Source organism: Oryza glaberrima, chromosome 6, assembly GCF_000147395.1.
Source record: "Oryza glaberrima chromosome 6, OglaRS2, whole genome shotgun sequence".
Classification (NCBI taxonomy): Eukaryota; Viridiplantae; Streptophyta; class Magnoliopsida; order Poales; family Poaceae; genus Oryza; species Oryza glaberrima.
In genome coordinates this window covers 13,648,911-13,720,109 of record NC_068331.1, presented here as the reverse complement: position 1 = coordinate 13,720,109, position 71,199 = coordinate 13,648,911, and the positions used below count along the sequence as shown (strand labels likewise).

Genomic DNA, 71,199 nt, shown 5'->3' with positions numbered 1-71,199 from the left:
GCACACTGTTTAACCGCTCGAGAGGCGTGTGCGCGGGAAGGAGCGCAGCACCCTCACTCTAACAATCGTAGCGCATCCCTACTGTCCTTTTTATTTAAAAAAATCATGTCAAATTTGGCATTTGCTGTGTACTGGGAGCCCCCATTTTGCCCTCCCGTTGAAAAGTATTAAAGCCGCAGCCGCTGATAGATGATGGCTTCTGATCCAGGCGTCCACCTGGATCCTCCCCTCCCCCGCCCCGACCGATCGAGCAGAGGAAGCAGCCAAGCGCGCAAGCCAAACCAAAGCCCCCCCGCCCTGATCCCCTCACTCCCCAACCCTCCGTCGCCGTCGCCGGAGCCGGAGCCGCAGGTCCGCCCTATCTCCAGCCGCTCGTGCCCCTCCCCCTCTTCCTCGGATCCGGCCGTGCTGCTCTCCCTTCCTTTTGGGGGCTGCCTCTGCCCGGTGTGTGAGGCCGAGCCCGACCCGTTGGCGGGGGTCCGTCTGCGGCTGTGGTGCCGCGCCTCCCGATGGCGGGGCTCGAGGAGCTGAAGAAGAAGCTGCAGCCCCTGCTGTTCGACGACCCGGACAAGGGCGGCGTCAGTAGCAGGGTGCCTCTCCCGGAGGACACCTGCGACTCCTACGTGGTAAGCACGGGCGCGCCCTGCCATTCCTTGTGTAGCTCACGAAGGTAGCTGGAATTGGGGATGGTATTGGCAATGGCATGAGTTCCATTACGTTTTTGAGCTTATATGGTAGGAAGTGTTTGGGCGTGCACTTGCATAGTCACCAACCGATCCTAGTACTATGGATTTTAGTTTCTTTTTCCCTTTTTTGGCGTGGTACTGTGGGATTTGTCTATCATAAAGTGATAAAAATGGACTAGGAGTATGAACATAATCTCATAATTAATGTGGGGGATCAATTACCTTTCAGAGTTTTGGAAGTGACTGCCACATGAACTATTGCATAGAGATCCTTGACCTTTGTTTGCTGAGCCTTTTCTATAGGGAAGTGTCTCAACCAGATGTTTCTGTCTCATTATTCAAAGCCAGTTAGCCTATTGAATTCTGTGTTCTGTGAGTTTTCACATACCCTTGTACACTGAGTGTGAGTGACTAAATGTAGTTTTTTTTCTGTAAGTAATATTTTCAATTACTTTTGTGTTATTTTGTGTTCAAGTACCTGAATTATAGTCAGCTAACTGAACTAGTGAGGAACTACACTCAGAATATTAATATTGCTTCAGATGCTATTACCCAGTTATGCGCATAGCTGCATACTAACTTCTTTTCTCAACATTTCCTATCAACTTTGTCATTGGAGGTGGAATGAGTTATGCATTATGATTGATCATGGATTCAGGGTATCGAACTTAAATATTTTGCCAAGCATATAATTAACTTGGAAACCTGTCACTGTTATTGGAAGTACTAGTTTGTGTGCTAGTGAGACCTTGAATTTGATAAATACGAATGGCATTGAAATCGTTTCTTAAAGGCATGAAAAACACTTGCAAAGACGCTGTTGAGTGTTCACAAAGTCAAGGTAAGGGAATCATGGCTTGGGCAGTTAGGCACCATCATTATTTACTCAACTACATGCACATATGAAAGATAATTAGACTGTTAGGACAATGTTAAACACATTTTTCTTTTCTAGATTTGATATTTATGTTCTCCATATCATCCTGGATGTTTGATTGTGCAATTTACACGCATACTAAAAACGTAGCTGCTGCTAATTGCCTAATTGTTACATGCATACTTGCATATCCAGTAACATATATTACTGAATAGCATCTAACTTTGGTTATGCCTTTTCTAATCTATCTGTTACTGGTGGGTAACCGTGGTTGTGGAGGAACAAAAATATCGATGTTACATACGTACCCTTAAAGGTTGCCATATTTCTGGAAGGAACAGATTGGATAGCTATAGGCAACTGGTGCCTGGTGGTTTAGCATTGCTGGCCAGGACTGGTACTGAAGGTAGGGTAAGGGAAGTGAAGGTAAAAGTGCAGACTGCAAGAAGAACAGGGATAGAGATAGATATTAGATCGTCAATTTCTTTGCTTGCCTGCATTGATATCAACTGGTCCATATATACAAGACCCCTAGCACATGTGGCTGAGGACTCTTACCTCTACTTTCACTCAATCTTTAAAACTAAGTGGATCAACAAGCAACTAATTAACTAAGGTCTTATCTGGACTTATGCCTTCTGGACTGCTGGTGGCACCAATACTTGTCGAGGCAGGTGGGAGTACTGATGTTGGCTCTCTCCACATGACACATGCTGACAAAATTCCTCAAATCAATATCCTGTTTGGACTTTGGAACACATGGCACCACATGAATTGGCCTTCTTTTCTGTGTGCTTTCTGTAAATTTGAGTAATATTTGGTTTCTGTTAACGTAGTCTGTTGCTTCATGTTTCTTTTCTATGACTCACTATCTTTTTCCTAAGCTAGCTCTGTCCTTTCACAGCATGCCAAACCTACAATTTTTTTTCTTGCTTGTATGCATAAACTATACTAAGTTAAGTTAAAATTTATACTTTTTATGCAGAAGTACCATTGCTGCATGATCAAATTAGAATATTAAAATAGGAAAGAACATCAAAGATTCTTTGGGTTGGGTAATGCCCAACAAGCATTTTGTTCTAACCTACATGATATTTTTCCTTATTTTCTTATTTATATTCATAATAATTTTATTTTTATACTCTTTCTGAAGGTTTCTGATGGTGGAACTGTGAATTTGTTGAGTAGATCATTGGGTGAGTATAACATCAATGAGCATGGCTTTCATAAACGAAGCACTGGGCCAGAGGAGTCAGATTCTGGTGAAAAGGCATACCGATGTGCCTCTCATGATATGCACATATTTGGCCCCATTGGTAATGGTGCAAGCAGTGTTGTGCAGAGAGCTGTTTTTATACCAGTTCATCGAATTTTGGCCTTGAAGAAGATAAATATATTTGAGAAGGTTCATATCTTTGTTCCTTAATTGTACAAAAGGCAGATTATGATCAGCTATTTCCACTTTTCAAAAAATAATTCCATGTGAATCAAATGGTTTTTTTCTCAGTATGTAATTTACAGTACTTTATCTGAGCAAATCTGCACATAGAAGACTTAGAAACTAGACTTATAAATGTTCATGCCAATAATTTAGTGGAACTTGTCTAGCTGAGTTATTAATGTTTTAGCTACTGCTTGTTTTCTTAGCCGTTAGCACCATTATATCCATTTCTAGATTCATCTTGGGGTGCTACTCTGTAAGTCAAGATTAATATTTTTTTAGCATCACTATGTCTATTTTTAGATTCATCTTGGGCCCTACTTTAAAAATGCAAGACAAGTAAAGTCTAATCTGATTCCTTCTAACCACATACTTTATTTATACTTTGGCATAAGCTGTTTCCAATGAAGCAAACTAAACCATATATTCATCCATATTTTCTATTTGCATGATGGAGTATTCTGTCCTTCTCATAGTACTTATTTTTTTCCCTTATCGACTTTCATTATGATTAAATGTCCTTGCCACACCTAATATTTGGGGCCAGCTGGAGTGAGAGATGTTGAAGCTGAGTACTTCCAAGTTCCAATATGAACTGATATTTGTAGATGGATTTCTATTTAGTTTGAGTGACACTGGAGTGGAAGGTTCATTTCTATTTGTAGCATAAATTGGAAATACTAAAGAATACATAATCTTTCTTTTTTCTTCTATCCTTTATCCCTTCTGGTAAATGCCTAGATGACACAATTTCTAAATTCCTTTTTTTATAACATTTATCTTTTGTAGCAAATAAGATCCAATTCAAATTTAAATCACTTGAAATTTGACTCTCCCAAGTACGCGTACTGGCAAAAATTTAAAACCGAGGGATTAGTTCATAATTTATCTTCTCATGATACAAAACTCATTTGGTATTGCATGCAGTAATCTTTGTACCTTATATTGATCGACTCATTTGATTCATGCAATTCGTCTATTTTATTGCAATGAGTAATCTAAGTCACCATACTTCCTATGTTTCTTGATGCCTTTCGCAGGAGAAGAGACAACAAATTCTGAATGAGATGAGAACATTATGTGAAGCATGTTGTTATATTGGTTTAGTTGAATTCCAGGGTGCATTCTACATGCCTGATTCTGGACAAATAAGCATCGCCCTTGAATACATGGATGGTGGGTCCTTAGCTGATGTTATAAAGATTAAGAAATCAATACCAGAACCAGTTCTTGCACATATGCTGCAGAAAGTATTGCTCGTATGGATCTTTCACATCTGCCCTTCATTTCTATGTTATTGTTAGTATAACTCAGGCTGGTTGATCAACCTTTTAAACTATATAATTTGTTCTGTTGTACAATTCTACAGGGTTTGCGCTACTTGCATGAAGTAAGACATCTAGTGCATAGAGATATAAAGCCAGCAAATTTGCTGGTAAATCTCAAGGGTGAGGCAAAGATAACAGATTTTGGAGTGAGTGCTGGTTTGGATAATACGATGGCCATGGTATGCTACTTCTCTTGGTTACAATCTTCACAGTTTTATTTTTGTGTTCCTTATATGCCAATTTGATTGTTTAAAGGGAAAAAGTAGGGAGGACCCTGCTGATAAATATATATTACAATATTCTCTATAGTCTGTACTACCTCCGTCCCAAAACGTAAGCATTTCTGGCATTGAGCATTGGTATTAACAAAGTAGGTGGAAATGATTTGGGGAAGGTTGCGATTGGTTGAGAAGAGAAAGTAGGTGAAGAAATCAAATGGAGAATGGTTGTGATTGGTTGAGATAAGGGGTAGGTGGAGAAATAGCATCATTTTGGGACAGATGGAGTCGTTAATTAAGTGCAAAGACCTTCAAAGCCTGAGGGGGAAACAAAGGTCTATAAGACCAACAGAGCTAAAAAACTAGAAACTGAAAACTAATACAGTTAAAGACTAAAAAAAATTCCTCTGTTATCTTATACTTGTTATTTAGGACATTGACACAGTCTCCAATGCAGATGTTTTATCATTTCTTATTCTAATAATATATTTATAAAAATTATTGGAAATATAGTTACATGTAAGCGTTTTTCGTGATGCGTCTACTGGTATCATTTTTAATATCCAATCCTAATTCTTTTGCATATATTGTTGATTTAATATTTTCAAGGTTTGACTGCGTGAATCTTAAAATGATACTCCCTCCGTCCCAAAATATGAGAACCTAAACGGATGGGACATTTTCTAATACTATGAATCTAGACAGACTGCCTGTCCAGATTCGTAGTAGTAGGAAATGTCCCATCCGATCATAGGTTCTTCTATTTTGGGACGGAGGGAGTACCTATTTGTGAACGGAAGGAGTATATACATAAGCAAGTGAATCATGAAACTTGGCATTCTGCAGACAGGATATGATGTGTCGTGTGCATGATCTTTGATGTTTCTTGTATGCTAGTTGTTCTTGAATAGTATTTCAATGACGTCAAATCATTTAGATTGAATCAACGATATATTTTCTGCTAAATAAATATGTTCCAGTGTGCTACCTTTGTAGGCACAGTCACATATATGTCACCTGAGAGAATTCGTAACGAGAACTACTCTTATGCTGCTGATATTTGGAGTCTTGGACTAGCAGTATTGGAGTGTGCTACTGGTAAATTTCCATATAATGTGAATGAAGGCCCAGCCAACCTCATGCTGCAGGTAATGTGGTTCCGTGGCCAGTTTTTATTTATTTATTTGTTTATAATTATTGTTTATTTTGGTAGTATGCAATATGACCTCTTCTATTGTTGATCAACTGTGACTACTCACCACTGTTTGCACCTTTTGGTTGGATGGTTTTGTGATTCGATACATGGTTAAGAATATTCCATTCCTGCAAGTTTTGGAAGAAAGTGGTCACAACTTGCGAGTTGCGACACTCATACGATCCTTGATGGTCTTTCCCCACCCGTTCGATTACTTCTTAAAAGGATTGGATATAGAAGAAAAGTAGTCTACTCAGGAGAATGAGATAAATGCTCATAATATCGTAGTAACCAACCACAAAAGTAAACAGATGGAGGTCTTTCATAAAGAGAGCAATTTATAGCCCCAATCCTATTTTCCGTGTTCACATTAATGTAATAATATTATATTTACAGTCAGATAATTTATAGACTTAGTTTAGAACCTGAATGCATTCCTGTTTGAACCCAGCAAGGTAAAAATAGAGACAAAGCATCACATGGCACTGGAGGCCAAGTTATTTAACATTTTGTAATGTTTTTTGTGCAATTCATTGGTTTCCTTACAAACTTAGTATTTCAGATTCTGGATGATCCATCACCAACACCACCAAAAGATTCTTATTCATCTGAGTTTTGTTCGTTCATCAATGACTGCTTGCAAAAAGACGCTGATGCAAGGCCTTCGTGTGAGCAGGTAAAGAAATTTTGTGTAATGTATGTGCTGATTTTCAAGAAGTTTGAGTTCTGTATATATGAATTAAAGGCATATCGTTTGTGATAAGGTATCATGGTTCTTTCGAGTACCATTAGTTGTTATAATAAGCATAGTATAAATTGTGATTGGTAATGGCTTGATCTAATCACAATGTTATGTCAATATATCTTCCATATCAACACAATTTTGTGGATTGTGATACACTTTTCTTTTCCTTTTGCTGACAAGAATATTTAACATCTTGCAGCTTTTGTCACACCCATTCATCAAGAGATATGAAAACACTACCGTGGACTTGGTAGCTTATGTCAAAAGTATTGTTGATCCAACAGAAAGATTAAAGCAAATAGCAGAGGTCAGTACCTTGTAGCACATGTCAGTTTTAATTCTTTCCTACTGTAGTTCAACAGCACAATAAAGTTTATGTTGGCATGCCCCCAAATGACAAATTGAAGAAACCACACTTCTATTTAGTTTGATATATCCATTGTTACTTGTAACTGCCTCAATCAACATTGCGTAACCATAGGATGCATAAGTTAACCTAAACACACAATAACTTTTGAATTTAGTGGAGTCAATGATTCTAGTGCAAAAGCTGTAGCAAGCCACAAGGGCTCAGATCATCATAAGTGGTTGACTATTGAAATTGCAAGATTTTCTAGTACAGATATTTTACGAAGTTGCAATAAGTCATAGTATTAGTAGGAAGTGTGGTTCGTCCTGGTTCTGTGAAAGTGAGATAAAGGTAGCCAAATCAAAGTAGTTCTCACTTTCTAGCTAAAGAGATCTAAAGTGTCTTACCTGATCTGACCTTAAGGAACTTAGCTTGACTTGCAAGCATAGTAATTAATTGAGGAACTTGCCTCTAAGCCTTTGCTGCTGCTGCTTCTCCCTGCTAGGCTGTTGGTTGGACCTCGCATCTGGAGTAGATGTTTTACCTTAGAAGGGGGAAAAAAGAATACTCGCTTTGCTGGAGATTGTTAGGTGTATGTTCTCAAGTCCCTCGCTGAAATTTATTGGGTGCATATGTTCCCTAAGCACATTTTGTGGCTTATTTGGCTTCAATACTCTGCTTTAGCCTTTCAGCCGCATGCACGATTAGTACCCTGCATACACTTCAAGAGATTCCTAGTTACCTGTACAATTAGTTCATGCATATGCAGTTGGATTTGTGGAGGTGATGCGGTAGTGCATGCATTACTGTATAGTAGAGCAACCTTAAACATTATTTTGGTAAGACAACTGGCTTCATATATACAAGAACCCAGAAAATATAAACCTCACGATCTCCAACTGAGGGAGTACTATTTTAGGTCCATAGTTTAAAGATGTCACAATCAATTATATGTTTGTTCTATGGAATGATTGGTAAGGTTACAAGGACTGAGGGGAGAACACTTGCCCTTGTGATGCCACCAGAATGAGGCTCCGAGGATGGCAGTGAGAAGCCGAGAGGCTAGAGAACTTCTGTTTATTATGGCGTGAAAACTCCATAGGGAGATTAGTACAGAGTCGATGGTTCACAAATGTTCAGTGGGAGTATTAGGACAGAGTCCAGATGGGAATTAGACAAGGAGCAGGCCATTGTGCAGGTATGGAGGAGAGCAGAGCTTTGAAAGAGTTGGATCCATGTACTAAGTTGCTTCCGAGTTTGAGTATAATTTTGGGTTTATGTTGACCTGCATTAGTGTTGTGCTGTCAGTGATGCTAAATTCAAGCAAGCATGAAATAGATCCCTTTTTCATGCTTGCTTGAATTACGCTTCCCCGAACCCTTCTGATTTCTCTATTTGCCCCCAACTATCCTACCTTTTGCCATCATGAACTCACTTGTGGTCTAGTTGTGTCGTGAGCCATCAGAGACAATATTATTTATTTATTGCTTAATGGGTACAAAGATGACAGCCATATAAACAGGCTTAACACTCCTAATGGGATGATAACTAACCATCTAATATGAATGTAATCAATTAATATGCATGCAATTATTGCTAAATATGGCAATAGGCCTGCTGCAGTGTCCTAACAAGCTGTTTGATTGGGGATAATTTTCTAGAGGGAATGGGACTTTAATGTGTGAAAGTCAGATTGCCGTATTGGGATGGGGAGTTTGAGTGGCTAACTCCATGGTTCAGTTTCTCAGTGAAATCTTGCAATATCCATTCATCTTAGAGGGGCCTGATAGAAATGTGTACTAGCTGAAAGATTTCGAGTTGTACTGCCGGTACAAATTTATTTGTACTGCAGGTACAAATATTTGTACAGCCCACGATTAATGTTATGGGCTCCAGGAAGAGATCGAATTGGATAGGTATGGGAGGTAGGAGGACGTGGGTTTGGTCGTGCGATGCCCCGTGATGGCGATGCCGGAAGAACAAGATGAGAAACAGAGAAAGTAGATGAGATGAATGAATTGAATTTGACTTGCTTTATTCCATCTAACATTGCCTTTAAATAGACTTACAAATCTTAACCGAATTGCTAACAAATTGCTAATGAAAATAGGTAACAAACTCTAACAAACTCAAGCTAATCTTATCGACTGCAAGCTTCGTACTGTAGTCGTCCGATGTGCGCTATTCCTCATCTTGCGTCGCGGCTGTCACTGCAATCTGGGAGCCATCCAAGTCACAGCATGTTCCATGCCTTCTGCGACGATATGTGATGCCGACCATGACACTGAAGTTACCACGTGTTGTCTAATGGTAGCTCTCTGAAGTCTGCAGTGCATGGTCTCCAGTTCAACTCCTGGTGACTGCTGTTGTCTCCCTTTTTCATCAACTCTATTACTACTAATGGAATTTCAGCTGGCAAAAACTAGATTTTCTGTGATATCTTCATCTCCAGCCCCTTACCAAGTTTTTTCATATCTGAGTGACTGAATCTTAGATACTTACTCCTGTCATTTTATTACCAGAGAAGCATGTGGGAATTTTGGTGGTTGGGAATAAAGGCAAAACTCCCGATCCCCCTCCCTCCTTATTGTTGCCGAATAGCCAGCCAATAACAAGCGCACACACACACACACAACCAAAAGTAAGGATGCAATAGCAGAAAGATTTAACTTGTTTTTTCTCAATCCCAGATGCTTGCCGTACATTACTACCTCCTCTTTAACGGCACTGATGGGATTTGGCATTATATGAAGACATTCTACATGGAAGAATCAACTTTCAGGTACCTTTGGTGATATTAAACCTATTCAGGATTGTAAAAAAATATCTGTAGTACGCTATGTAGCATCATTTTGCTGTTTAAGGGTTCACTAACATAGAGTTTCTCAAGAAAAAGCAAACCTGTATATAGAGTGTAGCCCATAGATCAGTTGGTGTTTCCGTAATTAATTTCTAATCCAGATACTAGCAGGCCATCAGTATGTGGCCACTGATTAGGGCCATGTATCTGAATCAACTGTGTCCGAATCTTATTTGAATCCTATTTTGGACCCAGTTCATTCAAAACCAAAGAAAGTTGGCTTGCTAAGATTTTTCTTCCATTTTTTTCAATCAATATTGCGGTTCTGTTTTTCTGACAGCATAATGCGGGAACTGGCTTTAATGTTGGCTTGTTTCTGAAATTTAGACAGAACTAGGTGAATTATCAGTCATAATTTGCGTAAGCCATGCTTTCCTCTTTACTTTTAGATTGCAAGGAGTCATGACTGGCTATTACTGCCAGAGTGCGAGTTTCTCAACCATTATCCAACAAACATATGTATTCTACTTTTATGATTTAGACTATCACTTTCCTGCAAGGGAGCATCCAGTATTTTCAGCCACCATAAATCACATGATATTTTGTATCATCTATTCTGTTATTTCAGTTTCTCAGGGAATGTGTATGTTGGCCAAAGTGACATATTTGATACTTTATCAAATATACGAAAGAAGTTAAAAGGTGATCGTCCTCGAGAGAAAATTGTTCATGTTGTTGAGAAGCTACACTGTCGTGCTCACGGAGAAACAGGAATAGCTATACGTGTGTCTGGATCGTTCATTGTGGGAAACCAATTTCTAATATGTGGTGAAGGGTTGCAAGCTGAAGGGATGCCAAGCTTGGAGGAACTCTCCATCGATATTCCAAGCAAGCGGGTAGGTCAGTTCCGTGAGCAATTTATCATGGAACCAGGAAGTTCCATGGGATGCTACTACATATTAAGGCAAGATCTATACATCATCCAAGCCTGAAAACATGTATAATTTGTAAGGTCAGTTTCATAAACTCATGTCAGCGATTTTTTGCACGAAAACAATCATGTCTTCAATGCTCTTCTATTATTTTTGCAATTGCAACAAATTTTATTTTCTACATTCTGATATTGCCTCTGTTATCAACTGTGCTTTGGTAGATTGATGATGTTGATAATTTATTCTCTCTAGGGATTGCTTTGTTTGCAGTTAAATCCTATTTATGCTGTCATGGTGCCACGGTGGGATTCAGATGGTTCAGGATTGTTGAAAGTTGCTGATGAAGACTATACAATCCACGTCTCAAGACACATAACTTTCTCTGACTAAGTAATATCGTGAAGTCTTCTGGCTTCATCATTTTATGACTTAATGCTACGAGAAAATTTGTAATGCAAAACATTTCCTATTGTTGTCTGTAGGGAAATTAAGACATCAAATATATATATATTTTGCATAGGTCTGTCCTGTGGGGAAATTGTCTTGTTTCTATTGACCCACTATCGGGAAGTTGGGGTAGTCTCTCTGTTGTAGATTAGAATATTCTTATATGTTATGCTAAGTGTAAAATAATTCAATGTAGGGCTGACATGCTGGTGTGTGGGGTCTCAACCCAGATTACAATGAGCATATTATGGTCATGTTGAGAAAAATAAGGAATTGCTGTAGCGTATGCTTTTTTTCATTACAACTTTCTTTTTTTCCTACTCATATATGTTTGAATATGCTTTTTTACTATTAGGAATTGCTGTAGCTTATGTTTGAATATGTTTCAACAAGAGAAGCGTATGTAAAATGTGAGGAAAAGAATTGGTACTATTTCTTAGCTTATCAAAAGCCAGTGGATCTTTGTTAACCCTCACAATTTATTCTGAATCCCTGCCTACTCCATCAAACCTTTTATTTCTTTCCCGAGGATGTATATGCAATTAATGTTGGAAAGTGTGTATGAAAGTACTTTGTTTTCTGCTCTATATGAATTCTCGCTGATGGCAGCGATCTACTTCTTTCGTCTCAAATTAGTTATCTTACCATTTAAATTTTATCCCATAATATTTTGTCACTTGAAAATATTACTTGTTCCATCAATCACATCTTATTTAAATTTAACCACTCTTCTATTCTCAACTATATTGTCGGAGGAGTGGGAGAGGGTCCCCACTTCATCGGATGCTTGGGATACCATGGAACCCACCATGAAAAAATAGAAAATGATGTAGGACTCCAAGTGTTACTTGAGCTGACGAAGACGGTCCGTGGGCAGCAGTAGCTCGGGAGCATGTCTTTCCTACTTCGGTGCCCCAATGACTACTGCAGGTGGGACCAAGGCCCAGAGGACAGTGCTAGGACCCGAGGTCTCCTAGGGAAATCTCTTTTATGAAGGGGATTTGACTCGGTTCTATGCGCATCTGTATTAATTATAGGGTGTTACACATCTTATGAGTAGATCATGGATGACATGGGGAACATGGTTATGCATGCTATGTCGCCCCGAAGAAAAAGGTGGGCTACGCGACGCACTCTCAGCAAGCATTCCATAGGCCCTCTCTTAAAAGCATCGATGGCTAATGAGTGGGCCCATCGACAATTGGGATGAAGACTTTGGTAGATCTACTTCACATGTTAGCTGGTAGGGAGCCAATCACATCCGACTAGTCTATTTGGAGAGACAGTGATAAGTTCAAGTATATCAATCCCTGTGGGGTTGAACTCTGCTCTGGTATACATGCATGAATGCTGTGGACTCCCTTTCACGTATAAAAGACGGATTCATGCCACAGAGAAAATGGTTAGATTGCCTGGATTAGGCTAAGTTAGATTCAACCCTCAGACTCAATGAAGAAGGGTTCATTATCTCCTTGTTGAAGCAAAGGTTTATCCTCTCCCACTTAGCACATCACACCAACATCCATTGTAAACTTGATCATCATCACATAGTGAAAGAACATAGGAGTAGGTTGTTACATTTCTTAGGGGCCCTAACCTGTATAAAACCACCTGTTTTCGCTTACTCATTCACGTGCCCCAACCACGAGCTTGGAACTTATACCCTGACGAACTCTCAAGGATGGTATCTTACTTTCCCGCTAGAGGAGCTTCTTGCTTCGACACACATTATTTGATAAGGGCATTACAGTCTTTTATTTCAAGCCTTAGTATATTATGCCAAATAATACAGAAAGAAATAATTTGGAACGAAAGTAGTACGTAAATTCGCTGATCTAGCTATGCAACTACAAGTACAATAACTTAATCATTGCATCAAACCTAATATTGTCATCAATTGTGTCAAGCCGTCATTTTGAATTTTTTTTTACTAGGCGAATAAAGCACGTGGCAAGACAGAGATAAAAACAATTCGATTATTGGATAGGTAATTTCTGCAAAGGGATTATAATTGGGTTGTGTTCTTTTGGAGGTGTTGGGAACCTCTCTCCTCCACACATGAAACAGAGTGATGGATTAACACATAATTAATTAAATATTAGCTATGAGAAACTTGACAAATAGATTAATATGTTTTTAAAGCAACTGTTTATGTACTTTTTTAAATTAAAAAACACATTGTTTAGCAGTTTTGGAAACGTGTGCACGAAAAACAAGAGTGGTGAGTTGAGAACTTAGGATAAAGAACACATGTCTTGTACATTAAAAAAAGATGAGGATGCTGGTTGTGGCTATGACTCACGATACTGGTATATATGATTAAAAATATGGTACACATGACAAATGACATAACAAATCAATTAAAGCAAGTTGAGCATCCACCCAAATAGCATCTGCAGACTGACATGTGGGCCCGAGGTCCTGGACCCACATGTCAGTGAGCAGTAGGACCGGCGTCCCTTGCTAATACATCAAACTTGGTTGTGATTTCCTTGCCCCATCTACCACCGTAAAAGGACAGCTATTTTGCCTTGCTATTATCAGCGGCATCAAGGATGTAAAGCATGTGCCCTATGGGGATGACATCAATGATGCGCTACTACAAAGATGCCACCGCCTGAATTCATCATCGTTCTAGAAGGCTTTGAAAGCAAACTGACATGGTTAAGATTGAAACGACATAGCTTAGCTATGTCTTAAAACCTATGACATGAAGGGTTTCGCATATGGTTTGCATAGGTTTAATCTGGCTAGCCGTCAATGCTTTTTATGTTGATCTTATTTTTCTATTCATGCTGTCTTAATTTTATTACATTAATCATCCCTTTATCTTTTCATAAAATCTGTTTGGCATTTGTTGCTGATTCGTTCTGGCTAGGAGAAAGAATATGAGATGATACATTTCGCTTAGACTTTAGATGTCCGAATCTACGCATTATGGTATTATCATCATTTTAGTTGGTACTCTGAAAGTTTTACAATACATCTCTAAAATCGGTAAAATGTTTGTGCTGCGGAAGGAATTCTTTCGAAAATTACTGCCATCGGATCTGGATGTCGCGCTGAGGTGTGGGTAGGCCAAGCCGGGCGCTGGATCCATCAGCAGCCCCCTGAGCAGATTTACGTCGCGGTCGCGGTGATTGCCGTGACGATTGTGTTGCTGCTAGCAGGTGATCTATCGATTCAAGCCCTAGTTACTCTAGTTTTTCTTGCTTTCAAATTCAATCCCTTCGTCCGATCCTAGATGGTTAGGTGGTTGTTGGCAACTTTTTGTGACAAGTTGACAACTACGATCGTAGTACCTTATGCCTTGCGGTGATCCTAGAGTCGCCAACCACCTCGATCTAGCAAAGAGCTAGACCTAGATGGGTTTTGACAAATAAACCGGCTAGCGGAGCCGATTCTAGATAACTACCCGTCTCGTGGGCAAAACGGAAGGTTTTCAGGACAAACCTACAAAGAGATGTCGCACTCTTGCAGCGGCGGCAGACAGTTTACGGCGCAAACCGACAAAGATGGACAAATTAAGAGAAAACTAAAAGCAATATGAAAAACAATTCGATTGATTGATTGTAGATTGGTTGTTACAATAGAACCGGCCATGTCCCTTATATAGGGGTTGGTCTTGTCCTCTACAAGCCCTTCTCCACGTCCAACTCGGGATAGAAGCCAAAGTAAACCCGAAACATGCCTTCCCGAGCAAGGAAACCTCGAGACCCGACGAAAGACAGTCGGACTCGGACCTGCCGGTCCGACCGGTCACACACCGCTGGTCTGACCAGCCCTCAACTGGCGGTCTGACCGCCCAATACACGATGGTCAGACTAGCCCACTCAAAGGAAACCCGTAGACTTTTAAATTTTAGCAATCTTTCCTATTTTAATCCTAGGTGCCAAATTTGGGTGTAAACACATGCCCCCTGCCTTTTTGATGAACAACGTGAATCTAAAAGCATAGAACATGTTTTTGGTCTTAGGGCGATAATCCAATTACCGGCCATAGTACCTCCTAAGCGTCTTGCCAAACGCTCGGGAAGTATTTCTTCAAGTGTTTCCCGTTGATTGCTTGCTGAAAATGCTCCCCTTGAAGTGTCTTCAAAGAATATGCGTTTCCTCGAACAATGCCGCATACTCGATAAGGACCCTCCAACTAGGAGACCACTTACCGAACTCCCTAGATCGAGTACCCAAAGGCAAAATTGTCTTCCAAACCAAGTCTCCAACTTGAAACAACTTTGCTTTCACCCTTTTGTTGTACGCCTTGGCCACCCTCTTCTTCTCTTTCTCTATCTCTTCCAAAGCCTTCAAGCGCTTGTTGATGACTTCATCAAGGTTATCTCCCATCAACGTCTTGTAATCTTCACTTGACAAATCATCTTGCTTGATATAACGAAGAGAACCAAGATTTATCTCAACCGGTAAAACGGCTTCTTGACCATAAACCAATTCAAAAGGAGTGACTTTAGTGGCACCATGTTTAGATATCCTATGCGCCCACAATGCTCCGGAAAGCACTTCATGCCACCTTTTTGGGTGTTCCTCAATCTTCTTTTTCACTAGTTTCAACAATGTCTTATTACTCGACTCGGCTTGTCCATTAGCCTGAGCGTAGTAAGGAGAAGAACTCAATAATTTAATACCATAAGATTCGGCAAAATTCTTCACTTCCTTAGACATAAAAGAAGTACCTTGATCCGTAGTTAATGTTTGCGGAATACCGAATCTATGGATAATATGCTTCAAAATAAAGTCAATTACCTCCGTATGAGTCATATTCTTCAGCGGCACGGCTTCGGCCCACTTGGTGAAGTAATCCGTAGAACCTAGCACGAATCTATGCCCCTTTGATGACGAAGGATAAATTTGACCAATGAAATCCAAAGCCCAACCTCGGAACGGCTATGGTTTGATTATGGGATTCAACATGGCGGCGGGCGCCAATTGAACATTGCCGAACCGTTGACAAGCTTCGCATCCCCTATAATATTTGAAGCAATCCTCAATCATCCTCGGCCAATAGAACCCCGCTCTCCTAAGGAACCAATTCATCTTGTGGGCCGATTAATGAGTTCCACAAATTCCTTCATGTACCTCTCCCATAGCTACTTTAGATTGATCTTCATCTAGACACTTCAACAAGACTCCATCTATATTTTGGTGATATAAATCTTCATCAAGCAATGTGTATTTGAACGCTTGCTGCTGAATTTTCCGATCAACCTTAAGTGTGGGATCTTTCAGATATCTAATCAAAGGAATTCTCCAATCCTCCTCTGTTTCCTGGGCACAAATGTCCGAATTCACAATTAATTCGGCCTCTAAATTGATTGAAGCGTGCCCCCCAATGCTCTGCCCAGAATTGGTCAGACTGGCCATACAAGGCCGATCAGACCGCTCGGGGTCGCCGGTCAGACCGGCGGCATGTGGTCGGTCAGACCGCCCCTAGTCACCAGTGAACGTGCAGAGATGTAGCCTAGAGGGGGGGGGGGTTGAATAGGCTTTCCTGAAATTTTCTCAACAATCGCAGTGGTTAAATTAACAGGGCCTAGAACCTCCTGGTGAAGAACACCGGAACTTCCTGGCAGTGATGAGCAGCCCGGAACTTCCGGAGTTCTTGCGTCAGGAACTTCTGGGCAACAGAGAAAAATGAAATCAGGGAAGTAAAACAGGTCCTAGCTAGAGATGATCAGGCACAGAGTTGCACAAGATGTAAATCACAAGATACCAGCAGATTCAAACACAGATCATGCACAAGAGAGACAAAGGCGATTTTTTCCTGAAGTTCGGATCACACGGATCCTACTCTCCTTTGAGGTGCTCAAAGAGCCGGGTCTCGATTAACCCCTTGCCTCACTTATGCAAAGATCCCAGAAGAAGTCCACAGCCTTCAACTCAACACTTCTAGATCATTTTCTAGAATTGAGTGACCACCAAGATCCAACTCACAATTCCTTCTAGAAAAGACCACAAGTGTAAGTTGCTTTACCTAGGACAACCTCTGAAAACTTAGCACAAGAATCTTTACTCACCTCGTTTCCTTGCGGAGGTGAGGAAAACTTTCACAAACTTTCCCGGGACATCCACAAGATCCTTGGAAGCTCACGGGCGACACTTAACCGTCTAGGAGAAGATCTCCAAGAGTAATAAGCCCAGGTGATAGCCCACAAGGTATCCAAAGTGCTCAAACAAACCTAATCTTCAAGCCATCTCCAAAACACTCCTACACTCTAATCTAATCTCTCAATCTCACAAGAGGCTCTAGATTTGAGTGGAGGAAGCAAAGGAAGCTTGGGAGTGGCTAGAAAACCCTAGAACATGAAAGAGCTGAAGTGGAATGGCCAAAGGGTGACCTGGGGACGAAATCCATATATATAACGGCTAGGTGACGTCATCTAGCCGTTACTCACAAGTTTGAACTGGAAACCTGCCAGGAGGTTCCGGGCAAAAGTGCCAGGAACTTCCGGGCAACACTTAGGAAATTTTTTGCAATGAAACGGTGCCCGGAAGTTCCGGCTAGAACCTCCGGGTAGCCCTCTCTGTCCCGGGGAGAAAAAACATTTTTCAAAAAATGATTCCAAAAATATTTTGACTCATGGATATGACTAAGAGCACTTTGTATACCCTAGAACCACACTTGAAACCCCTCTTAATAGTACGGTTTTTCCTAAACTCAATTTCGAAAGTGAAAAACCTAGTCTAATCACCTTCGGTGTTTTTCGCACTTAGGAACATTCAAATTGGGGGGTCTCCTTGCACTCTTAGCAATCACAACTTGCTTTGGGACTAAACTCCTGTGAATAAACTTGATAAACACGTTAGTCCCCTTTAACCACCTTGTCATTAATCACCAAAACCCACTAGGGGGTTTAAGTGCATCTTCAACCAGTCAGACCGGCCGCGCAATGCCGGTCAGACCGCCCCTGATCCCCAATTTTGCCAATTTCGCACAAAGATTTGAAATTAAGCACCGGCTCTTCTAATACCAGAAATAATCCCTTCTTCACATTATAGCCAGATGCCTATTGTGCCAAGTCATTTGCTCTAGAATTATCATGCCTAGCAATATGTCTAATAGCAAAATTATCAAAATTGGCAATAATATCCAAGCATGAATCGATATACCTATTTAGTGATCCGTCCAAGCATTTATAAACTCCGGCGACTTGTTGCACCACCAATTCCGAATCACCAAAAGCTTCCACGTACTTAGCTCCAACCATCTCCATGACTTGTGTAAGCCGAATAATAAAGCATTGTATTCGGCTTGATTATTTGTACAATAATATTCCAAACGAACCGATGCTTCATAACACATGCCATTAGGTGAAAACAAAACTACCCTATGCCTTGACCTTCTTTGCAAGAAGAACCATCAAAATAAATCTTCCAAGGTATAACTTCAACTAGGCAAACATCTTCCTCATAAGCAATATCTACATGATGGTCTACTATAAAATCACATACAATTTGGCCTCTCATAGATTTCAATGGTTCATAAGCCAAATCATATTCTATCAAAGCATATGCTCACTTGCCAATTCTCCCACTTAGAATTGGCCTTTGCAACATGTGTTTAATAACATCGGCTTGACAAGCAACTATGCATGTACTAGATAACAAATAATGCCTCAATTTGGTACAAGCATAGTATAAGCATAGACAAAGTCTCTCTATAAAGACATACCTCGTTTCGGCATCCAAAAGACGGCGGCTCAAATATGTAATAATATATTCCTTGCCATCCTCCTCTTGCGTCAAAACGGCACCAATGACTTTGTCTTCGGAGGCAATATATAACCGAAAAGGCTTTCCGGCTTTAGGCGCCCGCACAACGGGTGGAGTAGATAAATACCTCTTCAACTCCTCAAACGCTTCTTGTTGTTTTGCCCCCCAAGTAAAATCGGCTTCCCTTTTCAGACGAAGTATAGGAACATAAGCATCGATTTTACTTGCTAGGTTAGAAATAAATCTTCTCAAATAATTCACCTTACCTAGCAACTTTTGAACTCCCTTCTTGCATGTTGGTGCTTTGAAATCACGAACTTTTTCTATCTTCTTAGGATCAATCTCAACTCTTCTCTCATGCACCATGAATCCTAAGAACTTACCCGCCGACACACCAAAAGCACATTTAAGTGGGTTCATCTTCAAACCATACCGGCGCATCCTCTCAAAGGCTAACATCAAATTGGCTATATGTCCCTCCATACCATCCGATTTGACAACAATATCATCAATGTAGATTTCTAAGATAATACCTAGTAAATCATGGAAGATCAAATTCATTGCCCTTTGATATGTTGCACTGGCATTCTTCAATCCAAAAGTCATGACAACCCACTCAAACAAACCAACAAATCCTAGGCACCTAAAAGCCGTTTTGTGCATATCTTCCTCCGCCATAAAGATTTGATTGTAGCCGTCATTACCATCTAAAAAACTAATCACCTTATGACCCGAGGCATCATTTATCATCATGTCGGCTATAGGCATAGGATATTCATCTTTGGGAGTAGCTTTATTTAAATATCTAAAGTCTATGCAAACTCTAATCTTACCACTCCCCTTCTTCTCCACCGGGACTATGCTAAAAACCCACTCCGCATAACGACATGGCCTAATAAACCCCGCCTTCAACAACCGATCAATTTCCTCTTTGACTCGGTCATATAGCAAAGGATTAAAACGACGAGGTGGTTGCTTATAAGGCCTAACATCCGGTTTAATTGGAAGCCGATGCTCAACAAGCTCACGGCTAAGACCCGGTATCTCATGGTACACCCATGCAAAGCAATCAACATACTCTTTAAGTAGCTCGATTATCTTAACCTTATAATCGGCTCTCATATTTTTGTTTATAAAAGTCGGCCTTGGTTTAGTTCCATCACCTATGTCTACTTCCTCCAATGGATCGGCCAATGTAAACCCTTGTCCAAGCTTCTCCACTTCATCAAAATCTTCAATAGTTTCACCAATATCGTTCTTTGTAGACCGATATTCTTGTACCCTCTTTTGTAAACACTCTAAATTAGCTTCTCTACTCATTGCACAAATTGACATGGCCTAGCTGTGCTAAACTAGCCGGCTTTACAGAGATAGGTACAAATTTGCCATCGGAAATACTAATGGAATCATAGCTAGAAAGATCCATCCCCGATAAGCATTGAATATTCCCATGATGCCACTCAAAAGTAGCATCGGCCATTGCAACCTCGGCCGATGTATTTGCCTTAACAATTTCAACATCATCGACGTCCCATTCAATTAAACATTGATGGAAGGTAGAAGGCACACAATAATTGGCATGGATCCAACAACGCCCTAAAATTACATTGTAGTTACCTTGCACATCGACGATGAAAAAGCTGTTGGTAGCGTCTTGTTTCCCACGGTAAGCTCCACTGAAAAGATACCCTTCGCCTCCGTTGGTTCACCAATGAAGCCATTGAGAATCATGTTGGTCTTCTTCAACTCATCATCTCTACGCCCCAACTTTTTGAACAACGAGTACGGCATCAAATTCACGGCGGCACCTCCATCCACAAGCATCCTAGAGACCGGCTTCCCATCAATATGACCTTTGAGATAGAGAGGCTTCATATGACGGTTTGATTCATCGGGCTTCTCAAAAACCGCATCTTTAGGACCTAGAGAAAACTAAGCAACCTCGGCTTCATCCATAGCACAAAACTCCATAGACAACATACATACCATGTTGATATCCATGTCTTCTTTTGGAGATGACTCATCTTTATCAACCGATTGTTCTTCCTTCTTCTCTACAACAACCGGTTCTTCCTTCTCTACGGATTTACGTCTCCAAACTGGTGGCGGTCGCAACTCATTGAACTTTCTATCTCTTTCCTCTTCGGCCTTCTTTTCTCTCAATTCTTGGGCCCGAAGAAGTTGCAACCTTCTTCTTTGAGTAACCGTTAAATCCTTAGGCATCCACCTAGGTTTCGGCTCTGTTCCAGGAGGTAAATAGTGCCCCCTATTGAGTTTACTTGATGACGATGAAGCCCCCGCATTGTCCTTTGCAAACCTCCTGTCAAACTGGCGCTGGAGCTCGGTCAGACCGGACGTAGACCACCGGTCAGACCGGCCAGATGCGCCGGTCAGACCGACATTTGGTGGGCGGTCAGACCGGCCTGAGGCGTCGGTCGGACCATTGTCGGGTCGGCGGTCAGACCGGCCAGATGGCCCGGTCAGACCGGCCGTATGGCTGCGGTCAGACCGGCCAGAAGGCCCGGTCATACCGGCCGACTGCGATAAGCTGGTACCGGCTTCGGGTTTGTTGCTTGAAGACTCTCCAACTTCATCTACAGAAGGTATTGGTACATCATGAGACCCCACTTTGATGGTAATCACTTCCGAAGTCCTTGCCTCCACCTTAATACGCTTTCCTTTCCTCTTCTCTTCATTGGCCCGGTTCCTACCATAAAACCGGCCATTGTTTGGCGAAGACAAACGCTCATAGATTGGCCTCCTTAGTCATCCCCACCCTTGGTTGAATTGCATTGGAGGCACATGGTTGAACATTGGCGGTGTTGCCCCCCATGGCATGTAATAAGGATAAGGATAACCCGGCGGCGGCATTGGATAAGGACCCCATGACATGTCTTGTGAATGATGGTATGGAGGTGAATGCGACCGTCTTGGTGAGTGACCAAATTGCTCCCTAGGAGGTGATCTTGGTCTTTTCCCTTTGTTGCGAGCTCTCTCACCACCTTGCTTTTCATACTTCTCCAAAAGCATATCAAGGGTCACTTTGGTCTTCCTAGGAGCTTTAAAAGTTGAAGCTTCACTCTTATTTTCCTTCTAAACACCAACCTCCGGCTTCTTTGGCACTATCATCTTTGGCCTCGGTTCACCAATGATTACTCCTTTTCCCTTAGTAGATTCGGCTTGCTCCAGCCAAATCAACACCTTCTTATCATTGAAATTAATTGTATTCACTGGAAAAGAATCATGATCAAGCTTCATCTTGGAACCATCGGTGAACTTCAATCGTCCTTCATCTATGGCCGATTGAACCTGCCGTCGAAACACATTGCAATCATTAGTAGAATGAGAGTGGGAATCATGCCATTTACAATAAGCTCGACGTTTCAATTCTTCTTGAGATGGTATGATATGGCCTTTAGGTAATCTAATTTTTTTTCTTGTAAAAGATAATAAAAAATCTTATCACTTGGCCACATCCAAACTATATTTAATCTCACTTTGCCGATCTTTACGAGGAGTCGGCATTAGATTAGAACAAAGAAAGGGCTTATTTTTGTTAGTCCATGACCACTCAGCAACATACATATCATGATCACCCTCATCTTCACTATCACTAGCCTCAGGGTAATCAATCAAATTAACATTAGGCTTTTTCTCATATGGTCTAACAAATTTTTTATTATCCTTAACCCAGCTTTCCTGAGCCAGAGCCTTTTGCATAAGTTGACTAACATCAAGAAATTGTTGGCCATCTAATCTTTCTCTAAGAGGAGCAATTAAACCATTAAAAGCAAGACCAGCCAAATCTCTATCAGTTATATTCAAGCTATAACATCGGTTTCTAACATCCCTAAATCTCTTAATATAATCAATGACAGGCTCATTATAGTTTTGCTTAACCGATGTCAAATCACATAACCTAAGCTCAGTTTCTCCAGTATAGAAATAATCATGAAATCTTTGTTCTAATTGAGCCCAAGTATGAATAGAATTTGCCGGTAAAGAAGTAAACCATGTAAAAGCAGTACCGGACAAAGATAAAGAAAACAAGCGCAATTTAAAACTATCACTATTAGCCTCACCACATTGCGCTAAAAATTGACCTACATGCTCCCATGTGGTCCTACTATCTTCACCACTAAACTTGGTAAATTCGGGAACTCTATAACCACGAGGAAACGGCACATTATCATAATAATCAGGATATGGCTTTTGGTAAACCTTAGCATGATTCCTAGCTTCAATCCCGAATTTATCCCTAATAATCCCACTAATTATTTCCTCCATATTATCAGGCCTATGTTGATTTGGTGGTGGATTTGGTGGCCTAATAGGTTGTGTTTGTGGCGCAATATGATTATATTGGCCTTGCCTAGTATTGGGAGGATATCCCCTAGCAACATCATTATAAGCATTAGGAACATGTGGGGGAACTTGGGGATTAATTGCAGCAGTAGATACAGGAGGATCAAATGTTCTAAGATGATACAAATAACTAGCATTAGTCATTGGATCTATCAACTGAATCGGAATAATTGCGCCGATCTGACCGGTCCAGGGCCCGGTCTGACCGACGTCTAGAGGTGCGGTCAGACCGGCATGAGTCCTGGTCTGACCGCCGGGATAATACCCGGTCTGACCGGCCGTTTGGCCGGTCGGACCGACGGCGAAGTTGCGGTCTAACCGGCCATCAGGCCCGGTTGGACCGGCTGTCTGCGCCGCTCCATCGGTTCCATTACTTGTTTGATCTATAGGAGCTTGGCTAGCACTGGTAGAGGCTTTATCTTTTAACATAAAATTGGCCATGAGAGGGCCGAATTTAGTTCTTAAAAACTCATCAAATCGACCTTCAATAGTTGCATCTAACTTACTTTTAAAAATAATCATGGATGAATCTATTGTAGATGCAACTTGTTGTTGGATAGATTGTGTTACCTCTTCATTGCTTACCAAATCGGGAGTGAGCTTAGGACGTGGCCCGGGCTTGATAATCACGCCTTGACGAGTCCTAGTGCACACCCTCATCAACGCCTCCTGTGTGATCTCCTTAATGTACTCCTCCATGGACTTGCGATCTTCCCCTTCGAAGTCATCCGATGTGATTGGTATCACATTGGTCGGCTCCACCTCTGCCTTGGATGATGACTGCTTCGTCATGGCGAAGTCAAAGTTGAGTTGACGCTGAACGGATCTCCCCAGTGGAGTCGCCAAAAATCGTGTTGGCAATTTTTTTGACAAGTTGACAACTACAATCGTAGCACCTTATGCCTTGCGGTGACCCTAGAGTCACCAACCACCTCGATCTAGCAAAGAGCTAGACCTAGATGGGTTTTGACAAATAAACTGGCTAGCGGAGCCGATTCTAGATAACTACCCGTCTCGTGGGCAAAATGGAAGGTTTTTAGGACAAATCTACAAAGAGATGTCGCACTCTCACAACGGCGGCAGACGGTTTATGGCGCAAACCGACAAAGATGGACAAACTAAGAGATCACTAAAAGCAATATGAAAAACCGGCCATGTCCCTTATATAGGGGTGGGTCTTGCCCTCTACAGGCCCTTCTCCACGTCCAACTCGGGACAGAAACCAAAGGAAACCCGAAACATGCCTTCCCAAGTAAGGAAACCTCAAGACCCGACGAAACACAGTTGGACTCGGACCTGCCGGTTATACCGGCCACACACCGCCGGTCTGACCGGCCCTCAACTGGCGGTCTGACCACCCAACACACGGCGGTCAGACCGGCCCACTCGAAGGAAACCTGTAGACTTCCAAATTTTGGCAATCTTTCCTATTTTAATCCTAGGTGCCAAATTTGGGTGTAAATAGTGGTGTTGCATCCTGTACGCTGTGCTTCTGTCCCTGTAGTCAAAACTCAAATCAGGTTTCCGGAGTTAAAAACTTGCTGAAGTGTTAAAAACTTGCTGAAGTTGTCTCCCCTGCAATTCCATGAATGCACTAGTTGTTGATCTGATTGGGTAGCTGAGCTCTATAGCTATTTATATTAACAACTATGATCAATTAAGCTTATGTATATGATGCAATGACTCCAAGTTTATGTTATTTTGCTGGTGCTACAAGCACATAAATTAATGAGCAATGTCTGGCTGCTTTTGTGTGTGCAGTTTCGTGTCTGAAATCCTCGAAACCGAACACCATATTGCTATCTGCCTATCTGGGCTCAGTGGTGGTGGCAAAAGTATTCTTTTCTACCAGGTAAATTTCTATTTCAATCATGCTATTTCAGTGTATGACTATGTGTGGCATTTTTGTGTTTGTGTTTCTTATTCCCTGAGAGGCATCCTATTCAACTTCTGGTGGATTGAAGTGGGAAGATGGAATTTTGTCAAATTGATGAATAATGACTAAACATTTAATGGCCACCAATTTGGAACTCCAGTGTAATTCAGTAAATTACTATTCCGAATGAACTACCCATTCTGCTTGTTATGTTGTAGTCTGTTGGGCATCTATGTTGACTTTTCTTGTTTCCTTGATTCGACTTAATATGCTCCGATCTGAATTCGTCTGTGATATATATTGTATGGCAACATCAGACAGAGCACATTTTTCCCCTTTTGAGTTAATTTGCCTTGAGACTATCTGCACGATCTTCACAGGTATCACTTTTCACGATACCTAAAAGGTGGAATAGCGATTTTCGAACCATTTCTTATAAGAGAAAGGTTTCCATTACTTTGAGAAATGGATTCTATATCAAACTATAGCTATTGCATTAAAGAAGAAAAGAAACTAATAGAAGTCGAAGACGCGGAATGGTAGTGAATAGAGAGAAAGATTCTTCTGGTTGTCTCTGTGCTAATTTTGCTTTTCCCTTAGCTTCGGGATGGATAATCACATCAAGGAACTGTGATTTCAATGGAACAAAACAATGATACGTTTGTGCTTCATTCAGAGCTGGAGAGGGTAAGACGACTCATTACAGAGATATTTTCAGCGAAAGGAAGACTATCTGGTTATGTAGAAACATGTATTTGCTGACTAAAGTGCAATTGAACAGATGGCTTGATCTCTGTTCTTGTTCTCTGCAGAAAAGCAAAATAAAACCTGTTCATGTTGTTGATGTTCCTGGTCATGCAGGGCTCAAACCCAAGCTTGATGAAGTCCTGCCTCAAGCAGCTGGGATAGTTTTTGCTGTTGATGCTCAAGATTTCTTGTCCACCATGCAAGTCGTTGCAGAGTAATTTTGCTGACGTAATCCATGTTATTACTAAAAATGAGTGTAGTGGTGTTTATTTAGCTAAAATTGAACTACAGTCTACATCTCTTACTGGATTGAATTTAGGAGTATGACTAGGACCTTCTTTCATGCCAGGACAAGTATTAAATTGTGTGTTGTGTCAATTTATTGTTGCAATTGGTATTGTCTCAAATTTATTCCCTTATCACAGGTACCTGTATGACATTCTGACAAAGGCAACTGTAGTGAAGAAGAGGATTCATGTTCTGATATTCTGCAACAAGACAGATAAAGTTACGGCTCACTCAAAAGAATTCATCAAGAAGCAATTGGAAAAATAAATGTATGGTTTTCTTTTTGACGTATCATACTAGCATAACTAGTGCATCAACTTGTGATGTCATCTATAATCAATCACTAAGATTTTGGTGTGTTTTGCTATAAGTAACATTGCAACTTTACTGTGTACACAAGTACTATCTGGAGTATATAGGGTAACATACTTGAACCACCTATATAAGAGCTTGCCACAAACATGTTCAATAACTGAAGTAAATCTGTAGTCCACAAGGCTTCTAACAAGTCTTGATTTATTACTTTGTAGAAACAAGCTCCGAGAATCAAGAAAAGACATATCATCTGCTGACACCACTGATGAAGTGAAGCTTGGGAACCCTGGAGAAACATTTTACTTCAGTCAATGCCAGAACAGGGTGACAGTCGCGGAGGGTGCTGGTCTGACTGGTAATGTTTCAGCAGTTGAGCAATTCATTCGTGAATATGTGAAAGCTTAGGCCTTAGAATTGAACCATTACAGAGTAGAGTTTGTGTTTCTTCAAAATTGTTATCTAAGGATATTGATTTTCCTGATGCTAAGAAGGAAAAACCTTCGTCATGTGTATCTGGTTCACTCATAGGCTGCGCTGACCGTTTGCTAACTCCTGGCACACACGGATTCATGGCATAACAAGTATAAAAAGTTCAGTTCTGTTAATCCTTCCCTGAACTTTTAATGGATCAGACTTTCTACTCCATCCATCCCTAGATTTTGACATGTTAAGGAAGAGGTTAAGAATTACCATGTCCTTCAATAATATGAAGAGAACAGTTCCCTAAAAAAAATAATAATATGAAGAGAACGAGGAGGGAGGTTCAATGGCTAAAAATAAGAAGAAAAAGATGTAGCTGCATTAAAGAGATCTGAAAGTAGACTACTATCTTTAATGATGAATTCTTATATTAAAACTGCACTTAGGGATGGAGGGAGGCAGTCTTTTCCATAGATCCAGCTTTTCCTCTTGCAAATTGCAATGGTGTCATTTTACTCTCTCGGTCCCTCCAACTATTCCAACAGAGCATATGACCTTGTAGGTCACTTTTACCTCCTAGTCTTTTAAAATCGATCCACTATACTTTGTACTGAATGTTTGCAGGATGAGATGGAGTAGCATTATACCGAATGTCTCGATTTTTTTCCTTCAAATTTTTAATCAATTGATATAGGTTAGAAGCACCTATATAATGATATAATATTGGGTTTAAAACTGAATGGGAACTACCATGGAAAATTTTGAAATTTATTTATAATTTTGATATGTTGCCATGCATGCTAGGAGAAAGGAAGATTGAGGGCTGGTAGAGAACGGGATTCCGTCCAAACGGGACACTTTAAGAAGGCTGACATCATCCCACGTATTTGCTTTCTTCCTATAAATTTAGAGCCATCCTGCTCCTACTCCACATGTTTGGCGCCCCCACATCTGGAGCTAGCGCCTACAACAATGTAGGTACCAACACTGGTCACAACAGTAGCAACAAGGGGTCGAACCGAGGGAAAGGAAGAAAATGAGAGGAAACGTTGCTACTTGATACTTTGTAGGCATCGACCCTGGTACCTAAGGTATCAGGTCTCATATCCGTGAGTACCAGCCATGATACCGCATGTACTAAACTTGGCACCCGTGGGTACCAGCCATGATACCCGCAGGTACCGGGTCTGATACATGGGTATCAGCCATGATACCTAAGTATTAGCCATTATACCAAAGGTACCAGACATGATACCTATGGGTATCGACTGCAGATGATGCATTGCACGGCATACCTTCACACACTCCGGCGAGGAACATGATGGCTCACCAAGTCGTCATCATGTCGCTGCCAAATGAAAGCTCTAGATCCACAAGCTTCATTGGTCGCGCCCCTTCATCATCATCAACAACATGCCTAGAAGGAGGCTAAGGACCCCATGCCGGCCAACAACCTTCCCGACGGCCTCCCCTCTTCTTGGTTGCCCTTTTTGGCCATGAGAGCTAGATCCAGTGGGTGCCGCCATACCTCAAAAGCATGAGGCGAAGGAGGAGGCCACATGAGTGGTGCCGGCCGCCACCCTTGTAGCCAACATGCACCTGGGCCAGATCCAGCAGTGAGGAGGGTTTAGGCCTCTACATCCATTTTTCGTGGCTTGCTCCACCGTCGTCATGCCTGCACATAGCTCTCTGTAGCTAAGAGGACGAGAAGGGGGAAAAAGAAGGACGAAGGAGGAGAGGCGGAGGAAGAGGATGACGAAGGCTTGGATAGAGAATACTCCCGTCCCATAATATAAGGGATTTTGAGTTTTTTCTTGCAACGTTTGACCACTCATCTTATTCAAATTTTTTTTGCAAATATAAAAAACGAAAAGTTGCGCTTAAAGTACTGTGGATAACAAAGTAAGTCACAAATAAAATAAATAATAATTTTTTAAAAAATGAATAAGACGAGTAGTCAAACGTTGCAAGCAAAAACTCAAAATCCCTTATATTATGGGGCGGAGGGAGTAGAAAGAGAAGGGATAAGATCGAAACGTTATCCACTCATTTAATTTATCCCGTACCGACGAAACACCGTACAGTAGATTTTCTGTAGAAATATAGAGGGCAGGAGGAGATTCATGACATTTCCGATGGAAGGATTGGAAGAAAACATGGGAGTAATAAAAACATAGTAATTTAACTTTGATCAGAAAAGGGAGAGCATCTGGAGTTAAGCTCGAAAAAGAATATTAGAAAAAAAAATAAACTAATGTTTTTTCCAAGCGTGGTGTGCTCCCTTTCAACAGTACAGAAGTTCTTCAAAGGTTCAGAAATTAATGCTTTAAAATAATTGTTCAAAAATTACCTGGATTGATAATAAAATATAATACCGGCTAATAATATATACAAAGTTGAGAACATATGCTAATATAAATATTTACGATAAATTTTACATGCTAGGTATGTTAATTATTTATGATCATGAAAATATTGTTTATTATAAATAAAAGATGTAACTGAACTTCCTACAAAACTAGCCTATGATGTCGCTCATTCGCGCGACTCTAGGCCTTCTATTATGTGGTATGTGGGAGTGGTAATCTTTTTTATTTATGGGTTTCTCGTTGCTCGTAAAAAAAACATAGGTCAGGCTAACTAATATTATGATAATACACTAAATAGCTTAATATTTGTTACAGATTTTATAAGTTATTGTCTTGTAGGTCTTTGTGGCTGCATGACCCCCTTACTTTTTTTTTTGGCACATGCTTTTTATACCTTATGCATAAATATTTTGTAGGTTTTTAAGGAATGTGTTTGATTTCATTTAAATTCGTGTGAAAATCATTAAAATTATATGGGTGACCATAACTGTGCATGTCCTTATAGTAATTTTTTTCTCAAATATATTAAAATTAATTGTTAGAAACAAAATTAATCAAATGAACATACATTTTGATGAGGGTTTATTAGCAAAATAGTTTTTACAATAGATGCAAATCGTAAATAAATTATATGTATAACATTATACCTTCATATCGTTATTCTTTAGCTTTGCCCTTCCTTTCTTTCTTTCCTTCTAGTAGTTTCATCTCCAGAAACCTCTTAAATTATTATTTTCACTGTCCATCTAATCCAACGGTCAAGATTCATTTATCCTCTTTTGTTTTGTAGTGAATCCAACGGCTAATATTTATCGAATGATGTGGCTCATCCTCGTTTCATTTTGAGTTTTACCTTTCAATAGTTAAGATTTATTCTTTAATAGCTTATTTACAATATAATTATAATCATCATATTACATTTAATAGGTAGGAAGGCATAGTCGTGCGAACGAGCGACTTTACTGGCTAGTGCATATGGAGAGCCAAAATTGAACTTAAACTTTTTATTTCCACACCAAGAACCTTGGCTAACTATTTCCTGCGCATCCAAATATTCCATTGTTGCTTTTACAACCACTTCAACGAAAAAGGTTGTGAAAATTGGGACTTGGCATGTGTGAACATATTCATAAATTCCATCATAGTTAGGCTGTGTTTAGATCCAGTGGTGAAAATTTTTGCCGTGTCACACATCGGATATACGGACACACATGTATTAAACGTAGTCTAATAACAAAACAAATTACAGATTCCGCCTCTACACTGCAAGATAACTTTATTAAGCCTAATTAATCCGCCATTAGCAAATATTTACTGTAGCACCACATTGTCAAATCATAGAGCAATTAGAGCAAGGTCAATAATGTAGCCAACAGCTGGCTCCACTTACCTTTATATTATTTTGTAGCTAATGCTAAAGACAACTAGTACAATAGATTAGCTTTTATGTAGACTGCACGTCATTAATCATAATTAGTTATGCATGTCCACATAAATGTGTACGATCAAAACTAAACTATACCTGTGTAGCCATCTGTATGTTGTGAACTTGTGATATCAACAAGAACTAGTAAAAGAATTGATTAGGCTTTACATAATTACTGCTAGTGAAATGTTGATGGGAAGATCCAAATCTTATCACAACTACATCACTCCTAAAAAAAATCCATCTACTTTGTGTAAATAAACAACATGCATATATCGAGAGCAGAAGGGAAAAGGAACAGAGAAAAAAGATCCTCAAATCCACTGACACAACAAAACTCAGAACCACTTCTCGTGGTTCTCCTAGCTACTTGTTTGCTTCAATCAACGGAAACAGCCACAAGGCGGTAGGAGATCTCGCATGGCAACAACACGTTCTTCATAAGGAGACCATCGATCTGGCTTCGATCTGATGGCTGAGCATGAGAGGAACAGGATCATAAGGTGCGTGGGCTTTAATCCGGCAACAGTGGCGGAGCTTCCGTGGCATACGCGGTTTCTGATGGCGGTGGAAATTGACTCCGATGAATGGTGATGGGGCTCAGGTGGAGGAGTAGGCGATTTGTGTGGAAAGAAGCGATCTAGAGCATGAGAGGTGAGAGCCGATACAAGGAAAAAAGATTTGTGTGGAAAGAAGCGATCTAGAGCATGAGAGGTGAGAGCCGATACAAGGAAAAAAGTCACACGGGATCGATAGGGTTCGGTGTGGCCCCACAAAGCTAGTTTTTTATTTATCACGAAATCACCTGTGCAACTGCGCTACCGCCGGGCGATAGATTAGTCGCCCGTTTCATTCTCTCTTTTCAATTCTCTCTCATTTATGCATGAATTTAATGATATAAAACTTTTTGGAGCCTGCTGAATAGGACTATTGTACCTGCTCTTAGCTCAAAAGATTCGTCTCGCAAATTAGTCGCAATCTGTGCAATTAGTTATTTTTAGCCTATATTTAATATTTCATGCAGGTGTTCAAACGTTCGATGTGATAAGGTGTAAAATTTTTGTGGGGGAACTAAACAGGGCCTTAATACTTCATGCATGTGTACAAACATTCGATGTGATAGGGTGAAAAAACTTGCCAGGGGATCTAAACAGGCTTAACCAATTAATTCTGATAAGTTGCTAGTGCTCCTCACAAAGGCACATACAAGGAACAACAGATGTATGAAATCCTCGAAGTCTGACTCATTGCAAATGACACAACCTGGCCCTGATTGTCTTGTAAACATTATTTGTTGCAGCATATTCCTTGTGTTTAGTCGAACTGTTAGAAGCAACCATATGCAAACCTCCAACTTCATGCTACATTTGCTCTTCCAAATTAGTTGCAAAGGGACAACTGGTTGATAATGTGCAAAGAGGAATGAGCATATACCTTCTTCGATTGGTAAATGTTATTTTCCTATAGGTAGTTCCACACATTGTTATCATCATCTGGAGTGATATCTTCTTGTCATATTCATCATAGATTTTTGCGTTGCTTGTGCGGAGAGCGGAAGAAATAACTTATTTTGCAAGTCTAATGTTTATATAAATTCAAACACCAATTCATCCTCTCTCTCTCTCTCTCTCTATCTATCTATCTATCTATCTATCTCAGTTTTGATTCGAAATCCAAGCATAACATAATAAAATAAAGGAGATGAAAAGACGATATAACAACACCAATCAAAGTAAATGAGCAACTTATTTAAAGTTCAAGCCTATTACTAAATCTCCATTCAAATGTAGTGAAAATCTACATGACGTATGACTCTAGAGGGCAAATGACCTCTCTGTCCTCTTGACACATTTGAAGTTAGCCCTAGAACTGAAGCATATCTTGCACTGAATAATACAAGCATATAAGATTTAGTTGGAGTCTTGTTAAAAACCATATCGTTTCTACTAAGCCATAGAATCCAATATAAACAGATGCTCCTATAAAAATCCAAAGCACTTAGCATAAGGCTCAAATCCACAAGCCACAAAGATTTGAATGAAAGGGCTAACCCTATAAAAGGGTTGGTGGGGGGTTTATATAGATCCCCCAAAATTTGACTGCTGGAAGGGAATCTTTACCTACGTCGAACTGTCCGATACATGATACCTCCAAGGCGATGAGAGACAGAGAACGAAGTTCCATGAAATTTTGGATTTTCTGAGGCGTCAGACTATCTGATGTGGAATCAGACAGTCCGATACTTTAGAAGCAAAAACTTTGTCCTCAAACGGAGACTCAGGTTCCATGAAATTTTGGTGTCTCTGTGTCATCGGATTACCTGACCCATAATCGGATACTCTGATTTACACTTACAAAAACTCACTTGGGAGGATTTTTCAAATCAAGACAGAGAGTGAAGTTCTGTAAAAAATCGGATATTCTGATACATCAGATAGTTTTATTCCAAATCGGGTAGTCTGATGTTGCTTAAGTAAAAAGGCAAAACATTTTTACTTCGGAATCCGATTACGATAATCTTGGACTCTACTGAAAGCTTGTTTCATGGGATATCAAATCCAGAATAAAACATGGTCCAAAACCTTCAAAATAAGTTGAAAAACTTGCAAAGAAACCCAATGTAAGTGTTGTGACATGTGAAACAACCCGGAGTTGGAATTTTGGCTTAGGTTTTTCAACTCACACAAAAATAAATCATTTTGAGCACTAGTATTCGACCAATTAAATCCCCTCTTGATAGTACGTCATCCTAAACTTAAATGTAAAAAGGAAAAGCTATACCAATAGGAATACCTTGACACCATTTTCTTTGTTTATTTGGTACCTACATCAAAGTCATTTCATCACCGGGAATATCCTCCTATAACTCAATAAGCACATTATTCCTAAATTAGTTATATCTTTCTCTTGATCAATGCTCTTCTTAATTACTAACAAATCACATCTTCTTGATCTTCGGCATTTCATCTTCCATTTCTCAGATGATTGATGTCAATAATCCGTGGCTTTGGTTCATCGGTGCCAAGCCCCTTGCTTGCCCTTCACCACCGCATGGTCCGTCATAGTTGAGCGTTGCTTGCGCTTTACCTTCTTGCCATAGGTAATCAATTCATACCCCGCGTCTTCAATTTCTTCAATTTCATAGGTAATCTCATCCATCGATAAAGTCCATCTTCTAGCTTCTCACATCATCTTCATTTCTATCAATGTTCAACCATGGTGTATGTCCTTCAACAAGTCCATAGATCTCATCAAGCATCTCGTTAATTCATAATATGTGAGGCATCATCTCTATCTGTTAGGCCAAAATCTTATCATTGATCCTCAACATGTAAGCCATCAACCTTCTTGCTTGATGCCGGGACATAACCTATTATTCAAACTCATAGCAATGGTTAGATTCAAAATATGTTGTCATTAATCACCAAAACTTCACATAACACAAGGTTAGGGGACTAGATCTTTCAATATTCGTATTCATATCAGGAGAGTTATCCGTATTTGTATTGGAATTATCAGCTCTGAATTGTATATTTGTTTCTTTCCGAACCAGATAAAACATATTGCTCAGTTTTCATTCCCTAAGATAGAAAATATGTTATGGATGATAGGAAACCTTCTATCTATAAGAGGGGTAAATTCCATTACTCTTGGCTTTGTTGCCCCCCACTAGTTCCAGCCAAGATCAGCATCTTCTTTTCATCCATAATGATTGGTATCATACATGCTTTCTGAAAATTAATTTATAGATCTGTGGACTGTGCATAGGTTTGCAGCAAAGCTTTGAGGCAGAAAAATCTCTTTTCTTTTTCTAGACAATGGATTATAAACCCGGCCTCTACATATTAACTGGATGTACACGAGCGTGCTTTCGCCCACGAGTCCTCTTGCTCTGACGAGGCGCCCGTGTGCTCTAGACGATACAAGTGGCACAACAGAAGCACGAATTTGTCCAACGTGGCACTGTACCGTCGACATGGAGTGGGTGAAACACTCGCCATGTCATCACACTGTGAATGACGAGTAAGGGTATCACCAATATATCTTTGCCAACCGGTAGATAGGGTGGGATCCAATAAAAGTAGGCAACTATTGTTAAAAGTTCCACAATGTCTAACTAACTATAAGATGGGTCCTATGATAATATAAAGTTTTGCATTATCCAATAGCATGAAGAGAGAGGAGTGAGGATCAATACATAGAAAAAAGTCAATGTTTTTTCATCTTACTACCAGTTTAGTGCTATTGCTTGGTGCGAATTAATTATTTACTGGTTCAGCAATGCTTAGAGCATCCATAATTTGGGTTTTAGAGGGGACATAAGACGAGAGAGAGAGACAGAGAGAGGGGGAGAGCATGCTAGTACCGGTCCTATCCATTGTACCCCATCCGTCCCAAAAAAAGTCCAATCCTACCTATGAACCTGGACAAATGTGTGTCCAGGTTCGTAGCTAGGAATTCGTTTTTTTTTTTGGGACGAAGTAGTAGGTACTATTCACATAATGTTTGACTATTCGTTTTATTCAAAATTTAGTGTAAATATGTAAAAGTGTAACTTTATTCGATGATAAAAATAAGTAGAATAAATGACATTTATATAATTTTTTAATAAGACGAATAGTCAAATATCACGTCAAAAGTTAACGTAGTCATATATTAAAAAAACGTATGATGGATAGCAACCGATCTTTAGGGGAGAGAGAAAAGAGTAGCAGAAAAGAGAGGAACATGCCATTTGTTTCTCTAATTAGATAATACACAAGATATCTATATATTGCACTCCCTTTTATAGTGTGCTCTTGAGGTGTCTAGGCATAGGCTTTACAAAGATAGAGTCTGACATGAGCTCTTAGTTCAAACATAGACTATCCTCCTACAATAGTTAAGACAACAATATGTCTTAACTATTAATTCACCTAATATATTTAGTTAATTTTCTTTCCATTTCTCCACTCCATGCAACAAAATTTCTTTTAAAAAAAGGTAACAGTCGACTCGTGTTTTGAGAGAGGTTTTTGACGCACGCAAAACGAAAAATCCCATTAGCACATGATTAATAAGTATTAATAAATATAAACAAAAAAATGGATTTATTTGAATTTTTAAATAACTTCTACAAAGAAAACTTTTGCAAAAAAAAAAGCATCATTTAACAGTTTGAAAAGCGTGCTAACAGAAAACGATGAAGTTGAAGTTGAAGTTTGAAAAATAGAATGTAGCCTAAGGTGGTGTTTGAATCTTCTGAAGATAAAGTTGAAGATAAAGATTAAGTGTTTCACGCAAAACGAGGTGGTAATTACGTGTGATTAATTGAGTTTTAATTAATACAAACTTGAAAGATGGATTAATATGATATTTTAGAACAACTTTCATATAGAAAGTTTTTACATAAAACGCACATCCACTTTTTTTTTCATGTTACCAAATTTATTTACGCACTAACGGAGAAAATCCGTAAATAAGCCTCGTTGTACATGACTTAAATAGATACTCCTTTTACTCGTCAGGGTTAAACTATTACTGTTTGGAGTACATTATGGATGCCTCATCATGGGAACAGCGTGAATATTGAAGGAGGTCTAATTACTACCCCTTCATCCTTTAAAAAAAAAATCCAATCCTAACTATGGACACACATGTTTATAGCTAGCGTATGTCTTTTTTTTTTTTACAGAGTTGTACTCATCTGAGTTTAGCAGGTAATTGCTACATCCACTCAACAGCTCCACACCAAAAGTGCGCATCAAAACCCCAACGCCCTGAACCCTCCCAATCATCCTCGTCGTCGCCATGGCGGACGCCGACGTCCGCAGCGAGGCGCTTCTCCCGGCGCGACCGACGCCGCAGCGGCGGAGGCAGAAGTGGGCGGTGGAGTTCGCGCGCTTCTTCAGGACGCCGCGGCGGGATCCGTCCAAGCCGCCGCCGCCCGGCCTCCGCCTCGTCGCCCGCGGCAAGCTCCGCCACCACGGCACCTGGCTCCCGGCCGCCTCCCCCGCCGCGCTGTCCATTTCCTGCCCCAGCCAGTCCTTCGCGGTCCCCGTCCTCACCGTCTCCATCGGCGACGTCGTCTTCGTCCGTACCGATCCCGCCCCGCTACCTCGTATTTACTCTCACGCTTGCTGTTGTGTGCTATGATTCATCCATCCACTTAGGCACTTAGCCGTTTAGGTTTGTGAGCCTGCTTATCGAGGCATATGGGGAAATGCATCTGCGAATTGTGGGTTATGTTTTGAATGCGGCAATGGTATGTTTTCTCTGGCCTCCAAGAACCTCGTGAGGACGTTGGTTTTGGACGGTGCGTAGCATCTATTTGGTTCTTAGGTTTGGCCTTCCAACGATCGTTGTTTCTCAAAGCAACAAAGCATGTGGTTGTTTCTATGAGGTCGTGTGATTTGATGCTGTGTCAGTAGTGTTCTTAATCTTTGATGCGTTAGTTCAGTGACATTTGCTTGGTTGAACTGGTTATTTTTGGTGGAGTGGCTTAATTAGCGTGTATTGTGTTCTATTTTGGGTGTCGGAGCCGGAAATCCTAAAATTTATTTGATATGAGGGAGCTGGTTTAACATAGGAGGTATCAAATCATGTGGGGAGGGAGGCCATGCCCTGCTTGCTTCCCCCCTCCCTCCGCCACTTGTTTTGGGGATCCATGAATGCTTTCATGAAACAATCAGTGCGACAAATTGCATGTTATCATATTATTTTGGTCTACGCACGCTATGTGTATTTTTCTTCACAAATGAAGTAATGGATGCTTTTGGCATGTGTCACGTGGCAAATGTTAGCCGTGCAAGATTTAGATCTGCGGGAGGTAGTGATTTGTGCTCATATGGTTTCCTTAATTATTACTGCATATCTTGGTTTTTCCTTGGCATTCAAGCTCCAACTAATGTAGTTTGGACTATTCCAAGCTCCTGCCCTTGGTTTTGAAACATAAAACTTTGGATCATTCTACTCTGTTTAACTAGTTTTGTAACTTCATTGTGATTATATCTGGTGTTGATCAGATTTGAAATTTCATTCTTTTTATAATCTTGAGGAATTAGTCTTGGAAATCGAATCCAATACTTCCTATCTAAACAGGCCCTAGATCGTGTATTCTGTGAATTATCTATCTCTAGTTATTAAGAAGTATGAAATATACTTCAGGGAAGGCATATGCTACTTAGTCTTTGGGCAATTCAAAGTGGATACTTATTTCTTTGTGTGCCCTTAATGTATTATTACAGGAATCAACAATGCGATTTCCTTTCACTAGAAGATACAAAATGGACTGTGCTGGTTCATTCTTTTTTATTTGATTTTAATTTCTTTTTACTACCATGAAAACTGAAAGCAAATGATTGTAATTGTACTGATTGTTTTGTAATTTGGATGGGACGTTTAGATTAGGCCTTGGCATTTCTACACTCTTCCATTGTTCATCTAAATGTGTATTCATTACAAGCTGTACACGATTAATACACTGTGTTATGTTGAGAAGTTGCAGAATTATAGGATACTTCCTGTCAAAAACAAGAAAACAGATTGGTAGAGTGATCCATTTTAATGTATGGTCAAACCAAGTATTTGGGAAAGGTTATCCACCTAAACGACTCCTGGGCAGTAAATTGGTTTATCTTGCCACAACTATCCTTGCAAACCTTATGACATTGCAGAATGACTTTTGCACACTTTTTGTTGTTTCTCTATATACTCCCTTTTCATAACCTGGCATTATTTTTCTTGCTTGTGGCACAGGAGGAGCATTTTGTGTCCATTCTCAATTTTTCGTGGCCTCAGGTTACATGTGTGACACAATGCCCAATAAGTGGGAGCAGAGTGGTGTTTGTGAGCTTTTGTGATAAGTCCAAACAGGCAAGTTTTCTTGAACCATCAAATATTTACTGCATTTATTATAACCTGTACAACCTTTATAATCACATTTTTAATGGCCAAAATATTTATGCACTTTATTTCTCTACAGATCCAGAAGTTTGCTTTACGTTTCCCACATCTCAGTGATGCAGAATCATTTTTAAATTGTGTTAAGGTGCAATTTCCTATATCTGTCATCCAACAATGTGTACCTCTTCATAGTTATGTTGTATGAATATTCCATGGACCTCTCTTGCCTATTCTCTTAACTCATCATTCCTAATAGTGTTTTGCTCAAGTGTTTACCACCAGTCCACCACCACTCGCTACCCATTTTTAAACTATATACTTCCATCTTGTAACCTGTAATCTTCATCAATGTTGATTGTAATTTTCTGTTCAATGTGTGCACATGACTACTGGATATTATAGTGGTTAGATAAAACCATTTGTGATGCTTCTGAGTTTTGACATTCCAGTTCTCTTCAAGATTCTCTTAAATTTGTTAGCTCCCTAGACCCTAGTTTACTGATATGAAATCACAGTGGTGAAAGTTACTATTCATACAATTGAAATTTCAGTACTGCTAGCTATAGAATTCATGATACTACAGTAATGGTATTTTCTGTTATTCTATTTACTAATTTTGAGATTTTCTTGACTTATGCTCTGTTTAATGTTAATGAAGCACTAAATGCATTTCTATATGGTTTGTTTACAAAGGAATGCTCAACTGAAACCATGGATATCAGACCATCTGGACGTGACTATCTTTGTGAAGATTCATCAGCATCTGAATATATTGCTTCTAGTGGAATTCACCAAAGGTAAATAGTGGAACTGTATCAAGTTTTAGTTGTGGAATATATTTCTGTTATGAGTATTAAGTAACACCCGACTCTTCAAGCTTTGAGGAGCCAGATCAGCCTGTCCACAGAACAGAGACACCAGCATTAGGCTACCATGCAGAACCAGATGAGCCTATCCACAGAACAGAGGCACCAGCATTAAGCCAGCGTGAGACACCATCATTACGCCACCATGAGGCACCAGAAGAGCCTCTTCTTCAACCTCTCCTTGCTACCAACATTGATACCGTCTTCTCTGGTTTCCCCCCCAGTTTCACTGATATGCTGACACAATTTTCATGTAAAACTGAGAAAGGTTAGCAACTTTCTGTTTGGTGACATTCATTGCAATTGCAGTATTTTTTGTTTATTTCTACTTGTTCATTTGTGGCAACATTTTTTACACATATTAAACCAGATGCTGAGGAACCATATCCAGTAACTGCAACGGACCATGCACCACAAGAGGTATTTGTGACTATATTTATGAATATCCTGCAAAATGTTATTATTGGAAGAAATGATGTTTATATTGGTAAATTTTGCAGGTGTCTATGTTAGATACTTCCCATAATGGTACACACAGTCTCAATCTCATTTCCCACTTATTTATCTGGAAAAGTCTGTCCTCTTTCCCTGACCAATCAGTATTTTGTGCAGTTGCAATTTCCACAACTTCTGCTAACGAAATTGATGTTAATAGAGAAACAAGTGATATTATGACAAGGATAAAGGTATCTATCCAATCGATAATTGTCTGGCTTGACTGTTTTGTTTTCTTGTAAATTTGGTAAGCAAATCTATATTTTCTAATATATATTATTGTTCCGCCGCAGACATATATATCTGATGGCGCCTTCCATGGTATGCTTTATATTCCTCGGTTTTCTCAACACTTCCTTTTGCTACATTACTCTGGAAACTCACTAATCTGCCTTTCACATGCTTCTATAGCGCTTTTGCTAGTCTTAGATACATTTGTCAGGCTCTTCTATTCCTTCATAACTCGTGAAACTAATTCATTTTTCTCAGCATTCCATTTTGCTAAATGCTAATTTAGAAACTTTCTAATCGAATTCCACACACTTCTACTGATCTGGTCTTTTTGCTTTTCTTAGATATGTTGTTCAAGCTCGAGAGAGTTATTGATGAACTGGGTGGCGACTTGTCACTGTAGATAGTAACATCCTCTGTGGTGGGAAGGCCTTTATTTGCCTATGATCTTATATGCATTGAAGTCGTAGTTCACTTACTATCCCTTGCAGCTTTTGCTCCTACAGAATTTTGTCCAGTAAAGCTTCCATCAAGATGAGAAGTTTATCTTGTCTCTAACATATTGCGTAGTACATCTGAGGACTATCTTGTGTGAAACTTTAGAGTTCGCGTAGTACTTGTTAATCAGCGTTTCCAACCTCTGTTTAGAACAGGTCCTCTGTTTTATATACATGTTATCTGAATTGTTGAGAGCATGCTACCCCATATCCAGATGTGTTATTTTCATGTGTTTCTGTTGTTTTTGCCGCTGTGCGTGTGGGTTGTCCTAGATTGTACACACAATATGCGATGGATTGCGGATCTTGTGCGTATTCCTCTGTTCTTCCTCGCCGTCAGATCTTGCATCATAGCCTGATGCTGATGCATCAGTTAGCATAGCTGCATTGTGACTGCTTGGTCACCATGCCTCTCGTCAAGATTTTTCAGCTAATTGCAACTTGTTGTCAAGCTTTTCTTCAACTAGAAAGGTAGCCTGCGTACATGCGTGGGCACCTTCTTATATAATATGAGTGAAATTTTATTATGGATATTTATGTGCGGGGTTTTTATTGAAATATTTTTATTATATTCTAAACTAAAGTTAAACTTATTTTGTGTTCTTCGAACGCTGGCATTTTTTTATAATTACTCTTGCAACATGTAAATTCTAAAATAAAATTACTTGAGATCATGCAATTTTGAATTAGTAAGAAATTATTGTGTCGAAACAATGGAGGTGGTTCCTTATCTGGAAAAAAATGGAGCTTGTTGCTATTAGAAAATTTAGAGTATTTTAACTCGCCAGAAGGATATCTTACAACCAAAAAAAATCCAATAATATCATTTTTTTTGTTTGATTGTATTTAAAATTTTATACTTTTCATTCTAACAGTCCTCATAAATATATTTGAACTTTTCTATTAAGAATGGGTTTTAAATCCAACAAAAAAGTATCAAGGTCAATTTGTATAGGCACGTAGCCCTTATATGCATGTTAAGAGAAATTAATTAATTTGGTAGAAAGTCGTTAGATGCCTGACGTGATATAAGTAATAGATGGAGGTCCATTTATGTTTTTTTTGCCCATAAAGATAATTTTAATTTTAATTGTTTAGGAGATAAAAAACAGAGAGAAAAGAATGGTGCGTGCTGTACACGGGCTGTACACTAGCAAGAGTGAAGGAGGTTTGGGATATTTTTCTAAATGATTAATCTAACAACCTAAAATAATGTGTCAGATGTTTATATCGAAACCGATGGTTGGATGTTTTGTTTTCTTATCAGAATTCTTAGGATTTTCTCTGATTTAAGAGAATGATGTAACATCTTAAGAGCGTTTATAAGATGTGTAGTGGATTTTCAACACCGGATGCCGCAAAGGAGGAGGGAAAGGGGTTTGGGTGTTCTTCTTTGAAAAAAAATAGATCTAATATCCTAAAATAATGAGTCGATCGATTGAAAATAATGTGTCCATCAATTTATGTCAAATCCGATGGTTGGATGTTGTTTCCCAAAATTTCTATGATTTTTCTATAATTTAAGAATGTTATATAGCAGCTAAGAGTTTTTTCTTATTAAGATTCTCTAGTATTTTCTTTAATTTAATAGCACCACATAGAAGCTTAAAAGCATTTGTAGGATGTTTAGAATGACAGAGCGAGAGTTGATAGACCTAGCGAGTAGAGATCTATTTTGTGGTATTTCAATGTAAAAATAATATTTATTTTAATTTCTCATGAAGATAGCTCGTTGGTACGTACGTGATGGGGAGGTTTTAGATGTGTGTGTTTTTTTTAAAAAAAAAAGATCTAACTTTCGAAAATAAAATAATAGATCCACCGATTTAAATAAAAATCGACGATCGGATTAGAGTGTCACTTGGCGGTCTGAGAGCGTCAGTAAGGTGTTACTTGGAGGCTTAGAAGTATTTATATGATGTTTAATGGATTTTTAGTATATAATAATCTTTTTCTAAAATTTTTAAGATTTTATTTAATTTAAGAATGTCATATAGTAACTTAGATGTGTTTATAAAATGTTTAATAAATTTTAACACCGCATGGGAGTGGGGAGGGAGGGAGAGAGGTTTGGGATTTTTTTATTAAAAAAATATAACAACCTAAATGCATCAATTTAAGTATAAACTGATGGTCGGTTGCTTTGTATTTTTCTTAAAAAAAAGTTCTAGTAATTTCTCTAATTTAATAGCACCACGCAGCGATTTAGAAGCATTCATAGGATTTTTAAAGTGACAGAGGGAGAGCTGCTAGGCCTAGTTGTTGATCTATTTGTGATTTTTTTTTTTGCCTGTAAAAGTAATTTTGATTTTAGTCTTCTTAAAATAGAAAATAAGGAAGGAACAGATGGGATGTACGTGTAGTATATACGTACGTTCATTAGTATGTACGTTGGTTCGGATGTTGGCTTCGGGTGTTTTTTTCTTTTTACAAAATAGATATAACCATTCAAAATAATGGGTCCATCAATTTAAGTAAAAATAAATGTAAAAAATAGATGGTTAGATTTTTCTTATTTATTAGGTGCCACTTGGCGACTTGTGAGTATTTATAGGGTGCCACTTGGCGGTTTGGGAGCGTTTATAGGAAGTTTAATAGACTTTTAGTATATACTACCTCCGTTTTTTAATAGATGATGCCTTTGACTTTTTCTTACATATTTGACCATTCGTCTTATTTAAAAAATTTACGTAATTATAATTTATTTTGTTATGAGTTGTTTTATCACTCGTAGTACTTTAAGTGTGATTTATATCTTATAGATTTGCATAAAATTTTTAAATAAGACGAATGGTCAAACATGTGAGAAAAAGTCAACGGTGTCATCTATTAAAAAACGGAGGGAGTAATAGATAGATAGATATTTGCGATGATTTTTCTGGTACGTTTGGCTGTCACATGACCTAGGAGAATACTAGGAATTAAAGCATAGGCAGCCAGCGAAGATTTGCAAAACTAAAACGTAAATACAGCTTCACGCTATGTTTTGTTGCAACCTGCGACACGTGAAGTGAAAAGAAAAAAAAAACCACCAGTTCTTCTTAGGTAAAGAGAGAAATATAACCCATACTACAAACATTGATACACCATTATAGCTATGAAACCAACGATATGAATGAATGTAGATATCTTACAAGCAGAGAGTTAGGCAATTTAACATGTTTTTTTTTAAGAAAAGAAATTTAACATATAGTTGCAGCAGAGTGTAGTAGTAACCGTAGGAGCAAAAGCTCCTCTCTCAAAAAAAAAAAAAAAGAAGAAAGAAAAAGAAAAACCATAGGAGCGAGCCTATGGGAGGGAAGTGGAGTAGTACTTGTTTTTCTTAATTAATTTCATTCACCTCTGTCAGAAGAAGCCGTGGAAGCCAGGGATGAAATTGCCCAAGCCCAAGCGAGGCTTCTTGCGCTTTGGCCGCAACGCCGGCATGGACTGCCGCGTCGACGTGGGCTTGGACTGCTTGGACGGCTTGTTGACCAGCCGGCATTGCTTCCTTATCTGGCCCTTGCCCTCGCCGACGAGCACGTCGACGGCGCCGAGCTTCTGCATCGCGGCGGCGAACTTCTCCTGCCACACGGCGTTGTCTCCGGCGAAGAGATCGACGGTGGTCTTAGTCTCGGGGTCCTTGATGAGCGCGTCGTCGGAGGTCATGAGGCCGCGGCTGGCCAGCAGCTCGGAGTAGTAGACGTTGTCGAGCTTCTCCGACGTGCGGCCGTCGAAGCTGACCTTGGGCGACTGCTCCGGGTCGTCGCCGTCCTTCCGCGGCGGGCACACCTTCCGGAGCTTCTCGGCGAACGCCGGCTCCAGTGCCGGGTCGATGTCGGCGCCCTGGGAGAAGCCGTAGATGCGGTTGGAGAACATGAAGCAGTGGGCGCCGCCGATGGAGTGCGCACCGGAGAGCACGACGAGGTCCTCCTGCGACAGGCCGCGCTTGACGAAGAGCTCCGACATCCGCGGGACTTGGTGGCTGGGCGTCGGCATGTTCCCCGGCAGGTCGTCCATGTTGGAGCGCAGGCCGTCCATCCGCCCCGCCGCCACGTCGTAGAAGGGGATCCCCGCGGCCACGGCGGCGTCGCGCGCCGCGAACGCGAGGATGTCCGCGCACGACACGGTGCGCGGGCACATGGACTCCACGGTGGACTTGGCCACGTCCAGCGTCCTCAGCCCGTGGAGGGTGAAGCCGTTCGCCGACGATTCCTTCTCCGGGACGTCGCCGGACGGCGTCTCGTCGAGGAGGATGGACGCGTCGCATCCCTATATATCCATCCATCAACGATCGATCGATTCTTCAACGTAATACCAATATTAAGGTGATCGATCACACGTACGTACGGACAACACACATGTGTACTGTTAGTGTTATACCGTGACGAAGCAGTCGTGGAAGAAGATGCGGATGATGCCGGCGGCGATGGTGCGGTCCAAGCCGATCTCCGAGGTGACGACGTCACGGACGGCCTCCTCCGCCGACGGGCACGTCTGGTTGTAGAACCCAACCTGGAGGCCTTCGACGATCACCGCGTCGACGGAGCACAGCAGCGCCGCCGCCACTGCGGCCAGGAACGGCCACGCAGCTGTTGAGAGCCTCGCCATTGATCGATCACCACCGGAGTCCGACCGGCGCGTACCGTACCCATGCATGCTCGATATCAACTTAAATTAAATGCGCGCGGTAGCTAGCTGCCTAGCTATGCGGGCAAGTCGTTGGCGAGACGAAATGTAGCCTCACATTCTTTAGCCGCTTCACTTGCACTGCATGCGGGGGTCCGCCAACATTAGGCAATGCAATGCCAGCCCGCCCACTTTCCAAGGAGAAACTAGATTTTTGATTGATGTCTAACATTATCATAACTAAGCTTAGATAAGTTATGACATGATAGGTGATAGCATAACTGTGGCTCAGAAATAATTGGCCACACGTGTAATATGGTTAGCTACAAATTTAAGAATGTGACATATGGATCCTAATAAGAGTATAAAAGTGTGGCATGTGATGATATAGGTGCGACAACAAAATAAACACATGTGGCATAACTAAAGTGTGACATGGCAAAGTGAGATAACCAACATAAACACCTCTTTAATGTCTCACATGCCTTTCCTTATAGGTTCTGAAGGTAGCCATGGGTGGTAGTATTAGATAAACAAAGGTACAGGATATGAATGCAACTCTCCATGGATGATAGTATTCAATGCAATGATAGGATTATTAATGTACTCGCATGTATAATCACATTGCAAAAGCTATAGTAGCTTTTAGGCTTAAATATGTGCAATAAGTATGATAAAGGTATGCTTTAATTTGCCTGCCTGCCTGGCTGTTGCTGCCACAGCTCATAAACGTCTCCAAGTTCTCCTTGGAACCCCGTTGGCACATTTGAGCTAGGGCTGCTCAAACTGAGCCCGGCCCAACTCAATGGTGTACTGGGTCAGGGTCGGGACTACATTTTGAAGCACGAAAGCCCAAAAAGCCACCAAAAGAGAATGCTCAGGTCAGCTCAGGCTTGTATTTTTGTCTCAGAGCTATTTTTTGCCTAGCCCCGTTAATTTGATCAGGCCTAATTTGAGCCTACCCAAAACCAAGCTAGCAAGATATACGATTGAAGACTACGAGCAATAGCTCAATTATTAGTTAGACTGCTCACCCAAATTTAAATATTATGGTTCGCATGGATGCTCAAATTTTCCTAGGTTTAACCACATGAGGCAATACATGTAGATGTGGGTGTGTTAAATGATAAGCATGTACGGATGTACCCCACACATCCTTATATGTGAGCCTATGCCTCTAATCTCTTTAGATGTGTGCTAGCTAGGACACATCTACATGCGTGTGTATATACGTGAGTGTGGTATGTGTGCGCATGTATATGCATTCGACTTGTGTATTCATAAAATCGAAAGCAGTGAAGAGTCGATCTATGTAGTGTAAAGCAATGAAGCAAATACGTACACGCCTAGAGGATGAAATTGACTAGTTTTTTTTTTCTACTTTCATGGTGAATCCGAAATTGGCTCCGTAATTTACGGATGCCAGGGTTTTGGCGGCGCCCAGGCGACTGGGGCGTGGCGGCCATCTTCTCCTTTGGGAGGGTTCTTTGGATGGAGTTCGTCTCTGTTCCACCAACAAAGTTTGGTTCTGTGATGTTTGATTCTGCTGTTCGCATCTCTGGAGATCATGGAAATATCTCTGGTGGTCTTCAGCAGTTTGGGAATCCTCTCTCATCTGGTGGGGAGAGACCTGTCCCACTATGGAAGCGGTCCACGTTCTTAGGTATTTCTCTGTTGGCTATCAAGTTCTGGGATGTTCATGAGACAATCGGTTCCAGCAGGTTTGATCATCTACGTAACTTCGTCTCAGTTTTGTCCTTTGGAAAGACGTATGTGTATGAATCCGATCTGGACTCTGTCTCCTCCTCCTATAAAAACACACCTGTGGTTTCCACAACGATACATCCTTTGCAAACTCTGGAGATTCTCATGTTAGGTTTTGATCTAGGTTTTAGGTAGTGTTCTCTCAATATCCATCTCATGGCGAAATCTCTCAGTGGGGGCGACAAAGGGACCATCAATGCGATGGTTACCTGCCCGAAGCTGAAGGATGATGCCGTATTGGATCTGGGGATCAAAGAGGTAGAGGATTCCAGGGCTCTGGTGAAAGCTGGGCAGGATCTGGTGGCGGCACCCCCGGCAGATGATCAAGCGGTGGACGTGGCAGTGCAATCTAGTTCAGGCATCAACTTGGGTCCTGAAGCACATATGGAGGGTGCAGTTTTGGAGGAAGAAGAAGATGCAATTGAAGTGGAACTTGACGAGGAGGAAGTCAAGCGTGCAGGAAATGGACTGTCCTAGCGAGATTCTATTCGCTCAAATTCCCCAACCAGGTGGCCTTATTTGAGGACATGGGTAGAGCTTGGCGACTCAGAGCGGAGATGAGTTACAAATCTCTAAAGGACAATCTTTTCATCGTCACCTTTAATGCTGAGGGAGACCATAAGTTTGTTCTGCAAGGCGGCCCGTGGATTCACAGAGGAGATGCTCTGATTGTAGCAGATTTCAATGGCCTTTTGAGTCCATCGATGGTCCCCTTGGAGTCAGTGCCAATTTGGGTAAGGATATATGATCTGCCCTTAGTAATGATGAACAAAGCTAGAGGTGAGCTGTATGGGAGTAAACTCGGCAAGGTCAGGGAAGTGGATGTGCAGCAAGATGGCAGCAACAAGCATGATGTCTTCCGCATTCGTGTTGATCTCCCGGTTAATCGTCCCCTGAAAAGACAGATTGCAATCAAAATCAAGATCAAAGGTGCTGAGGAAATCAGAAGGTTCAATCTTCGTTATGAGAGGGTGCCGCACTTCTGCTTCTTTTGTGGTTTCATTGGTCACTCAGATAAAGAGTGCGAGAAAAGATTAGCCAATGAGGCTGAACCACTCATGTGCTCTGCTGATCTACGCTGCTCTCCTCTTAAAGCTTTCGAAAAGAAAATCAGCAAGGTTAAGGCAAATAAGAGTGCCGGGGTTCAGAGGAAGCTTGTGTTCAGAGGCGCAGGTAGTGCTAGCTCTTCTTCAGCGGGGAATAAACAGGGAGACCGCTTCTACACTGACCCACCAACCAGAATCGATGCCTACGATGGTTTTGATTCGAGAGAAGAGGAAGGGGATGAGTTAGTTGACGCTCAACTTGCTAAAAAGGTTGGCTCGCTGCATATGTCTGACAGTACTTTGTCCCGTAAGAACCAAACAAATAAGTTTTCAGCTGGGGATGAGTCAGCATCACTTCCATCATTCGAGATGATCCCGGCCATTAGGAACCTGGGCACTCAACAGGAGTCTACTGAGGACGTGTCCAATGAGGCTACTATCAGCCCAATCAAGAGGAAAGGGTCTGATAATGCTCAACTGAAGATAATGGGCAAAGTGCAACAGGCTCTGTTGGAGTTTGATCAGAGTGAATCTCAGGGAGGATCGGGGCAGGGGAAGACAGGGGTTCCTGCTTGAGCCTCGAAGCGTTTCAAAAAGGATGAGAAGGCTGAGAACACAGCGGTGGATATGGAAGCAACCAGTCCCCGGGCTACTGGTAAACTGGCGAGACCTATGGCTAGGTCTCGCCAGGAGCAATGAATTGTTTAGCCTGGAACTGTCGTGGTATGGGCAACACCGCGACAGTTCGTGATATGTGCTCGTGTGCGTAGAAGATTGGGTTTTAAAGGTTTTGTGGGTATCAGTAGTGATGGGATGAGTGGTGGTTTAGCGTTGTTTTGGCATGAATCTGTTTCCGTCGATGTCAGAGTTTTGAAAGAATTTCATTGATGTGTATGTGCGCTTGTCTCCGGATGATCCCTTGTGGCATGTTACTTTTGTGTATGGTGAACCTCGGGTTGAAAATCCCCATCAGATATGGACTGCGCTTAGAAATATCAGCCAAACCTCAAACCTTCCATGGCTGGTTATGGGAGATTTTAATGAGACTATGTGGCAATTCGAGCACTTTTCAAGAACCCAGAGGAATGAGTCTCAAATGCAAGCCTTTCGGGATGTTCTTCAGGATTGTGAGTTGCACGACCTTGGTTTTCAAGGTGTGCCTCATACTTATGACAATAGGAGAGATGGATGGAACAATGTAAAAGTTAGATTGGATCGTGCTGTTGCCAATAATGGTTGGAGAGACATCTTTCCCTCCGCTCAAATTGTCCATCTTGTCTCACCTTGTTCTGACCATTGCTCTGTGCTTCTCAAGCTTGTTTCAGTGGAAAACAACCAGCCTAGACAGAAATGTCTGCACTACGAGATCCTATGGGAAAGAGAGCTTGACTCAGCACAGGTGAATAAAGATTCTTGGTCCAGTTCGGGCGAGAAATCAGACTTGGGGGACATAAATCGGTCTCTCGCAAAAGTCATGGCGGCTTTGCGTTCCTGGAGCAAAACAAAAGTGACAAATGTGGGTAGAGAACTTGAAAAGGCAAGGAAGAAGCTGGGGGACTTGATTGCTTCAGATGCTGATAATTCCCAAATTCGTTTTGCCACTAATCAACTGAATGAACTGTTATACAAAGAGGAAATGCTTTGGCTTCAGCGGTCCAGAGTGAATAGGCTCAAGGAAGGAGATAAGAATACCAAATTTTTTTCTTAGTAGGGCGGTATGGAGAGCAAAAAAGAATAGAATCACAAAACTGAAGGATTTGCAGGGTACTGTGCACCGTACGGCAACAGCAATGGAATCAATGGCAACTGATTATTTCCAGGAGATGTTTGCTGCAGACCCGACCTTGAACCCTGAATCTGTCAGCAGATTATTCCAAGCTAAGGTAACGGCTGAAATGAATGACCTGCTCTGTGCAGACTTCAAGGATGAAGAGATCGCTCATGCTTTGTTCCAGATTGGACCATTGAAAGCTCCGAGTCCTGACGGTTTCCCTGCCCGCTTTTATCAACGAAATTGGGGGATCATTAAAGAGGACATCATCAGTGCAGTTAGTAAGTTCTTTCAGACTGGATGTATGCCAGAAGGAGTCAATAATACGGCTATAGTTCTAATTCCAAAAATTGAGCAACCTATGGAATTGAAGGACTTTCGGCCAATTAGCTTGTGCAATGTTCTTTACAAAGTTGTCTCCAAGTGCCTGGTTAACAGGCTCAGACCGATGCTCGATGAATTGGTATCAGAGGAACAAAGCGCTTTTGTCCGAGGGCGAATGATAACAGATAACGTGCTCCTAGCCTTTGAGTGTTTTCACTATATTCAGAAAAACAGGAAAGCTAACAAGGCAGCGTGTGCTTATAAACTCGATCTGTCCAAAGCTTATGACAGGGTGGATTGGCGTTTCCTTGAGATGGCAATGAATCGGTTGGGTTTCGCTCACCGCTAGGTTAACTAGATAATGACTTGCGTAACCACGGTGAGATATTCTGTTAAATTCAATGGAACTCTTCTACGATCATTTGCTCCCTCTCAAGGATTAAGATAGGGAGACCCCTAGTCGCCTTTTCTTTCCTGTTCGTGGCGGATGGGTTATCTCTTTTGCTGAAGGAGAAGGTCCAACAAGGTTCTCTGACCCCCCTTAGTATCTGTCGCAATGCGCCGGGCATATCACACCTTCTGTTTGCCGATGACACCCTTCTGTTCTTCAAAGCAAATCAGGCACAGGCAGCAACGGTGAAAGATGTTTTAAACACTTATGCGCAGGGAACGGGCCAGTTGATCAACCCAGCTAAATGCTCAATTTTGTGCAATGATGCTTCCCCCCTCGAGATCACTGAGGTAATAAAACAGATTCTCCAGATAGAAAAGAGCAACTTTGAAGATAAATATCTTGGTTTTCCCACCCCGGAAGGTAGAATGAACAAGGGGAGATTTCAGAGCCTACAGAGTAAAATCTGGAAGCGGCTAATCCAATGGGGTGAAAATTTTCTCTCTTCGGGTGGGAAGGAAGTTCTGGTTAAGGTTGTAATCCAGGCCATTCCGGTCTATGTAATGGGCTTATTTAAGCTCCCGGATTCTATGTGTGACGACCTAACAAAGCTCAGCAGGAATTTTTGGTGGGGCTCGGAGAATGGTAGAAGAAAGACTCACTGGAGAGCGTGGGAGTGCCTGACAAAACCAAAGTGTTGTGGTGGGCTAGGCTTCAGGGATTACAGATTGTTTAATCAAGCTCTTCTTGCTTGTCAGGCGTGGCGTCTGTTAGAGTTCCCTGATAGTCTGTGTGCAAGGGTGTTGAAGGCTAAATATTTTCCCAATGGATCCCTGATTGATACTACTTCTAGTTCCAATGTCTCCCGACCTGGCGGGCTATCATCTATGGGTTGGAGTTACTGAAGAAGGGGATAATTTGGAGGGTCAGTAATGGTCAGTCTATACGCATGTGGAGAGACCCTTGGATTCCTCGGGATCACTCGAGAAGACCAGTGACGATGAGAGGAAATTGTAGACTGAAATGGGTCTCTGATTTAATAGGGCAAGATGGTACCTGGGATGTTGCACAGATCAGGAGGTGCTTCCTGAACATAGACACTGAGTTAATCTTATTGATTTGTCTTTCTCCCCGCCAGGAAGAAGACTTTCTAACTTGGCACCCTGACAAGTCTGGGCGGTTCTCAGTCCGGAGTGCTTATAATCTTGCCTGTAGGCTGGCAAATACTGAAGGATCCTCAAGTTCCTTTGCTTTGCATTCCTTCAAATCCTGGGATTTAATTTGGAAGTGTAAGCTCCCACAGAAGATTAAAATCTTTGCCTGGAAAGTGGCCTCCAATTGTTTAGCTACCATGGACAACAAAAGGAAAAGGAAGTTGGTAAACTTTGATATCTGTATCATCTGCAACCGAGAGGTGGAGAATTCTGTGCACGCTCTCTGCAAATGACCCCGAGCTAGTGCCTTGTTGTCGGATATGGTACAATCAGGTAACTTGTCGCTTGATTTGGTGAATTTCCAATTCGGCAATTACTGGCTGTTTGATTGTTTGGAATATCTACCAACCGAAGAACATGAGATGTTTTTATTAACTCTCTGACGAAACTGGTATGTGCGTAATAAAATCACACATAATAAGCCGCCTCCTCCGCTGGAAGTCTCCAAAAGATTCCTGGAAAGTTATATTGCTACTCTATTCCAAATCAGGGAATGCCCCCATGCTGATCTGGAAAAAGGTAAAACTGTTGTTAGCAGATCTGTTATAAGTGCGCTTAGAAGAAGAGGACCAGATGGTCCTCCTGCTGCATCGACCCGTTTGCACTGAGAGAAGCCGAGGCTGGGCTGGATGAAACTCAATGTAGATGGCTCATTTGATGCTGATCGTGGGAAGGGAGGTATCGTTATGATTCTACGGGACAACAGTGGTAGTATAGTTTTTGCAGCATGTAAGTCCCTGGATAGCTGCAAGAATGCCCTGGAGGCAGAAATCCGAGCTTGCATGGAGGGATTGATTTTGGCCCTGCAGTGGACTATGCGCCCTATCTTGATTGAAACAGATTGTGTTTCGCTAGTCAATCTTCTGAAGGAAGGGAATAGGGATCTGTCTGAATTAGCTAATTAGTCTAGGAGATTAAACGCCTGTTATCAGAGCGTAGGGAAGTGTTGGTTACCAAGATCCATCGTAGCCAAAACGGTGTTAGCCACCTTTTAGCTAATAGGGCTAGGGCCAATTCAATTTCTGGGCTTTGGCCGGAAGGAAGTTGTAATTTCATTTCACAGCTAGTCTGTGAGGACGTTTTGAATGAGTAATACACTTTTTTCCCCGCAAAAAAAAAGAAATTGACTAGTTTTACTTTGTGATTGCTACTGGCGTACCCCTAACAAGTTTTATGGTTGAGCAACTAGTTAACTACATGATAACTTGACTCATATTTCATTAGGGTAAAGTTGATCTATAGCTAGTCACAGGCATCCAAACTTAGCAACTTTGTATTTGGCCTACTCATGACCGAACAATCAGGTGTTTGCAGTGTAAAGATATAAGTCTAACTACTCCAAAGTCATCTAGAAATGACTAGAGGTGATGAGGACATCACTGTTTCAAATATAACCATACTTATGTTACATATTAACAAGTAAAAAGTGCATATGTTTACTTATTATATGTTTTAACAAATGATCGCAGTAGGAACCTCTCATGTTGTTTTCCATAAAAAAAACAAACATTACTACACCATGAGTTTTGTATCTTCTCGTTTCCATAAATACTTGCATGGGTGAAGGAAAGGAGAACATGCTCACGAAGTGCTTGGATGATCAAAGAAATTGATTGGGGACCAAACCAAGATCTTCTCCAAGTCTAGTCCCAAATCACCACGTCACTTTTGGTCCATAAAAGGCAAAAGATGCAGTTTTACATGTTTTGGATTTGGATTCAGGCCTTCTGATTGTATTAACTTCAAATGGGCCTAGCTATTGATCCCGAAGGACTCTCAGGGCCCATGAGTACTTATGGGAAAAATTATAGAGTTTAATTTCATATGGTTTTGGTCTCACATCAAAATTCATATCAAGTTATTGGGAATATGCAACACAAGTCATGCACCTCATCTAGTCCGAGTTTGATTTAGGCCTTGGGCTTTATAATTGTGTCATAGGTTAAGTTAAATAGGGGGTGTGTATCCTAGGGCTAACCCTAGGACGTCCCTAATCCTATTTATTTAATAGTCGTCATTGTTTAGAGTTGGGTTTTGCTTAGATTCTGTTGTTGTAGTTTCACCGCTTAGTTCAGTTTGTGGAACATCAATTTGTGAGCTTCATCATATATTAATAATATATTCAGATTGCTTCTTCTACTCTCTTGCTTGTGTTCTCGATTCACTTGCAGGAGATAGCCTTATCGACAAGGTCAATCATGTTTCAGCTTGATTAATAACCAACGGATGAGTGGTGTAGTGATTTCGAGGGTTCGGTTGTCATGATCTGAGCCTTTGGATCATCAACTTCAAGTCTCCATAATTGACTTATCAATACCTATCGGAAGATCGGGATCCTACTTCCTCATCAAGAAGCGACCTACCTAAAAGACGAGGTGTCAGTGATAACTGAAAGAGCATCTAGACCCCGAATGAGTTTTGGCTAATTGATGACAAACAATTAAGGGACTAATGCACTTATTGAAGGAATAAGTAGGAGATTGGTCCAATGATGGCACTGAAGATGAAGATGGAATTTAACCAAGTTTCATTGTGATATAGGGAAACATGTGACTAAAGATGGTAAAATGGGGTGAAGGGTTGGCAAGACTTGATTAAACAAAGGACCATGCATTGGAGAAGAATAAGGAGAGGCATGGTGCTGAAGGACCGACGCAATGGTGAAGGAGCAAATGCTTGGCTGAATGCAGACAGATCGATTGAGTCCGTAAGAGAAGTCACGTGTTGTTGATGATTAATCTTTGTTGAAGTGAAAGTGAGCGGAAAAAAGCTTGAGTCGAACAATAAAATTGGAGTCTAACAGTCTAGGTGAAGATGTTCAACAACCCAGGAGACAAGCCATTCTAGATCTTTATCGAGAACCTCACATAGTCACAGATGAAGTAACGATTGAGAAAGAGTTCAAAAAAAAAACACCATATTAGAAAATAGACCCAAGTCTACATATGGAAGACGACGAATTGTAGACTATCTAAAACCCTAAGGGCATTGGCAATGTATATAGATGAAGTGATCTTTTATAGGTAGGGCATGTGTGTGAGTAAACTTTAGCTGTTTCTATTACCACAATGCTTAAGGCCTGGATGGACTTTATAAGAGAGAATCCCTTATATGCCACTCTAAATTAACCGGTTCCCTTATATGCCACTTCAAATTGGCTTCTCCCTTTTATGCCACCGGTTCAAGTTTCTCCTCCCTTTTATGCCATTGCCGTCAGTCCACCGTCAGTTGACCGTTAACTTCATTGTAAAAAGACGCATTTGCCCTTAAGAATTAGTATACAACCAATAATAGGCATTTTAGTACTAATATAGCTACTGGATACAACATATGAAAATTGATTTTTTCTGCATGACATGCAATTTTAGCCATTACCATCATAAATAAATTTTCAATGTAAGCATGAAACATGCAGTTTTCCAACAATATTTTTAATATAAAGAGCATTTTTCACTGGTTCTGACAAAATTTTGTTCACTCAAAAAGGATTTCAAATAAATTAGTTATGATTTTTTGAAGTTTACACATTTTTTAGTTGAGAGGGCATATTGGTCATTTACGAAAAAAACTAACCTTTGACTAAAGGTCAACTAACACTATTGTGATGGGAGTGGCATAAAAAGGTGGAAAAACTTGAACTAGTGGCATATAAGGGAGAAGCCAATTTTAAGTGGCATATAAGGGAACTGGTCAAATTCTAGTGGCATATAAGGGATTCTCTCACTTTATAATGGGCCTCACTAGCAAAAAAAAAAAATCGCAGAAGCCCAAGCATTCATCCCTTTTCCCATTTCCTTTTCGAGTCTTCCTCGAATCGCTTCCTTTTCTACTATTGTCACTCCCTCCTTGCCATCGCCCCTCGTCCCTTCCTCTGTGGTGTCGTCTACCATCATTTTTTCAGTTGTATCAATTTTTATTTGCCCAAATCGAGCTCCTTGGCACTCAGATCAACTCCTCCACAGGCCAAATTGACCTCGAAGTCGTGGTCCTGGCAGCTGGCGGAGCACCGACAATAGTGGCACTTAAGGGTGGATCTGACAATGGTAGCGACACTTGCATCACAGGAAGAGTATGCCGCGGTGTCTTGCATGATGGATCCACAACGATGGCAGTGGCATCGCTCATAGATGCATCCGATGGCAGTGGCATTCGCGGGTGGATCTAACGACGACAATAGTGTTCGCGAGTAGATTTTGGCAATGGCAATGCCTCGCACCACAGACCTAGAACGATGGCTTTGGCATTGCTTCGGGGCTACCAGACGTCATTGCCTACTTCCCATTTTCTTGTCCATAATGACAACCAACTAGGGAAAGAGACAATAGCAACAAAATGAAAAGCGATGGATTATTTTATTACATAGCATGCAAAAAAAATCATACAAATAACAACTACTTGTCACACTGCCATTAAAGAAAATAATTATTGAATACATGTATAATTTTTCTTCGATCTCTCACTCACTTTAAAATTAATTAAATTTTATTTCTCAATTACATGTATATTTTATTAATTATATATATATATAAGTATGACACGCACCGTGAATCCGATAAGCCCTATATGCTCTGAGAATGATCTACTTCCTCCATAAAAAAGAATAAACTTTCTAGAGATACTTTTAAGACGGATGATGTACCACATAGATACAGATTTATTTTTCCTAAATACTATGCCCACCCAACAAATTAGCAATGCTGCCAGCCACTGGCAATCCAGTGATAGTGAGCACCCTAGCTAGTTGTACTAAAATAAACCCTAGTTGTACTAAAATACATGCTGCACAGAACCTTTCTCCTCTACCAAAGTCCAAACTTGCCAAGTTCATCCATCCTCCCCTTCCCCCCTCCGATCCCCTCCCATCCCCTCCCCGCCGCCTCGTGCGATCGATCGATCGATCGATCCGCACCACCCACGCGCCCGATTCGCCCTCCTACCCAGGCCACCTCTAACCCTAGCGCCGGCGGCTCTTCTCCCCCGCCGCCACCGCCGCTCCAACCCTCCCCAACAGTGGGTTTCTCTCCCCCCCAATCCCCTCCCCTCTACCGCCGTCGATCGACGCGCCACCAGGAGGGGAGCAGGACGAAAGCCGGTGCTGCCTACCGCCTCCGCAGGTACCTCATCGAGCATCGGTCGGAGTGCAACCGGAGTGCCAAGGTCAGCGAACGCCTTTCCCCCCTTTTAATTCTCCTCCTTCCTGTGGTACATGATTATAGTTAATCAAATTGCCTTCTTAATGTGTGCTTTTAGCTCTACATTTCCGTGGATCTGAAACTTGAGCTGTTCACCGTGTTGAATTACACGGTCTGTGTAATTTGGTGTGGTCATGTCATGCAGCAGAGATTTGTTTCATTAGTCTCCACTGTGATATACATGTGTTCAAGATTAGTACTAGATTACATACATACCTGCAGCACGAATGTAAAGTAAAAAGAATCATTTATCTTGAGCATGAATCCGTACGTTCTGGCCCTGAATAGCTAGCTCGTGGAGAAGATAGATAGGGAACTAGATCACTGTGCACGTTTAGAGGATTTGCAGGTCTGATTGTGCTAGAACAATTTTATTTTAGTAATGTTACTACGTTAGACATGAATTCGGCTTCTTGTTAAATGTTGCCTTGAATAGCAGAAAGTTAATGTCCAGGACCTTAAAGTTGACGGCAATGGTGTATTCCTAAACATTTGTAACTTTGGGTGGTACTCCCTCCGTTCACAATTGATTGTCATATTACCAAAACAGAAATATTCATATTTGATCGTCGCCTAACGTCTTGAGCCAGCAGATTTTCTTTTTTTTTTATTGCTGCATGCGTGTATGGATTAAATTGCGAGAGAGTCTCCTGAGATTTACTGCTTAGCATGCATGCATAGATTTAATGAAGAGTGATTATTGCCGTATTAGTTAAATCCCTCTGTGATTCTGGTTGGTCTAGCTCCATGCACCACACGCGGAAGCCGAACCGGCACTGCGGCAGTCGCCTTGATCCACGCTGCTGTTGTGTGATTTATTTCTCCCTTGGTATTGCTGCGCTTACCTAATATGATGATCAATTGTGAATGGAGGGAGTATTAGAGAGTAGCAGTGACCTCACTTGGGTTCTTTCTATGTCACCAAACTTGTAAAAATCGATTCTTATTTAAAACTACCAAGGATCCAATTCAGGATCTGTAACCCTAGCAAACAGTGCCACTATGGCAACAAGAGAATCGCCACTATGGCTCAAGCTAGTCTCGTACACTGCCGCTGGAGATCGGGAAGCTGAACCTCGGTTGCTACCATTTCATCTCGAGCTCCTACAATCTGTTGTTGATCTCATCCAGCTGCCGCCTAAGATTGGGTCATCGGAGCTTGGCTGCCTGTGCTAGAACTCAGCTCATCCAGCCCTGGCCGCAGATTGAGCTCAAGCTGCTGCCACCACACCTATCTTACTACAGCAACCGATTCACGTGACAGGTAGATGATGTAGAACGGGGGATTGCTGAGGGTAAGAACGATGGGGTTAAGGATAAAATGAGAGGAGTGGGTAAGTGAAAGAAATGATGGGTGGAGCTGCACTGTAAGAGAGAGTAATATAGATAAGGAACAGGACTGGCACCATGTCATCCTCCATGTAGATTGCCACGTTGGTGAAACTGTCTCCAGAACTGTCATAGAGGGTTATATCGGACTCTTCTCTAGATTTAATGAGCTGCCAAGCTTTGATGACTACATTGGAGCTTAAAATACAGACACCTGTGTTTGATTATAGTGAGGAATAAGTGGAGTGTAACCTCCCGTTTCAGATGATATGACGGGAATGTCTGCTCCCCCCCTTTTTTCTGATTTTACAGCCCAGCAAGTCATAGCCTTAAAGGTTAGAGGAAAATGTTATTTACTTGTGGCATGCAAACCGAAGTTTATGTTTTTGAGTTTTGACTAATGTTCTTTCAATCTGTATCCTTACGGTATTTAGTATTTTAGTATTTATGGCAACAAATATTAATGATTGGACATATTGATCCTTTCTCAGCAAAGGGTATTATTTGAATAGTCTACAAATAATTTAATTAATTCTTAAGATTACCTTTTTTGTTAATTTAATTTGTTAAATGCTCCATGCAGGTGTATTTCATGGATTCTTTTCAACATGGTATATTCTGCACAACCATTTTCACAACTTTCTTATATTATAAGCTGATCTATATGGTAGACCTGACCATGTACTTTTTCTAGGCATGGATGCTGATAAACACCACATTTTTGGGGAGCGTGGCAATATGATTCAGTTAAATGTAAGCTATCCTCTCCCAGTTTTCTGCTGTCTAGTCTAGCAAGCTTTTTCTGACACTTCCTTTATCCTTTTGTCTACAGATGTGTGCATCTGATGGTCGTTCTGTTGGTATGTTTTTTGTAACCTACCTTTCCGTACCATGTATGCACTTCTTTAAAGACTGGCTAAAGCCTGGATGTTTATTATGGGTAAAAATGAATAGTAGATATGGTAATATTGTTTGAAATTTATGAACAAGTTCTTTCTGTTACGCCTTTCATGCTTTTGTTACAGAGTGCTTGAGAGTTTTTGCTATACTGTATTTGTAAAATTAGCTTTCATGCTACATATAAATGTGACTGTTTGGTCACCATATGCCTTAGTAGGACAACATAACAAAGAAGAATATATTTTAGGGATATTGTATAATATTGAAGAACTTCAAGAAGTATTTCGTAAATCAATGTTGTGCATAATTGTTTGGATGACAAATGAACTGCTACTACTTCCATTGCCTTCTTTTAAAGGAGTACAGATAAAGTCTATTTGACCATGATGAACAGTAGTTGATACCCAACGGCTGGTGGCATTGCTGAATGTAGAAGTAGACATGGTAAACAGTCTGTTGGGAACATAGTGTAACAATGATTTTTCCCATTTAAATGCCTTTCTGGAGTTTACCTATTAACCATAATGTAGTTGACTGAGAAATAAGTGTGGAGAAGCTTTAGTTCGTGGATAAATTTGAATATGTTTCAATATTTGTCTAATGCATACATCTTTCTTGGGTTTTTGTTTTTTTGTTCTTATTAAGCAGTTGGACAACGATGCCAGAGACTTGGGTGTAACAATGTTGTTGAAGGCCAGACATTGCTCTGTAAAAGTCACAGTATAGGGCAACGATGCCAAATGCTTGGCTGCCCTCATATTGTACCAGATGGCTCAGTATTATGTATGTCCCATGGTGGAGGTCGCCCGCTTGGTGAACCTGGTTCCAGTACAGTAGCTTGCTCCAAATCAGAAATTTCAATCAAGTACGAAGGAGAGAGTGGGTTCAGAGTAACCCAAAATGCTGGGAATGATCTGGGTAGTGCAGGAATCTATAATCCTGATGGTGATGTTGTGATGTGCAAGTACCAGGGTTGCAGCAAGCGAGCCCAGGGAAATGCAATGTACTGTAAGATTCACCGCGGCGGTTCAAAGGGCTGCATGGTTCAAGGTTGTACAAAGGGTGCACATGGGGGCACACCTTTATGCATTGCTCATGGCGGAGGCAAGCGCTGCGCTGTCACTGGATGCCCCAATGCAGCATGTGGCAGCAGTCAAGGCCTCACTGACCGCTGTGTAAGGCATGGTGGTGGAAGGAGGTGCAGGTTTGATGGTTGTGTGAAGGGTGCCCAAGGGAACACAGACTTTTGCATTGGACATGGTGGGGGAAGACGCTGCAAGTTTGAAGGATGTGGTAAGAGTGCACAAGGGCGGAGTGATTACTGCATCAAACATGGTGGCGGCAGGCGCTGCAAGTTTCAAGGATGTGCCACGAGTGCAAAATGGGGCATGGATTTCTGCTCTTTGCACAGAAAGAGCTTGATGAGCGGCAGCAATTCTTCCCATGAAATGCTGCCAGCGCCACCGCCCAAGCGCCGGGCCAAGAAGACCAAGACCGCGGTTGGTCCATCTGGTCTCTCCAGTGAACCCAAATCAGCAGAGAGTGTGATGATTAAGCATGCTTCCAATGCGGGTCACCAACAACAGCCGATCCACTCTATGAAATCCTCGCCGTCTTCTGGGTTAACTGCTTCAACTGAGGGTGATGTGGCGGCGAGGAGCCATGCATTATTTGGACTGTAGATACCTTGTTGATGCATAAGAGTGGTTTCGCATAGACTTGTTAACTAGGGGGATTAGCTGTGAACTGAAGTGAAGATAAGGATCATAGGAGATCCACTTTTTATATTAACATGCTTTCACTGTCAGTTGACTTGAGTAGAACTGTGCATTGTGTTATCTGCAAGGATTATCAACAAATTTAAATCTGCATAGTACCTATGTATGTGGTTCTGTCCTCTTTGATGTCTTTTCTATGATTTCAGTCTGCTCGAGGAATCGTTTATTCTTATGCACCTTTTCTTTTTCCTTCTTTTCCCCCACTTTTGTAATGAGAAGTTTGTTTGGGAATTATCAGTCCTTTCTATGCTGGCGGTTTAAGGTTCATCAAAGATCGTGTCTATCTCTGCTACACTTTGGGTGTGTTCGGCGCCCCGCGTTCCCAGCACTATAAGTGCGCACGGAAAATGGAGTGATTCGTTAGTGCGTGATTAATTAAGTATTAGCTATATTTTTTAAAAAAATAGATTAATTTATTTTTTTAAGCAACTTTCGTATAGAATTTTTTTTTGCCAAAAACGTACCGTTTATTAGTTTGAAAAGCGTGCGTGCGGAAAACGAGAGAGGAGTGTTGGGAAAAGGGAGTGCCGAACACGTCTCTATATAAAAACACACACACAAAAGAACTAGTGCTTCTACGTAAAAATTGACCACCAATAAAACCATTGGGGTTAAAAAAAATTGAACGCTATAAACCATTCATCCGTATTCACATGATGCTAGTAAGATGAAAATATTGAGGTTAAAAAACGCACAAAGGTCCATGATGTGTCGAGGAGATAGATCTTCGCTCAGAGACGAAGTCTAAAGGATTGCCTTTCAGGAGGCGATAGAGATTGTGATGATGAAGTGATCAGCCCAGCCCAGGGCAGACAAGGTGAGGAGATACCAAGAGAGAGATCATCTAAATCTGAAGAGTAAATTTTCTGTATACTCTTGAAAACTCACGCAATCCCTTTTATACCCCTCAAATTTACCTAATCCCTTCTATACTCATGAAATTTTAACTTGATCCCTTCCATGCCCCCGCCGTCACATTTTCCTTCATTTCACCAATTAAGTTGGTGGCAAATATCTTTAATGTGCTTGATGATTTAGGTTTAAATATGACCTTGAAAACTATTGTAAATTTTGTTTGAGTGCACAATATATGCATTTTAGGTAGAAAATGAGACTAAATAATTAGTGCGGAAAATTTTGACATAAATTTTAAAAATAAAAAAAATGTAATAAAATAAAATTTTTATTTAAAATTTAATATGACAATATATTTTTTTATTGGGAGCATTCATAAAAAAATATGGTGAGCATTCGCAGTCCTATCTTTGTATGAGTGCTCCTCATTTTTATAACTTTTTAAGAAGTGTAAATTATACCCACGGTACAACAAGTTGATAGGTGGGTACGATGTAGTACACGAACTTGAGAATGAGACGTTTAAGTACAATAACATGGAAAGTGGGTATTTAGTATTTTGGTGCAATAACTTAGCTAGATATGCTATTTTGGTTAATGAGTGCTATGTAAGTTTTTTCACGATGTTAATATGTCATCACATAGCAATCCCGTAGATATTATCTTACAATGTTTGATGTAATCTGTAAGAATATATTACTCAATTTGCACCATTGATTTAGATATTATTTTCACCAACTCAAATACCAACTTAAAATTTCTACACAGTAAAATTTGTTTGACTTTTAATTACTAGAATGAAAAAAAAAAGTATGCTTGTACAAATCTACATAAGTATATTAACAACTAAGTACATTAAAAAAAATGATGACATATAGCCAAAAATGCTCAAAATAATTAAGTTTTTACACCACTTCTCAATCAAGTTATGTGCTAAAACCATACCCACCTTTCAATTATTTGTACCCATATGCTTATTTATTAAGTTCTTGTACTAAGTTATACCCACTTGTTAATTAGTATGCTCATTTCTTAAGTGGTACACTAAGAAATTTACTTAAGAAACAATAAAGTAGTACTGTGGGACGCAGCCACTACTACATCCACTCCACTATTCCACACCAAAATTCCCCAACAAAACCCCTTCCTGCCCAAATCGGCAAAACCCCTTTGTTCCTTCTTTCCCATCATCGTCGTCGGCTCGTCGCCATGGTGAACGCAGGCAACCAACGCGAACGCGGGGTGCTTCTCCGGGCCGCCGCGCCGCGGAGGTGGGAGGTGGAGTTCGCGCGCTACATCCCGGCGCCGCGCCAAGCTGGCCCGCCGGCTCCCCCCGGCCTCCGCCGCATCACCCGCGGCAAAGCAGCTCCGCCACCGCGGGGGCGCGTGGCTCACCGCCGCGTCCCCCGCGGTGCTCCGCGTGTCGAGCCCCGGCCGCCCCTACGCGGGCCCCGTCCTCACCGTCTCCATCGGCGACGTCGTCTACGTCCGTACCGAGAGCGCCCCCCTGGCTCCCTCTTCTTTCCGCTTCTGCTGTGGCCACACCACGTTGTGTGCCACTGTGCTTTGGTTGCATTGCCTGATTTGAAATCAAAGCAAAGGGGGCGTTTGTTGGGGAGGAATCTGGGCTATGCGTGACTATATTGGGGTTTAGCCGTTTAGGTTAACGGAAATGCGGCAATGCGCGTGAGCTGACTTTGATTTGGTTCAAGAATCGCTAGGATAGTTGATTCTGGTGGTTGTGCTGCACGGCTGCTCGACCATCGTAAAATGAACATCTTTTTTCATCGTAGGTTCTCCAACTGTTTATCTTGTTCTTCCTGCACGAGATGGAGCATTTGAGGGCTGTTTGGTTGGCTCCCAAAAGTTTATAGCTTGAGTCATTTTTTAGCTCTGTGCAGAGTAGTACATATCTGTTATTATATCTGACTGTACATGTGTACAAGAGGAATCAACCTGGAAATTTAAGTTGAAAAATGTGCTATGTTAGCTGATTAATTTCATCGATGCATACTCGATCTTGTGCTATTTTTATATTTCATTTCGTTGATCCTCTGTGCTATTTTTATTTTTATGTGATCTTTTTGTCACTTAGATGTGATAAGTTAAGGTTAGGCCATGGTATTTGGAAGTTATGTCATGAGTCATGACTGTATGATGATGATATAATGATATATAGCACAATACAACTTTCTAATTTTGTTTCACACAAGTAACAATGTTTCAGAATATGCTGTAGTGCTGTTATAGTAAATTGTTGTTTTTTTTTTCCATTTAGTTATACATGTCATTGCTCATGGTATAGGAGGAGCACTATGTTAACATTCTCAACTTCTCATGGCCGCAAATTGCATGCGTGACACAGTGCTCAATCAGAGGGAGCAGGTTGGTGTTGATCAGCTTCTGTGATAAGTCGAAACAGGCAAGTTCTTTGTGGTCAAAGTTGATTCTACTCACCAATTTGTTGAGTGTCATGATTTCACTATTGCAATGTGGGAAATGGCGTGTGCTCTGATCGTGTAATGGTAGAGGTCATGAGTTCAGGCCAGCACCTTTACCTTATTCGGACATGTCCAGTTTCCTCTTCATGCTCAGTTTTTCAGTGTTTATAATATGATCACAAGTCTTCCTAATAGGTAGCAGTTGTTCTTATGTGTTATTTCTATCCATTTGATTACCTTCACGAACAAAGTTCCGATGCCAAAAAATATTTGTTACTCTTATTTTGTCCACAGATTGAGAAGTTTGCTGTACGTTTCCCACAGCCTTGTGATGCAGAATCATTCTTGAATTGTGTGAAGGTGCAATTTCTATCTTTCAAATATATTAAGCAGTCCTTTTAAGTTATAACCCTGTGTAGCCCTTCACTGTAATCTTGTAATGTTGGTCTCTGGAGTTAATTCTATGTCAGGATTACCGTTCTTATTATTTTCATGTTAATTAGGAAACTGTCTTCCTTTTGGTCACATTTATCTGCATATTGAAGTGCTTGCTATTTAATTACCATGTATATAGTTATACTCTAATGGAAAATGTTGGATACATCAATTGATATTTTTATCAAAGTTTGTTATTTTATTATTTGCATATACTATTTATGCACAAAAAGCATGTTTCCAATCTGTGTTGAGTGAATAAAGACTTACAAGTTTCCCCTCAAAAAAGAGAGAAACTTATTTCATTCAAGAATGTTAATATAGCAAGATTACCCATGTTCTTAAGAATGATCAGTGAGTGTGTGACTAGATCTGTCAGTGCTCTGAAGAGCTAATGACGTGGTTATCTGTACTATATAAATTTTGCAAATGATTTCTGCTTAACCTCTATATTTGCATTTGTTGCAGGTCTATACATCAGGTGTTCTTCAAGATGGTAAAGAAAACACCATGTTCTGCTTATTTGTCTTGTCTCTTTTAAATTCTATTCATGACCTATCAAGAATGTTTGACACAGTTGTTGCTGCTAAAGAAATGACTGCTGATAAAGTTGAAGGCGCTGGTAAAGAGATTGATATTACCATAAAAAGAGGTATTATGCCATCTATAAAGGTACCTCATGAAGAATCTTCTGATTTGGTTTCTCATGAAGTCACTGAACAATTTCATGTGTATAACATATATTTTTCTGGTAGAGTTATATGGCCGATGGAAGCTTTCATGATATGTAACTCAGTTATCTTCCTCTTCTCTGGGAGTAAAAAGGCGAATTTTAGTATCCCTCGTTAACCCACAAGAGAAACATTTTCTTATTGTCTACATTGTTAACACACTCTCTTGAAAACCAGTGCCATATATTTAATTGACCCTATATTTTTAATATTACTTGCACACTGAATCTTGACAAGTCATTGATGAACTGGGTGGTGACATGTTGCTGCAGATAGCAGAAACTTCTGTGTGCCACAGAAAGACGTTTACTTGTCTATGATAATGAGACTGTTTGGTAGTCTGTTTTTCCAGCTGTTAGGGCTGATCTGAACAGCCCAGCCGTTCGGCTGTCAATCTAGAATGCGTCCTAGCCGTTTGGTGCTGTAGCCACTGCTAGCTAGCTGCTTTAGAAGCTGTAGCAGCTGCTGCAAACAGGCTCAATAAAAACAGTGTATAGTAATGTTGCATGGGTTTATCCACAGCTTGTGCGGTGGAGAATTTTACCTACCTGATTCTTTACTTTCACTGGCAGCCTTTGAATCCTCTCATAGTTGTCAGAATCTGATGCTCGTGCATCTGTTTCTTTTTTACATCTAGGCGGGCGATCATCTGCCTGCGAAAATGCACGGTTTGGTGTTGATGGAGGAAGCTGCTGTGACCCTCGCCAACCTGGAGATCAAAGGACAAATGAGTTGGACCTCCAGCATTGCTGTGGAACAAACAGGTCGCCTCTTTGGTTCTCAGACAACATTGATACCATCATGCTGCCGCCGTTCTGCAATGGTCATGGCAGAGCCAAGCGCGGTCGGGTCCCTGGGTGTGTCAGCTATCTGCTGGCACACGGACATCGTGGTGGCAACCCGGATCGCTGCAGGCACAACGCAGGCCGTGCAACGCCGTGGTATGCCGGCGCAGGGATGAAGCCGTGGAGCGCAATGCCAACTGGATCTCCCTCGGAAGGCGCGAGCACACACCGTTTGCCGGTTTCTGATGAGCAGGAGTGCTATCTGGCTAGCCGCCGGCGGAGGGTTCTGGCCTCTCCCATCCGCCCGTGCATTCTTCTCCGCGCGGGGGAGCTGCCTGACCACAGTGATGGTGAGTCAAGCTCTGACGACAGTGAATGCTGAGGCTTCTTGATTCGGAGTACTTGAGGTGTCAGAAACCCAGTACCTGGTGATCGTTTTGACTTTGAGGAAGCTGGGCCTGTTTAGTTCGCGAAATGAAAAGTTTTGGGTATTACATCGGATGTTTGATTGGATGTCGAAAGGGGTTTTCGGACACGAATGAAGAAACTAATTTTATAACTCGCCTGGAAACCGCGAGATGAATTTTTTGAGCCTAATTAATCCGCCATTAGCACATGTGGATTACTGTAGCACTTATGGCTAATCATGGACTAATTAGACACAAAAGATTCGTCTCGCGATTTCCTCTCTAACTATGCAATTAGTTTTTCTTTTAATCTACATTTAATGTTCCATGCATGTGTTTAAAGATTCGATGTGATGTTTTTGGGAAAAACTTTTTGGGAACTAAACGTGGAGGTTTTCCTACGGAAGTACAAATTTAACCTACCAATGTACTACCTCCACTTTTAAATATACATACGATGCTTTTTTACTTTTAGATATGATATTTGATTTTTTTTTTATTTATAAAAGTTACTTCCTTCATGTTGATATTATTAGTTGTTTTAGCTCAATCGGCTGTGGATGGGAAACTTCGTTGGAACCTTTCTTTTGTCAGATATGGAACAGATATTGCTCTTGCGTATTAAATGGTGTTATTGTTCTCAAATCAACGCTTTGTATACAAATTGCACAGCAAATTAGTGGAAAAACGCGTGCATAAGCACTAACGATTTTTTTTATTTAATTTCCTAGCGGCAAAGCGCGCGCATAAGCACAAACGTTTTTCGGCTACAAAACCTGTGAATAGAAAAGTAAAATTGGCTGGTTTAATTTTCGTATGACCTATGGATGCGCTAGCTGCATGCTAACATGAATAGTTGCTAGGACAATAAATAATACGTGCATCCTAGTGGGAATCAAATTCAGGCCCTACAAACTCTCATACGGAGTAAGATGCATGAACCAACAGAGAGCAATCGTTGTAAGATGCATGAACCAACAGAGAGCAATCGTTGCTGGAGTTTAACAAGGGCATAGTAGAAAATAGAAACTTTGTTCAATGACTTCTTCATCTTTAAGATTATGTCTAAAACGACTAAGGCCCTCTTTTGTTAAAGCTTTTAAGCCACCTTTATAAGCCAAAAAGCCTAAGCCGCCTAAACAAACACTTGGCATTTTCGTTTGGCTTTTTTAAAACCATAAGTCATTATTATATTGTCAAGTCAAGGTTGGAGTGATTTTTTTATTAACATGGAGGTAGGACTTCACAACAAACTTTCACCGGCTAATAACCCATATAAGTCAAAAGGTCGGCTTCAAAGTCTAAGTTCAACAAAAGAGTACCAAATAATATGAAAATGGGGGAAGTATGTAATTTTCATTTGTTTTGTTATGATTTGTTCTTATCATTTAAAGTATTCTAAATGTGATTTATATTTTTTATATTTGTACTAAATTTTTAAATAAGACAAATAATCATTTAAAAACAGAGCATATATATTTGAAAACGGAGGGAGTATTATATTTATCAAAATTTTAAGATCATTGGCATCACATCTCAGTCATCTACTTTTATGAGTGATGAATATATAAAGAAAACAGCAGCTTGAGATCCAAATGTTGGTAACAAACTACTTGACCTTGTTCGCATATATTCATGAACAATTAGCTAGCACAACACACTTGCAGGGCAAGTGATGTATAATAGTGTATTAAACCCGTGTGTTGGTGCAGGAGTTTAGTATGATAATAGTAAACGACGTAAGTATCAGCAACCTGACAGTGCCAGATGAACTACAGAGCAAAGGAGAAGAGTCGTCTAGAGGAGCGGGCCAGCCTGCTCGAAACTGGGTTGCTAATCCCAGGATGTATGGGCCGGAATGGGCCAAATGAGCACCATTCCAGGTCAGATTTGTATTGCATGAGAGAGAGAGAGAGAGAGAGAAGTGTGTTGAGGTAGTTATATACTGTAAACGCTGAATATTCAGTATCAATGATTAAGGTGGCGAAGGCGGCAGCAGCCCCAATCCTATCGGATTGGTGAAATTTCTTGTGTTCTTGATCTGTTCTATATACTTCGGTGAAATCTCGTTAGGTAGCTAACAATTTGGTATGAGAGCCTCACTGAAAATTCTCCCCCTTCTCACTCTTGCTCTTGTGATTTTGCAGTAAAAACCTCCTGGAAGAGGTGGGAATCGTTGTCTCGGCAACGGATTCCGCAAGAGCTTTGGCTCCCTCGACTAGGTTCGCGAGATCTCGAGCACATCTTCCACCACAACACTCTACGAGAAGCCTCACTACGTGACCAAGCAAGCAGCTAAGATCATGGACCAAGATGGCAGGTTGGATCTGCTCCTTCGGAAGATGGAGGAAGCAGAGAAGAAACATGAGGCAAGTGAGAAGAAGAGGGAACAAACTGAAGAGCAGAGCAGGGCAGAAGGAACTCTCAAGCTGGCGGTTGAATCTTGGCTTCCGGAAGTCGAGAAGCATGCTGATCTTCTTCAGGATTCGGTGGTGGAGTTACAGGAGAAAGTGGAGAAGCTGCAAACTGTGGTTTAGAAATCCTCACATGACACTTCTCCAGATCTCGACTCTTTATGTCAGAAATCTGGTCCTCTGTTTCCCACCCATTTTTCCCCTGAGTCTCATGGCTTGCATCACACTCCTGCAAATTTGGTGAATTCGGTTGGATTAACTAGTTTGTGAGGCAGTGTTCTACCTATGCTTTGTCCTCAATTTGATGGTGACAGCCGACAACTCTGGAAGAGTAATTATGAAGAATATTTTGAGGTGTATGGTGTTCATCCTCGGAATTGGGTGCGGGTAGCTGGTCTTAATTTCACTAGTAATGTAGCGTTCTGGCTTCAATGGGTATGATCTAAGTTGGTAGGCGTCAGTTGGTCAGAATTTGCTGAACAAGTTTGTCTCAGATTCACTAAGGATAGACAAGAAGTTCTTATTCGGCAGTAGTTTCATATGTCTCAAGAATCTTCTATGTCTGAGTATGTTGAGAAGTTTTATAGTGTTATGCACCAGCTGTTGGCTTACAGTAGTGCTCTACCTCTCAATTATTTTGTCACTAAATTTGTTGAAGGGTTAAGGGATGATATCAGTTCTGCTTTTTTGATGCAAAAACCCCAGGATCTAGATGCAGCTTTCTCTTTAGCATTTTTGCAGGAAGAAATCTTGGAAGGTTCCAAACCTGTTAGTCTTAAGAAGTATGATGTCCCTGTGTTGATAAGACATAACAATAGACAGGCCTCATCAGCGTCCCACCCTTAAAGGAATTCCCTGTGGTGTGTTTGAAGATAGGAAGACATCTGAATTCACTAAAGCCAGAGAGGATAGGTGGGCTGCTCTAAAACCTTACAAGAGAGCCAAGGGATTGTGATTTACTTGTGGTGAAAGGTGGAGATGAGATCACAAATATGCTCCTTCTGTGCAACTCCATGTGGTGCAAGAACTCCTTGATGTTCTACATCCTGAACTAGAAGAAGCCTATGCAAACACTGTTTATTGGAGCAATATGGACTTATAGCAATTTCCCGACGGGCTGTGAGTGGTACAGAGTCTGCTACATCTTTTCGACTGAGGGGATGGTTATCAATTGAGGAGATGGGTTCAGTGCATTGAGGTACTGATGTTAGTTGACTCATGCAGTTCACATTTTTTCTTTTCTTCCATGGCCCCAAATATGTCTTGAGTCACAAATCTGCAGAAAATCTTATCAGTCAAAATTGTTGATGGTGGGATCTTGACTTGTTCTCAATCTATTCCAAATTGTACATGTGGGTTCAAGTTTAGGGTTATAACACTAAGTTCAAATTGCTTCCCATAGGGACTTATGATGTTATTCTTGGCACGGATTGGCTGATGACATTGGGTACTATGAATATTGATTGGTCTAAAAAATGTATGGAGTTCATTAAAGCTAACAAACTGATCAAAGTGCAGGGCATTCAGGTGCAGGTTGATCAATGTGTGGCTAGTTCTGGTGAGCAATTGAAAAGTATGCTTAAACAAGGTTTAGTCATGCATATCCTGCAACTTCAGGAGGTCCTCAATGATCAGGAACTCATTACTAATCCAAAGATTTTGCAAATTTTAGAAGAGTTTTCTCAAGTATTTGAGGAACCCAAAGGGTTACCTCCCAAGAGGGCTTGTGATCATAGAATCCCACTTTTGCATAGAGCTCCACCTATTTACCTCAGACCCTATAGACACAATCTTGCTCAATAAGATGAAATAAAAAAGCAAGTCAAGGACACGCTCAATTTTGGGGTTATTCAGCCTAGTAATAGTGCCTATTCTTCTATAACTCTCTTAGTTAAAAAGAAGGATTGCACTAAACACATTGGTATAGATAACAAACAATTGAATGCTATTACTGTAAAGGGGAAAAATTTCCAATGCCAGTATTCGATTAGCTCTTGGATGAATTATCAGGAGCTAAATTCTTTTCCGAGCTTGATTTGAGGGCAGGATATCACCAGATTCGTTTGGTAGAAGAGGAAGAACATAAAACTGCTTTCCAAACATACTCTGGTCATTATGAATATAGAGTTATGTCATTTGGTTTGACTGGAGCTCCTGCTATTTTTCAAAGTGCCATCAATGACACTCTTGTCCCAGTTCTTAGAAAGTTTGCTCTTGTGTATTTTGATGATATTCTCATTTATAGCTCTGATTTTCAATCCCATCTCAACCATCTTCACCAAGTGTTGACATT

The 71,199-nt window shown here is 40.9% G+C and overlaps 4 protein-coding genes and 2 pseudogenes across 9 annotated transcripts; 5 read left to right on the top strand and 1 right to left on the bottom strand.

Moving 5' to 3' along the window:
* Positions 1-203: 203 nt before the first annotated feature.
* On the top strand, positions 204-11,322 carry LOC127776623 (mitogen-activated protein kinase kinase 3). 4 transcript variants are annotated; one of them, XM_052303103.1, is made up of 11 exons: positions 204-626; positions 2,717-2,968; positions 4,045-4,254; positions 4,374-4,511; positions 5,531-5,698; positions 6,308-6,421; positions 6,690-6,797; positions 9,362-9,397; positions 9,530-9,621; positions 10,268-10,651; positions 10,842-11,322. In XM_052303103.1, the coding sequence occupies exons 1-10, from the start codon at positions 510-512 to the stop codon at positions 10,629-10,631; spliced, it is 1,599 nt and encodes a 532-aa protein (XP_052159063.1). In that variant the 5' UTR covers positions 204-509; the 3' UTR covers positions 10,632-10,651; positions 10,842-11,322. The 4 variants fall into 4 exon arrangements, with proteins under 4 accessions (XP_052159063.1, XP_052159062.1, XP_052159061.1 ...); XM_052303102.1 differs by having other exon boundaries at positions 4,045-4,263; positions 10,824-11,322; XM_052303101.1 differs by having other exon boundaries at positions 205-626; positions 4,045-4,263.
* A 1,989-nt stretch (positions 11,323-13,311) lies between these two features.
* LOC127776922 (uncharacterized) lies at positions 13,312-26,738 on the top strand (annotated as a pseudogene).
* A 9,600-nt stretch (positions 26,739-36,338) lies between these two features.
* LOC127777435 (protein POOR HOMOLOGOUS SYNAPSIS 1-like) lies at positions 36,339-40,753 on the top strand. Its single transcript, XM_052304028.1, has 10 exons — positions 36,339-36,620; positions 38,286-38,402; positions 38,512-38,577; positions 39,126-39,229; positions 39,310-39,566; positions 39,669-39,718; positions 39,799-39,826; positions 39,911-39,984; positions 40,087-40,114; positions 40,369-40,753. Exons 1-10 carry the CDS (start codon positions 36,339-36,341, stop codon positions 40,425-40,427), a joined length of 1,065 nt encoding a protein of 354 aa, XP_052159988.1. The 3' UTR covers positions 40,428-40,753.
* Positions 40,754-43,564: 2,811 nt separating this feature from the next.
* On the bottom strand, positions 43,565-45,165 carry LOC127777628 (peroxidase 5-like). Its single transcript, XM_052304229.1, has 2 exons — positions 44,884-45,165; positions 43,565-44,772 (listed from the first exon to the last, which is right to left on the bottom strand). The coding sequence occupies exons 1-2, from the start codon at positions 45,157-45,159 to the stop codon at positions 43,867-43,869; spliced, it is 1,182 nt and encodes a 393-aa protein (XP_052160189.1). The 5' UTR covers positions 45,160-45,165; the 3' UTR covers positions 43,565-43,866.
* An 11,228-nt stretch (positions 45,166-56,393) lies between these two features.
* On the top strand, positions 56,394-60,968 carry LOC127777204 (probable WRKY transcription factor 19). Of its 3 annotated transcripts, none has more exons than XM_052303751.1 (5): positions 56,394-56,796; positions 58,744-58,771; positions 58,855-58,913; positions 58,993-59,020; positions 59,706-60,968. In XM_052303751.1, exons 1-5 carry the CDS (start codon positions 56,416-56,418, stop codon positions 60,740-60,742), a joined length of 1,533 nt encoding a protein of 510 aa, XP_052159711.1. In that variant the 5' UTR covers positions 56,394-56,415; the 3' UTR covers positions 60,743-60,968. The 3 variants fall into 3 exon arrangements, with proteins under 3 accessions (XP_052159711.1, XP_052159712.1, XP_052159713.1); XM_052303752.1 differs by having other exon boundaries at positions 56,436-56,796; positions 59,709-60,968; XM_052303753.1 differs by lacking the exons at positions 56,394-56,796; positions 58,744-58,771; positions 58,855-58,913; positions 58,993-59,020 and adding an exon at positions 59,046-59,504 and having other exon boundaries at positions 59,709-60,968.
* Positions 60,969-62,821: 1,853 nt separating this feature from the next.
* LOC127775837 (uncharacterized) lies at positions 62,822-66,637 on the top strand (annotated as a pseudogene).
* Positions 66,638-71,199: the final 4,562 nt, after the last annotated feature.

Excerpts from the sequence above, each read along its gene's own strand:
- LOC127777435 (XM_052304028.1), top strand. The coding sequence starts at position 36,339 with ATGGCGGACGCCGACGTCCGCAGCGAGGCGCTTCTCCCGGCGCGACCG. Across the intron at positions 36,621-38,285 it reads CCATCGGCGACGTCGTCTTC|GAGGAGCATTTTGTGTCCAT; the intron begins GTCCGTACCGAT and ends CTTGTGGCACAG. Across the intron at positions 38,578-39,125 it reads CATTTTTAAATTGTGTTAAG|GAATGCTCAACTGAAACCAT; the intron begins GTGCAATTTCCT and ends TTGTTTACAAAG.
- LOC127776623 (XM_052303102.1), top strand. The coding sequence starts at position 510 with ATGGCGGGGCTCGAGGAGCTGAAGAAGAAGCTGCAGCCCCTGCTGTTC. Across the intron at positions 627-2,716 it reads ACACCTGCGACTCCTACGTG|GTTTCTGATGGTGGAACTGT; the intron begins GTAAGCACGGGC and ends CTCTTTCTGAAG. Across the intron at positions 5,699-6,307 it reads CAGCCAACCTCATGCTGCAG|ATTCTGGATGATCCATCACC; the intron begins GTAATGTGGTTC and ends TTAGTATTTCAG.
- LOC127777628 (XM_052304229.1), bottom strand. The coding sequence starts at position 45,159 with ATGCATGGGTACGGTACGCGCCGGTCGGACTCCGGTGGTGATCGATCA. Across the intron at positions 44,773-44,883 it reads TCCACGACTGCTTCGTCACG|GGATGCGACGCGTCCATCCT; the intron begins GTATAACACTAA and ends ATGGATATATAG.
- LOC127777204 (XM_052303751.1), top strand. The coding sequence starts at position 56,416 with ATGCTGCACAGAACCTTTCTCCTCTACCAAAGTCCAAACTTGCCAAGT. Across the intron at positions 58,772-58,854 it reads CATGGATTCTTTTCAACATG|GCATGGATGCTGATAAACAC; the intron begins GTATATTCTGCA and ends TACTTTTTCTAG. Across the intron at positions 59,021-59,705 it reads ATCTGATGGTCGTTCTGTTG|CAGTTGGACAACGATGCCAG; the intron begins GTATGTTTTTTG and ends GTTCTTATTAAG.